This window comes from Octopus bimaculoides, chromosome 5 (assembly GCF_046866305.1).
Source record: "Octopus bimaculoides isolate indiv1 chromosome 5, ASM4686630v1, whole genome shotgun sequence".
NCBI lineage: Eukaryota > Metazoa > Mollusca > Cephalopoda > Octopoda > Octopodidae > Octopus > Octopus bimaculoides.
The window spans coordinates 20,699,421-20,769,420 of NC_142932.1; the positions used below are offsets into that span (position 1 = coordinate 20,699,421).

At 41.9% G+C, this 70,000-nt stretch overlaps 2 protein-coding genes and 1 long non-coding RNA gene across 3 annotated transcripts in view; 2 read left to right on the plus strand and 1 right to left on the minus strand.

Annotated features, from left to right (window-relative positions):
• Positions 1-9,965: 9,965 nt before the first annotated feature.
• Positions 9,966-11,006, minus strand: LOC149135441 (uncharacterized). Its single transcript, XR_016241855.1, has 2 exons — positions 10,728-11,006; positions 9,966-10,532 (listed from the first exon to the last, which is right to left on the minus strand). It is a non-coding gene; the product is annotated as an uncharacterized LOC149135441 (long non-coding RNA).
• Positions 11,006-49,187, plus strand: LOC149135442 (uncharacterized). The gene is made up of 3 exons (XM_089352052.1): positions 11,006-13,305; positions 30,101-30,275; positions 36,805-49,187. The coding sequence occupies exon 3, from the start codon at positions 36,846-36,848 to the stop codon at positions 49,035-49,037; it is 12,192 nt and encodes a 4,063-aa protein (XP_089208178.1). The 5' UTR covers positions 11,006-13,305; positions 30,101-30,275; positions 36,805-36,845; the 3' UTR covers positions 49,038-49,187.
• Positions 49,188-68,059: 18,872 nt separating this feature from the next.
• LOC106879590 (cysteine desulfurase) overlaps positions 68,060-70,000 on the plus strand; it is a 19,268-nt gene continuing 17,327 nt past the window's right edge. Inside the window, exon 1 of the mRNA XM_089351894.1 lies at positions 68,060-68,250. Coding sequence (XP_089208020.1) covers positions 68,113-68,250 — 138 coding nt within the window. The 5' untranslated portion in view covers positions 68,060-68,112. The remainder of the gene's footprint in view (positions 68,251-70,000) is intronic.

Genomic DNA, 70,000 nt, shown 5'->3' on the forward strand with positions numbered 1-70,000 from the left:
CCTACTATATTGAAGAGTAAAGGCAAACGAGATCCATATATGATGTACTTTCATTCCAGCCAATATTAGAGGATGGACAAGAGCGACACTAGTAAATGTCAAGAGTAGAGAGGTTACACATCGTTGCAAATTATTCTTGCAGCATGGAAGTCATCATTGGCCGTATATTCCGGGCAGAACAAAAGAAACAGGAAATACCCTGTTTCTTTTGTTCTACAACATACTTTTCTCTACATTTTCCTGTCATCTTTAATGTCTTTACATGAAACGAGGGACAATTGTAATCACTCAAACTAACTCAGTGATTATTCGTTTAATCACTCGTCAAGTATTTGAGGGTCGTTAACAGCATTGGTATTTTTCTCACATGCATTTGCCATTTCCAAATGATGTATTCTCTGCGTATTCTACAGTTCACCAGTCACTACTTCGCCATTCTCCTAAGTTCAATGCCAGTCAAATAAGACATCATGGGTCTAACCATAAGCACATCACGTCCCACCTGATGCAATTTTCTTTCATGTGATCACTCCACATTACTTTCTCAAAGTAAAGTCAACTCAGCAACATGAACGTTAATTTTCCATAAACAAAATGAATATAAAGGAAGATACAACAGAACTGTTAGTTGGCAGTTAGGAAAAAGAACAGCTAGGATATTTTGGACATAGTCCTTCATCGAAAGATCTGTTATTCTCCGAATATCTGTTATTCTCTGAAATATCAGACATTTCATACTCGTGACTCGCTAACTTATTCTAATCCGTGAACTGACAAACTTTACTACATGACCCACAGACTTGCTATTTCATATCTCTGCCTATCCTGCTGTAACAAAGTCTACTACGCTCAACTAACTTGTTGTATACCACGTATTCCCAGTCCTAGCCACCTCCGATCCTTGTGTAACTCGTATTGTATTTCAAATATAAACTTTACACTAAACCGTTTCCCCAATCATTTTTTCCTATAATAACTCTTCAGAATTCCCCGCCTGTAGATGTTCAAACAACTTGCAGTTGTTGATCAGTGGATGTTCAAATAGATTATCGACTATATTGAGTTCACCAATTTCGCAGGGCCTACGGTGACTATTAGTACTGGTTTTCTTCTTGATTAAGACACAAAGGAAAATATCTAACGTCTGACATTTATTCATAAAATGACACTAAAATGTATGTTGTGTATGAAGCTCTTCACACAGTTTCACTGAAGACCACTGGTATGATTATCGTACCCATTTGGACACGAATGGGGAAAACATCGTCTTCAGAATTTGTATTGGTAAGAACGGTATCTTGTTGGATATTGATATTATTAGTCAAAACTGTGGTTCGGGAAAATTCGTTTTTCATATAGGCTATTTTTAAAAAAGCCACTTTTATATGGTTAGCTCCTGCATTTTAACAAAAGAATCATTTGCTATATTATTTGTCTGTGTGAAATTTATCAGATTTTGTAAGAAAGCAGGTAAGTCTAAAATGTTTTCATACCACGAAAGCCTATTGAGTATATTGACATAGATTTGGCTGATTGCTGCTGTTACTTCCTTGCATCATATTTAATGTTTTATGATGAAGATCCAGTGGACTAGAGCTTCAAGTTTCACCTATAGGCTTGCTCAACCAGATCTCTCATTAAATATTAAAAGATATTCAATATTTTAAAAAATATTTTATTGTAAAACTCATTAACAGTTGGGATGATCTTTTAACTTTTACTTGTTTCAGTCATTGGAATGAAACAATGGTAGGACACCACTTCGAAGAGGTTTTAGTCGAACGAATCTACCCCAGTTCTTTTTTTTAACCTGGTACTTATTCTATCGGCCCTTTTTTCCGAATCTCTAAGTTACGGGAACGTAAACAAACCAACACCGGTTGTCAAAAGGGGGTGGGGAACAAACTCAACCACAAAGACACACTCACAAAGATGTGTATATATACATATACGACAGGCCTTTTTCAATTTCCGTCTATAAATCTGATGACAAGCCTTCGGTCGGCCCGAGGCTATAGCAGAAGACACTTGTCCAAAGTACCATGCAATGGGACCGAACTCAGGACGATGTGGCTGGGAAGCAAGCTTCTTGCCATACAGTCTCGCCTACAATTGACGATGTTGTGGTGATAGTGGCTTGGTTAGGCGATGTGGTGCTGGTAAAGGAAGATATACTTCGTTGGCTGCGTTAGTAGCAACTGGCAAACATTTAACTGAATAATTATTGCCGGACGTAAAGATATTTGGCCTTCACTATTTACAATGAACAATATTAATAGTTGCTGACTGGGAGACAGACAGACTACTCTGAAATTATAGAACACAATTTGTGTGACAACAGGCGCTCAATCCAAAGATATACAGTCAACTGCACACATCTCAGTGGCCATAGAGGTCCTTGCTTGTCTGCGTCTTAAGCTGCACACCAAACGGTTTTTTTTTTATTATATGAGACAAACAAAACACTCGAGCAAACAGTATCACGCTACAACCTCACGCTGATTGGTTGCTTAATAGACCGATCAGGTGAAACCATAATGGTTCGCTCGTGGTGTCTGACCGATTATCTAGGGATTGGGTCTCGAATCAGGGTAAGGGTAAAAGACCCTCTTCGGTCATGAATGACCATGGGATTACACCTAGAAAGTTCCCAATAAGGTACAAGTCTAGGCGGGGTTGTTTATGGAAAACCAGTAGTCGCCCATGCATACCAGCCTCCCTTCACGCCAGGGATGTTATCGAAAGGAAAGACAAAGGCTGATACAGCTTGACGCCAGTGATGCCGCAACTCATTTCTACAGCTGAGTGAACTTGAGTAACATGAAATAAAATGTCACAAAATATTACAATTAAATTTTCGTGAATTTGCTTCAGTTTTTATTGATGCAGCTTGCAACATTTCCACACGCACACTACATCAATGCTGAGATAATGTTCTTACGACAATGATAATGAAGCCATCTACTTCGACACTGACGACTCAGACGTTTGAAGTATACCATCATTGAGCAGCTTAACTCAAGCAACAAGCAAGCCACACAATAAAATTTATCAGGTCATCCCATAAGTTCTGTCCAAATTTTGAATAAAGAAAACAAGCGATCAAATGTTATATTTAATTGAAATTTAATCATCAATGTACTTACTCCGATTATCTATGACTTCCATCTATTTACAAGCTTTTAAACCCCATCAATGTAAAACTATTTTGGTTTCAAAGCGTAGAACTCTGAAATGTGAGTTTCGACCTCTTCCTGGCTTGCGAAAGCTATGTCCCCCAAATGATTCTGTAAACTACGAAACAAATGGTAGTCTGAAGGAGCAAGGTCGGAAGAATATAGTGGATGAGGAATTTTTTCCCAACCAAGCTCTTCGATCTTCTGTGATGTGATAATTGCAGTGTAGGGTCGCGCATTGTCCTGATGAAACATCACTCTTTTTCGATTCACCAAAGCGGGTCTTTTTTTCTTCAAAGCTTGGTTCAAACGCTCTAATTGCTGACAGTAGACTTCAGCATTGATTGTTGCATTAGGTGGTAACAATTCAAAGTGAATTACTCCTTTGCAATCCCACCAGATAGAGAGAAGAACCTTTTTCCCATGAAGTTCCCTTCTCGGTTGTGGTTGAGCTTTTTCTATTTTACCAAGCCACTGTTTTCAATAGATCCATTTTTCGTCACCAGTCACCAGTCTATTCAAAACGGGTGAAATGAGTTCGTGAGAATGGAGAGAAGAGCATATGTTAACTCGGGATTTGCGTTTGGTTTCGGACAATTCATGAGGCACCCATTTTCCAAGTTTAGGAACCTTTCCAAGTTGTTGAAGATGACGATGAACAGTTGTATAGTTTGAACTAAGCTTTATTGCCGATTCTTCAACTGATAATGCAGGATTTTCTTCAAGTAATGCCTCAAGGAGCTTACCATCAAACTCAACTGGACGTCTTGTTCGATCTTCATCTTCAAGGCTGTAATCTCCACTTCTGAATTTTGCAAACCATATTCTGCAAGTTCTTTTATTCAAGAATTCTTTCCCATAAACTGAGTGTATGTTTCGAGTCGCTTAGGCTGCAGTTTCCTTTTTTGTACTCATAAAGCATTATGTGCCTCAAATGCTCTTTGGATACGTCCATGTTAGAAAGGGTTTTAATCAAAGAAATTTTAATTCTATTATTCTGTAAAATAATATTTAATTAGTTTAAATGTACACAAATGCATAAAAATCTTTAATTCCATTAGACATTCTAAAATACTATTAAATTTCATTCAATTTTAAAAAAGGTAAAATCGGACAGAACTTACGGGATGACCTGATATAAACAAAACTCATATGCATAAAGAGAAATATGCTCGCATACATACATACATACATACATACATACATACATACATACATACATACATACATACATACATACATACATATAAAGAAAAAGAGAGAATGAATGAAAGAGAGAGAAAGACTGATTACAATTTCTTTATTGAACATGATTGACACAAAAACTCCTTATAGACATACAGAAAAATATGCTCACACATAAAATGGATCAAGAGGAAGACAAAGAAGGAGATAGATAGATAGATAGAGAGAGAGAGAGAGAGAGAGAGAGAGAGAGAGAGAGAGAGAGAGAGAGAGAGAGAGAGAGAGAGAGAGAGAGAGAGAGAGAGAAAGAGAGAGAAAGAGATAAATATATATATATATATATATATATATATAGAGAGAGAGAGAGAGAGAGAGAGAGAAAGAGAGAGATAGAAAAAGAGAGAAACAGACAGACGGGGAGGGCGAAGGGAAAAGAACGAGAAAGAGAGAAAGAAAGATGGAGAACGAGAGGAACTTTTAAAACATCTGATGTCAAATAATTCACCTTCGAATAAACAATGCCAAATAGACGGCGCAAACGAAAATTCTTTCAGCGTAAAGCGGCTGGAGAACAATAACTTAGTTTCTCTTCAGATTTATCAAATGTTCAACTACTATTAAAGTGACATCAGTTACACAAGTCTCACTTAGCAAAAGAAACATCTCATTTCAAGTTACTATCTCTCGTTGTTCTTTTGCAAACCAGAATTTTTATCTTGTGTTTCAGAAATGTTTTTATATTTTGTCGGTAGATATGAGAATATTTTCATTTTCAACTTATATAGTCGTATTTATAAATTTGTGTGTTAAAATACATTAGCCAAATATTCAAGCCTTCGAAATTCAGAATTTATTTCGAAAAAATCCGCAAAAGTGCCTTTGATTAACATTTTTTAAACAAGAAAAAGAAAAAAAAAGGACAAGGCAGAGGAGAAGGTGGAGGACGAGAAGGAGGAGGTGGAAGAGAAGAAGTTATGATAGCTATCTCTTTCTGCTGTGTTTTTTTTTTTTTCACAAACGAACGGGGCCTACTATCAATGAAGTCTATACAAATTCCAAGATAATAGCGATTTGTTGAGGCTGTTTCTTCGGGGTTTGTGTGTGCTAATGTGGTGACAAAACCAAGCAAAGGTTAAAATATGATTTATTATCGCCGCACAAGTAATAAGAAATGTTCATACTTTACAAATATACACGTAGAGTCAGCAAGATGAAAATAACGTAATGCAAAATGCAAAAGGTTGGGTATCTAAAATTTACCACTAGGGCTGGATTAAATAAAGGCATATACATACACACACACACACACACACACACACACACACACACACACACACACACACACACACACACACACACACACACACACGTCTTGTTTTTTGTCCGCCACTACATTCCTCCATGGCAAGATTTAATTTGTGTATACAAATTTAATTTGCGGTCCATGGGAAGAGCCGTTTTAACGATGCGTCCTGCCCAGCTCTTCGAAACGCCGGTGTTAAAACGGGGGTAGCTGATGAAGTAGAATGTTCTCTATGTGGCTTGTGTGTTTTCTCGTCTACGTTTTGTTTGCAATGTCCTGTACCCAGATATGCACCTATACATACAGGTGGATGTCGGTATGCACATACCTGTACGTATATATGCATATACTCATTTACAGCGTCTCCAATTGTAAGTAGTTTTCGTAACTTCATATTTTCCGACGCTACTCTTTCTCTTTCTCTTCCTCTATCATTTTCCCCCCTCTCGTTCTTCCTCTTTACTACTACGTATCTCGCTTTACCCCTCTCGTTCTTCCTCTGTTACTACTACGTATCTCTTTTTCCCCCTCGTACTTCCTCTCTTTCTCTTTTCCTCTCGTTGCTCACCTATTCTTTTACTTCCTCCCTTTGTTTCTCCCTCTACCACTCTCTCTCTCTCTCTCTTCCCCTTACACCGGCATGGTCACATGCTTCCGGTCAATAATCCTTTTCTTCCTTGGCTATCGCCGAGCAAACACGTGAACTACTTCGTCCCTACTTTCAAGTTCGTGCCTCACAGCGTTCATACACACATAATTTTTCTCGTCTGGCCGTAAAGCCTTTTCTGTTTGTTTTCCTGTCTTGTTTTTTGTCCGCCACTACATTCCTCCATGGCAAGATTTAATTTGTGTATACAAATTTAATTTGCGGTCCATGGGAAGAGCCGTTTTAACGATGCATCCTGCCCAGCTCTTCGAAACGCCGGTGTTAAAACGGGGGTAGCTGATGAAGTAGAATGTTCTCTATGTGGCTTGTGTGTTTTCTCGTCTACGTTTTGTTTGCAATGTCCTGTACCTAGATATGCACCTATACATACAGGTGGATGTCGGTATGCACATACTTGTACGTATATATGCATATACTCATTTACTATTTGTTTATATATGTATATATATATGGGAGAATATACAAATAATAACAACAGACGAGGACAGGTGGTGTATATATATATATATACGACGGGCTTCTTTGAGTTTCTGTCTCCAAATCCACTTACAAAGCTTTGGTTGGATCGAAGCTATAATAGAAGATACCTGCGCAAGGTGCCACGCAGAGGGAATGAACCCGGAACCATGTAGACGGGAAGCAAGCTTCTTAGCACACAGCCACGCCTGCGCCTATATATATATATGTGTGTGTGTGTGTGTGTGTGTGTGTGTGCGTGTGTGTGCGTGTGTGTGTGTGTGTGTGTGTGTGTATGTGTGTGTGTCTGTGTGAATCCCTAAAACTCCAGAACTACACAACCAATTTCATTCAAATGTTACACATGCCTTACTTAGGGTCTCGGTTGTGTTTTAGTAAAAAAAAATTTTAACTTCTTGCATACTTCCAGCCCACAGCAACATCATATCTCCTCCACTATTTAAGAATTACGTGTCAAAAGTGAAACAAAAACACTCATGTTATTCGAACCGGAATCTCAAAAACATTGTTATTATTTAATTTATGCATTTCTAATCAATTTAGAGATATTTGCTATCGAGTTGCAGATTTTTAACAATGCATTTGGTGATTATTTGCTTTATTTCTCGGGCAAAATTTACAACTTAGAATAAAAGAATAAAATTATTATTTCATTCAAAAATTGATGATCTTTGTTTTTAGTGATGACTTGAAATGGTAAATATTTTTTCTAACTGTATTTGCTTGAAAAAACATACTTTTCTTTATATTAAGCAATTCATTATAATTATTTTTACGATGTGCCTAAATAAAAACCATCGTTATAGATCAGCATTTCTGAACCTTTTTCGCGATTTGACTTCCCTTGGACATGGAAAAAATTTATTTCGGCTCCCCTATGTTGATGAAAAATTTAATCCAGCTTCCCATGTATCTGAGATAGACCGGCCGACCCATGATAAAAATCTGACAAAAGAGGGGACCCGCAGAACTAGCATCTCACGAACTGCATCTGAAAGTTGACGCGTCAATCATGCTGCTAAGGAATTTAGATGCTCCAATAATGTGCAATGGTACGCGGATGATTATCAAAATATTGTGCTCCCGAGTTCTGTAGGCAACAATCTTGAATGAGCCGGCCGCTGGCTAAGACATACTTATAACTCCCATGTCCCTTACCCACTCCGATACAACCTACAAGTTTAAACAGATGCAATTTCCCATGAAACTCTGCTTTCCCATGACAATCAACAAGGCGCAGGGACAATCAGTGCAAGCGGTTGGTTTGAATCTGACAGAGCAAGTATTCTCACACGCACAACTGTACGTTGGCTGTCTCCACGGTCTTTCTATTTGTGCACCCGAGGGAAGGACGAAGAATGTTGTCTACCAAGAGGCATTCCAATGATAACAACGGCAACTTCAACTGCTCCAATTTCAACTCCGCAATTTTTTCATCGTCCTGCCAGTCCACGTAAGTCCAGTCTTGCCTAGCTCTCCTTACTAACTCACCATGACATTCTTTCTTTTTCTACCAAGATCCGTCGCCCAAATACCACTTCGTATCCACTTCTTCCTCTTTTTTATGTCTTCGTTTCTCTCTTCGCGTCGTTCTCTGACCGGGTGAAACCGGGCTTAGTTGCTAGTATATGTATATATGTGTATGTGTGTATGTATGTGTGTGTGTATGTATGTGTGTGTATATATATATATATATATATATATATATATATATATATATATATATATATATATATTATGTGTGTATATATATATACATATATATATATATATATATATATATATATATATATATATATATATATATATATATATATATATATAGTTGAGGTGTGTTCTGTTAAGAACGTATAAGAGTACAAATAGAGCTCGTTCACCCTTAGAATTCCCAAAGAGCCGGTAGCATTCTTGTGGTATGCTACCAATTCTAGTCTTAGGTATTTCTCTTGTGTGAAAATAAAAAGTAAAAAGTAAAAGAGTCAAAAGGAAGATGATTTATATATATATATATATATATATATATATATATATATATATATATATATATATATATATATATATATATATATACATATATATATATATATATATATATATATATATATATATATATATATATATATATATATATATATATAAAGAATAAAAAGTTTTGAATGGTACAACAATGCACTATAATACAAAAGTTGGACTATATACCTGTTGTAATTTAGTTATCTATAGTCCGAGATATTTCGGAATACAATTCCTTCTTCAGATATTCTTAGATGGAGTCGTTGCTATACTCTGTTTTCCAACGGCTTTTCTTTTTTCGGAAGCGTCTCTGTAGTTGTCTCACGAAGCTCTTTCCGGAATTCCTCATGAGAAGTGCGTGAGGTCGTCTATATCTCAATCTCGTGTATGTTGGTATATCTGTAGCGCTGCTTCTAAGTTATATATATATATACATAGAGAGAGAAAGAGAGAGAGAGAGAGAGAGAGAGAGAGAGAGAGAGAGAGAGAGAGATACACACACACACACACACACACGTGCCGTATAATGTATTCCTTACAACTGCGTATTGGTTAAGCAGGCAGTCATTAGAATGACTAAGAAGAAATGTGTATTTCGTACCGCACTCAACAACGCAATGATGTTTGGCGAGTGGAGACAAAGTTCCGGCAATACGTCTAACACTCAGTAAATTGAGGCCTTTTACTAAACTATTCATAACCGCGGAGGAAAATGTTCCAGGACCTTCCTGAATCATGTTTCATGTGATGTCTGATTTCTGATTGGCTGGAAACTCGGACGCACACATGAACAAAGCGTGGTTATGTCGTAACTTGAAAATTGCCATATGACAAACGTGAGTTTGCGTCCTGATACAAGGTAATTATTCAAATATTATATAGGTGATGGTATATCTGTATGCTTAAGAAGTTTGCTATGCACCCACGTAACTTCAGGTTGAGTCCCACTGCGCAACACTTTGGATGTCTTCTACATAAAACATTAGTCAGCATTTAAAATTGTGTAATCTTAAGCAATCGGAGGTCTTCATTGCCGACATACCGGAAGTGTAGCTATTTATCCGTGATCTGTTACAAATGGCAGTCAACCAAATCTTCCTTGAACTACACCTAACATCTGAAAAAGGAAAAGAAAAGAATGAAATATTGTGACATAGCACCGTTTATTTCCTCATTTGGGACACTGCTAAGTACTTTCCACTAGGTGAGCGTTTTTAATAATATTTAAATTAAAGTCAGTCTCCATGGATGTAATCTTTTAGCGAATCCACGGTCTTTAAAACACTGATTGAGCACCTCCAGTAGCAGTAGCATGGGGGCATGTGCTGTAACAGCGCACCGCTGCATCCACCATCTATTGGCGAATGATACCTTTGCATCACACAACGACAATCCTCCGATCCATGGGTCTGTTTGGGTAGTCGTTGCTGGTGAGTGTTTTACGAGGTCGGAGCGCAAACCCTACCTCAACCTCTTTTAGTTGCCTTTTACCACATGCCGAGGAAAGCTGAGTTTGTTTTTTGATATGCAAGTCCCCACAGAACACACTGGTCGATATTAAATGTACTTTCTCTTTTCTTAAGATGAAATTCTGAACAAAGTTTAAAAGAAAAAAGTGCGAATCCATTCTTTCTCCACTATCAGTCTTCGTTTATAATTTCCTTAAAATTACATGATTGTAAATGCTTGTAAATTTTTGCTTGATGAATATCTAGAAAGAAAGAAATGAATGTGATTTTCGTCATCAGCTTACAAAGCTACGTGCGTGGTGAAAATTGAAAAAACGTCTGCTGAAAATTTGAAATATTTAAAGTAGTTGGAAGAAATTTAACAAGGTCTGTTGTGATGGACGCGAAGAGTGTCCGAAAAACTTACAAACAATATGTAGAAATAAATCATTAAGTACCTCTTTAGGAATGTATACGTCAAATCGATAGTGTACGACGAATAAATAATAAATATGGTGACCAGACACTGTCAAAACTTGTATTGTCCTTGATATAGAATTTTCGTTCGGGCAGTTAGTAAACACGCATGCACGTGTGTGTGCGTGTGTGTGTGTATGTGTGTGTGTGTGAGAGAGAGAGAGAGCGAGAGAGCATACAGTCATAGCTGTGGTGCGTCCCCGTTTGTGTTTAAACGCTGGAATCATTCGACCATTAGCTGCTATTATAGTTTCAACGTATTTTTCGTATCAACGGCCACAGGAATATGACGACAACACCACCGTTACAACAACAACAACAACTACTACTACTACTACTACTACTTCTACTTCTGCTGCTGCTGCTGCTACAGTTACTACCGCTGTTGCCGATGCGTCCTGTGTCCATCACTCCCAGGGTGAGTTAAATCGCCTGTCCATGACTCTGAGGTGTTTTAACATCCGGCGTTTTGAGAGTGTAGATACTTCACCACGCTATTGCTGCCACCGGAAAATACACGAAGCATGTACATTAAGTATACGTAGCTAATAATGTATATTTTACTATAAGGCGGCGAGCTGGCAGAAACGTTAGCATGCCGGGCGAAATGCCTAGCGGAATTTCGTTGCCGCTACGTTCCAAATTCAAATTCTGTCGAGATCGACTTTGCCTTTCATCCTTTCGGGGTCGATTAAATAAGTACCAGTTACGCACTGAAGTCGATATAATCGACTTAATCCGTTTGTCTGTCCTAGTTTGTCTCCCTTGTGGGCAGTAAAGAAATAAGAAACCTTAGTACGCCGGGCGAAATACTTAGTGGTATTTCGTCTCCGTGAGTTTGTTGGTTACGCGTCGCGCATGTGTTCGTGGTGAAAATTGCTGTTTATTAGTGTTATTATTTATAATAACTACTCTTTTATTAACTGCTGTTTCTGTTAAATTTCTAACTGTTGGAGTTTTTATTTGAAAACACTAAGTGCTTGTAGAAAGCACACGTTTGTTTATTCCCCCGTTGGGAGGAAGAATGTCGTCTAGCAGGAGGCCTAACGTTGGCACAGAAATGTCTGGTGAAACGAAGAATTTTTTGTTGCCTGGCGAGGAGCCAACTACAAGAAAAAAAACCAATGGATTCCCCCGAAAAAGGAATTTTTGATTCCCCCGTTACCAAAACGTACAACAAAATGTATGAAATATTTGGAGATGTGTCTGAAAGCTCGTCAGAACTTTCACAAGAAGATTTTCTGACTTTGTCAAAAAGTATTGTGACCAAAAGAATTATCGATGTACCTAGCATCCAGACTGAGCAAACAAAAAAGGAAAAAAAAAGTTTTGCGTTGGCAGCTGGGGGTGAAACCCGGCTGCTTTCTACGAACAAGTCTGACTACATGAAATATAGAGAAATAATGAAAGTGAACGTGGTTAAAATACAACCACCGGACCAATTAATGCAAGAAGAAAAACAGAAGACAATAATATTTAAAACTTACTGTTTACAAAAAAGAAAAATCGAAAGATTTACAGAAGAGAAGATAGAAAATTGTTTGAAGAAAATATGGAGCAACGTAGTGTATGAGACAAGAGGCAAGAAGTTTGGTACAGTGGAAGTAAGGTTTGCCAACAAGGAAATGGCACAAAAGCATTCCGTAGAAAGCCTGAAAACGGAAGACGTGGCGCTCATCCCCACCTATATGGGGATGAGAACGTCCAGAATAAAATTAACAAGGGTCCCACCGGAAGTGGATCCTATGTGGGTGATGAAGGCAGTCCTAGTCAAATAAGAAGAGAAAATTACCCTCCTCCAGGCTGCCGTTACCGAAAACGCTAACTGGACTGGTCAAACAGTTAGTCTCCTTATCCAAGCTGACCCCAAAAATAATTGAAGCAATTCCCGAGACAATTCAGATAGGGGAGGAGAACCTGGTGGTGTTTGTTGAGGGTCGAAAACCTCGGTGTTTTTTGTGCGGTCAATTAGGTCACATTCGAAGGAACTGCAAGGAAAATGAGGAAGACGAGGAAGAAGAGAAAGAAGAAAAAGAGGAAGAAGAAGAAAAAGAAGAAAAAGACGAGAAGAAAACAACAAACAAAAGAAAAAAACAATCAGCAGCTCAACCGAGAGTGGCGACTACTACAGAACAACGACCAAAAAAGATTGCAAGAAGAGAAAAAGAGGAGAAAGGCATAATAGCCGTATACAGTAAAGATACTGAATTAATGAGAGACATTCAATTAATTAAGACTGCAAAAAAAAAATAGATAACCTTTCGGAGAAATACAACAATTATGACGTGTATGAAGTCTCCAATAAGACTCATAGAATTTTACAAAACAAATACCGTAAGACAGTATCATCTATGAGACTGGACTTTAATAAATCTATATTTAATGGGCTACCAGATCCGATACCGCGAGAAAAAGAAAAGGTGGAGACCCCACCTCCACCTGATAATTCTGTAATGAGACGGGATTTTAACAAACCTATTTCCCAAGACCTGCCACCTCCGACCCTGTATCAAGAAAAGGTGGAGAGTCCCTCTCCACCGGACAAGTCCTGATTAACAGGTAAGTCATGTCTGTTCACATTGGTTGTTTAAATGTTCGTGGCCTGTTGTCTAGCTGGAAGCAAGGACGCTTCCTAAATGACATCAGGTCAAGAAAAGTGGATGTGATTGTTGCAACGGAAACCCGAGTAAAGGGGCCAAGAGATCTGTCCCCCCTCCTGAACGGCTACGAGAAATACGTTTCTCCGAGTCGGGCGGGAGGTGGGGGTTGGGTGTTGGTCCTACTAAAATGAAACCGGGTAACCGAGAAAATGTTGTTTTTTTCTGATCCAGAAGGCAGGCTGGTCGTTCTCGACCTGACATTCAGTTGTGGCATGATAATCAGGCTAGTTGCTATTTATGCACCCAATATTATGGGCCCGCAAAGTGAATATTTTCGTGACCTGGGCAAGTTCCTGGCCACGTCGCATTCGCTAGTATTGTTAGGAGACTTTAACACAATATGTGAGGCACACACAGATTGTGTTGGCTCGAACACGAACAGAAAATGTAACTCAGGCTTACGGGATCTGCTAAGTCACTTTCAGCTAGCAGACCCATATAGGTTGGAACACCCGAACACTCCACAGTGGACGTGGTCAAATAGTGACGGGTCTTCCAGAACATATCTAGATAGGATTTTAATTAGAGAAACAGATAAGTTTATAGTTAAGTGTCCACAGTTTTTTCTAGTCAGCTACAGTGACCACAAGATGGTTACCTGTAAACTGACAATAGATAAGTTACATAGTCAGGGATCTGGCTACTGGAAACTCAATACGTCCCTTTTGGCGATTGAGGAATACAGAAAGCGGATCAAGATGTTAATACAGAGGGCATCGACAGGTACCATCATTAATAAAAAATGGTGGTCTGGCCTAAAAAGAGCCATCAAATATGAGTCTATTAGGTTTAGCATAAGTTTAGCTAAGAAAGGACGTAGAATAGGAGATGGTATAGTTAGGGAACTAGAAGAAGCCTGGAGGACTGGCAATGCGGACCAAGTGAAGGTGAAAAGACTGGAGTTAAACCAGCATCTTGAAGCCCAACACATGGGAAGTATTGCCAGAGCTAAGTTACGTGCGATGGGAAGTGAAGGAATCAAGGCTGCTCGATGGGCCCGAGTGGTGGAAGCTCGGCAAGGAAATAGTTCCACTATACGGTCTTTGACGAACCATAATGGCGTCTTGATAAACGAACCCGAGAAAATGTGTGAGGCCTTTCGGAAGTACTTCGCCCAGCTGTTCGGGGGTGACGGCGGTCCTGATGGTGGGAGAGCCCTCGAGGACTTTCTTGCCGGTCTGCCGTGTCTCTCGGGGTCGGATACGGAGTCTTGCGAAGGGCCAATCACGCCTGGGGAGGTGAAGGAAGCTTTGGGCGACTGTAAAGCGGGTAGGTCACCGGGACTTGATGGTCTTCCGTATGAGCTGTATAAATGTATGCCAGACTTGTTCGGGCATCTACTGGCTGACGTTTACGCGAACTGGCAACAGAATGAGTTTATCCCCAGATCTGTGCGCCGGGGAGTAGTGACGTTGGTCAGAAAGGACCCGGACAAGGGGGACGTTATAGAGAATTTCAGGTCCATCACTCTGTTAAACGCAGAAGTGAAGATTTTGGCCAAGGTCTTAGCGAAAAGGTTGGCGCGTGTCGCGGATGGTATAGTCGGGGAGGCACAGACATGTGCCATCCCAGGCAGAACCATTCAGGATACCCTCCATCTTATCTGCTATACCATAGAGAGGGTTGGTAATAAATCTGGCAAAGGTGGGGCACTGGTACATTTGGACCAGTCTAAAGCTTTTGATAGGGTTGACCATCGATACTTGGCGACTGTGCTTGTGCGGTTCGGCTTGGGCCTTGGCTTCCTCAGGTGGTTTATTGCTTTGTACCACAACATTGACTCGATAGTTCGGGTGAACGGGTTCTTTTCGAAGCCGTTCTGCATCAGACGCTCGGTTCGTCAAGGATGTCCGCTCTCACCGCTTTTGTATGAGGTAGCTCTCGAGCCACTACCGCGGAGGTTGAGTGGCATTCCGAGAGAACCAGGTCTAGAGGAGTTTGTTACGGCTTACGCGGATGATATCACTATCAGTGTAACCTCAGTAGCACGCCTACGTGAAGTAGGTAAGACTATTGAGGCTTACGAGGAGGTGGCAGGAGCAAAGATTAACCGGGAAAAGTCGGTCGGCTTACAACTCGGCACCTGGGTTGGCAAGTCGATGCCTTCAGACAGCGCTGTTGGGCGCTGGACGGAGGGGCCGGTTAAGTTGCTGGGAGTTTGGTTTGGACCAGGCCTCCAGATAGAGAAGAACTGGACGGAGGTATTGAACAGGGTGGCTGCAGTAGTCAAGACCTGGTCTTGGCAGTGGCTATCCCTGAAAGGAAGGGCGGAGGTGGCCAATGTATTTATCGCATCGGTCATTACCTACCGCCTAACCGTCGTGCCCTGTCCGGATTCGTGGTTGATCAGGCTGGAGAGACAGCTCTTTCGATTTTTGTGGAAGTGCAGGTCGCCACTTGTGAAACGCTCTGTCTGCTGTCAAAAGCCTTTAAAGGGATGTTTAGAGATGCCTTGGTTAATGATGCGCAGGCATGCGTTGAGATTGAAGCACCTCTGGATTCTCCTGGATAGTGAACTGGTGTGGTCTCCGTTGGCCAGACAAATGTTCCCCGAGTTCAAAAGTTTTTGCGAACATGAAGCCTGATGTTCTCGTAGACCGAGGTCGAGTGAATGGCATAAAGAGTGTCGTAAGGCCCTCTTGCTTTTCCGGCGCTCGGGCAACGCTAGCGGTGAAGGTTCCACACGGATTTTATATAGGGGGTTGGTAGAGTCTGAATGCGACGATGGCCTGGGGGCGACTCTAGGTCTCGGGTTTATTCAACTGGACAGCCTGTTTCACCGTACATTCGGGTTGAGAACGTTGGACAACTTCTAAAAGTCCTTAACCTGGCAATGCTACAGAGGTTCCTTGCCCGTTTGGGATAAGCTTGCAAGACACGGTAAGCGTCAGTCGCCGACCTGTCCAAGATGCGGGGGAGACAGGGAAACCGTCCCTCACGCTATTGTTCAGTGTCCGGAGATATCTTAACACCTGTTGTCCGGCGAAGGAAGAGTACAGCTGTCGACTGATCAATTATAAAAATTGACCCACCGGGAGTTTTAACAAACGAAGGTAAGAATTGTTTTCTCACAGTTGTAGCAATAGCGAAAGAGGCAGTATGGAAGACGAGGATAAAAAGAATTAAGACAGGCAACTTTATCTCTGGCCACAATTTACGTTCATTTTTTACTTTTCATTTGAAAAGGAAAGTGTGGCTGGAGAGGAGATGTCTGTCGGAGTGTACGTTCCAAAAGAGATGGAAGCATGTTGCACGAGTGTTGTGCGTGCAAGGAACCGTGTGAATAGTCAGAAAAAAGGAAAAGAAAAAATAGGTGCCAGCGATAGATCGGGGCTTGTGGGGTCGGAGCGTGGCCTGATCATCGCTTCATTTGTGTTGTCTAACGTACTGTTAATATCATTCGATTTTTATATTTTATATAATTTTTAAAGTCATATTTTATGTAAACCATTCGCATTACTGATCCCAATCAGTTGTTTTGTACCATTCTATGTTTAGCCCCCCCCCCCTCCCGTGGGCAATAAAGAAATTGGTATTTCGTCTGGCGTGACGTTCTGAGTTAAAATTCCGCCGAGGTCGACTTTATCTTTCATCCTTTAGGGGTCGATTAAATAAGTACCAGTTATGCACTGGGGTCGATGTAATCGACTTAATCCCTTTGTCTGTCCTTGTTTGTCCCTTCTATGGTTAGCATCCCCCCCCCCCCGGTGGGCAATAAATAAATATATATTATATCAGAGCTGCTTTTTCTCGTATGTAAATGTGTGTGTGTGTGCCCTTGATTCAAATGAATCCAACAGCGAATTAATAATGTTAATGATTTCTTTTATTTGTCACCAGGACGAAGGATGAAGGGGACAATACAAAGACAGACATAAAGTGTTGGGGTTTACATATAATGAAATGATAAATAAAAAGTATAGACAGTATACATTAAAAGTGAACTATACATATACGGCACTAAGAAAGAAAGAAAAAAGTGAGAGTGATGGGTCCTCCTCTAAGGATGATCGAGGAACCCCACCATTCAAGATCATCCTGAATACCACGGGCAAGTGCCCTTTCCAATTCCTTTCCTCCATCTCACAGGTCTACACTGGGAGTGGTACCATCTACTCTTGCCATTTTCGCAACTTTCACCCACTTTTTGATAAATTAACTCGAGTACAGTACCTCCTTCTCCACCCTCATTTTCCTTTTCAAGTAAAACTTGAAAAAGTCGATGTGGGCTTTATCAAAGAGAAATGTCTCTGTCATTCCTTTCAGCTTCGTCCACCAGACAACTTTTTTCGCCACAGCTACCAGGCAAAGGAAAACTGCTTTACCTGCACGATTAAAGGAGGGCGGTGGGACAATAATCGCAATGGACTCGGACGAGTAACAGATCCGTCCCACACGCGACAGGAGCTGTTCGATATAATTCCATAAGTCAGCAATTCCCGGAAACTGAGCGAGTGCATGCAGAATGGCTTCGTCGCTCTGCTCATCTGGCAGCACATCCGTGCTGCCACTGAGAGAGAGCTGGCAGCAGACTGACCGCCTGGCCATTGGAACGCGTCCCTTCCACAAGAACATGAACAAGAAACGCTCCTTGATCAAACAATAACTGGGGCAAAAGCACGACGGTCAGACGATCAATGATAACGGAAGCGATATCGCCACCTCTGTCCGACCTTTCAAGGACAACTTCCTCTCTGCTCATTTTTGGGTAAGACTGGCCACTCTGTTCGTCACCTCATCCCAATTTTTATCCACCTCAGTCCAGCCTCTCCATGTGCCCAGTTGCAAGCCCACCGACTTCTCGGCATTAATTTTGGCCTCTGCAACCGACTCATATTCCTTTACAATGGAGCTGACCCTCTCCACTTCGGAGGCGTCCAACAGCATGACGGTGACGTCATACGCGTATGCCGACACTGTCCTTCCGAGTGCCAGTTCGGAAAGGATGTCCCTCACTTGTTCCAACTTATGCAGCAGTGGCTCGAAAGCCAGAATGTACAAAAGAGGAGACACTGAACAGCCCAACGGATCGAGCGTGCGATGCTAAACGGTTCTGATAGATGGCCATTTACTTTGACAACCGAGCAGGTGTCACTGTGCATTGCAGCTATCAAGCCTCTGAAAACGGATCCAAAATCGGCCGCTTTAAGGACGGCTTTCGATTGATCCAAATTAATCAGGGTCCCACCGATGCCAGCTTTAGTCCCAGCCCTCTCTATGATGTATTGCATAAGGTGGAGGTTATCGTGGATAGATCTGTTCGATATTGTGTGCGTTTGTGCTTCCCTCACTGGACTACCAACGACAAGTGTCAATACCATGGTCAAAAATTTAAACTCTGTATTTAGCAGAGTTATGGGCCGAAAATTCCCTGGCCGAAAATTCCCTAGTCTGTCCACACTGTCAGCGTCCTTCTTCAGCAGTGTCACCACACTCCGATTAACAGCAATAGAAATTCTTCCGTTTTATTGCGAGTTGCAGTAGACGTCTGCCAAAATATTGCCAATAAAATCTGGCAACCCATCTAAACCGGGCGATTTGCAAGTTATGCAATCGCTCATCGCCTCTCGTATTTCAGTGGCCGTTATCGACTTTTCGCAGAATCTCACGTCTGGTGCCGAGAGCCACGGCAGGTCATCCAGGTACGAACTAAAGTCCGCTATCTTCGTTGAACCATCGCCCTCCCCAAACATTTGTGCGAAGTGCTGCTGAAAATCCGTACACATCGGCTCAGAACCATGTAGCACTTGCCCGTCCTGATCCCTCAAAGACCCGATCGTGGTTTTATTTCCACGTCGTGTTTCCACCGTTCGGAACCATCGGACAACTTTAGTTCCCTCATGTTTTAGCGCACGGGCCTTAGTTCTGACAACCCATCATCCTTTGTGTTTCACCTAAAAGAAATGGTCAAGAGCCATTCTCGCCGCTAACACGTCAGTCGCGATGCCTTTACTAATTGCCTCTTCTCGTTTGCTAACTAGTTTTCCCTCTAATCTATTTCTTTCTATTGCCATTTCTTTGCTAACCGAAAATGTATGCTCGAAAATGTTTCCCGGAAATTCTTATCTCACTAATTGATCCCACATCTAAATTTAGGGACCTAAGATCGTTAAGCAGGTGACCCTACTTCCAAGCCGAGCCCAGGTTCCGAACATCTACACAGCTAACTCTAAGTGTAGCCATTTAACTTAGAGGAAAGAAAACAGAGTTACTGCCTTGGTCTTCAGAGATGACCGCTGACAAAATTTTCTTTTTAGTCCAGGGGGGAATGGGGAAATATTTTTCTAGAAAGTTTTTTTTTTTTTTTTTGGTGGGTACTTATTAAACCCTCCAATATCATGGGGGAATTCTTATTTAAAATCAAGGTACGTATCTGTATCTGTTTGGATTAACATCCTGTTCGATGGAGTTTTCGGGAGAAGTTCCGTAATACCTTCTTAACTTGTTACAATGTTTTTGTTATGAATTACTTCCTCAATCAGTTCAACGTTGCTCTTTCGAACAACAGTGAAGTTGATAGAGGAAGTACGTACCAGAGAGTGTGACTGTGGCTCATTTTGTTTTTCGGGTGTTTCTTTTTGTTTTCGTGTTTTTTTTTTATGTGGTTGCGAATGTGTTTGTAAAAATGGGTTGTCTCGTGATGAAGATGTTGATATCGGTGTTGATTTATTTTGAAATTAGTGTTGTGACGGATTTTGTTCTTTTATCGTCATGTCTTAGGGCCTTCAATTTGGTCCGGACTCTGTTTTTTTCAGATTCAGTTTTTCCCTTATCCCTGACAAAAGGCCTTTTGGTGCGATGTTAATGAGGACTTTTGCGAGGCCTGATCGGAGGAAGGAGGCAGATGCGAGGTAATAGTTTTGTGCCCACCTTCAGGAGTTGGTAGTAACGGTGGAGAGCTTCGTGCTTACTCCACCGCGGGCAAGAGGATTTGAGGTGGTTCGAATTCCCACACACAAAACACTTGTTTTTTTTTTCCTTCTATAGAAAGTGGCATCTGTTCGCATTCCCCGAAACAGAAGAAAATCGGGAATGCGATTTATTTCCTCTGGAGAAACTAGTATCTGGAATTTCATAAGAATTCCAATCCTGTTGAGTTGTCGGGTGGACTTCACCTCCACAATCTCCCCATGCTCCTTCAGAATGGCTAAAACTCTCGCCGGATCACGGTGAACCGGCATGTTCTTGACTCGCATTCGAGTCAACATTTTACTCATGTAATGGGGAATCATTACAAAAGGCTGCGACGTGCAAGTTATAGTAACCGTTCTGTTATAAGGTGGATCCTCGTCCACTTGTATGTTGTCGTCGGCACTGTAATAGTCTTGTCGCCACTAATATGTTGTAGCGGTATTCTGCATCTTATTATCTTTGACTCGTCTATCGTACTGTCGCTGATAGCTCCGCAAAATAATGAATTTGAAACGTCTAACTTGACGGTAACTCAAACTCGTATATATCACGTAAATGGCACTAACTCTAACTGAGAACTCGTACAACGACCTCCTACAACGATTGACTCTCTAACTTTATAGTGGCCTCTCATACCACTTTGTCACGTGGGAAGGGATGTACCATTTTCACTACAACATTTCCCCTTTTAGTTTTTTTCTTTGGGAAGCAAGTAATTTTATTTTACTTTATTCACTCTCCTCCATTTTTAGCGGTTTTTTTTCAACTTAATATTTTTTTTCTTTTTAGCGTCTATTTGTAGGAACTCTTTTTTCTTTCTTTTTCTTCCACTTGTACGCGTGGGTTCAACTACTTGTAACGGTGTTGGTACTTGGAATGTGTCATACAGCCATTCCATAGGTTCTTCCAATATATCTGGTTCATTTTCTATGAATCTCTTCTTCATTTGGTTTTTGTGTCTTTTTTTCAATACCTTTTCTGCCTTTAATACTGTACATCATTTTGCTATGTATCTTGTAATTTTGCCTTCTTCCCAGTACTGCTTTCCATTTCTATACGACTTCATGTAAACTTTGTCACCAATTTTGAAAAATTTTGGGTTGTCTTTTCTGGTACTTTTTCTTTCCTCGCCAGGTAACAGTTTATCAAAAACTGGTCTCACCTTACTCGCAAAATCAGTCCAGCTGGTGAGCTTCCTTCTGGTCTATTTGGGTTCGGGTCACCCTGTATACCCTAAAGAATTGCTGTAGAGCAACTTTGTCTGTGGCTTTCTTGCTTGCTTTTCTCAAAGCTCTTTTTAAAATGTCCACAAAACGTCGTCACACTTCCCCGCTACTAGTCCTCTGTAAATAGCTTAAGTGGAACATCCACCGATCCTATTGGCCTACTTGTAGAGGACAGTGAGCGCCTGACGATATTCTAAGTGCCAGTCGCCCAGTCTCAGCCTATCTTTTATCCAGGACTGCAGCTCCGTCAAGGAGACAAGCTGCGGAAAGGCATGTCTCACAAATGGAGCCTACACACATTCACCTTCTAAAAATCACTGCAGGTGGTGCAACCTGAATGCGTGTCTGCGCATTAAAAGCATGGCATGCCTGAGTCACCACGCAAAAGAAGTTGGCAGCAGACCGACCGCCTGACCATTTGAACGCGTCCATTCCACAAGAAAATAAACAGGATACGCTCCAATTTAATCAAGCAGTAACTGGGACAAGACACGGCGGTCAGCCCATAAATAATGACAGATGCGATGTAGGCACTCACCACCTCTGTCTTACCTTTCAGAGACAACTTCCTTTCTACCCATTTCTGGGTAAGAGAGGTCACCCCGTTCGTCACCTCTTCCCAATTCTTATCCACCTGGAGGCCGGGACCAAAGCAGATCCCGAGCAGTTTAACTGCTCCGTCAGTCCAGTGTCCGATGACGCCGTCCGACTACGCCCTCCGACGGCATCGACTTGCCTCTCCATGTGCCCAGTCGCAATCCCACCGACTTGTCGGCATTTATTTTAGCCTCTGCAGCCGACACGTATTCTTTCAGAATGGAGCCGACCGTCTCCACTTCGAAGGCATCCGATACCATGACGGTGACGTCATCCGTGTATGCAGATACTATCCTTCCGAGTCCAGTTCCGACAGGGAAGCCACTTAACTGTTCCAACTTCCGCAGCAGTGACTCGAGAGCCAGCACATACGGAAGAGGTGATTGCGAGCAGCCCTGGCGGACCAAACGTGCGATACTAAAAGGTTCCGATAGGTAGCCATTTACTTTGACGACTGAGCAGGCGCCGCTGTACATTGCAGCAATCCAGCTTCTGAAAACGGGTCCGAAACCGGCCGCTTTAAGGACGGCTTACACGTTTATCCTATCGAAAACTTTCGACTGATATAATTAATGAAGGCCCCCGCCGAAGCCCGGTTTAGTCCCTCTCTACGATGTATCGCATAAGGTGGAACTTGTGGATATACCTGCTTGGGATTGCGCACGTTTGTGCCTCCCCAACCAGACTAACAACGACAATCACCAACTTTTTCATTAACACTTTGCCCAAAATCTTAAACCCTATGTTTAGCAGGAATTATGGGCCGAAAATTCCCCAGCACGTCCCCATTGTCAGCGTCCTTTCTCAGCAGTTTTAACACACCCCGGTTAACAGCAATAGGAATTATCCCGCTCTGCTGCTAGTCACTGTAGACATCTGCCAAGAGGCTGCCAAACAAATCTAACATGAAAACATAGAGTTCGTAGGGTAGACCATCCAAACGGTGTGATTTGAGACTTGTGCAATCAATCATCCCTTCCCGTATTTCAGTTGCTGTAATTGGTTTTTCGCATAATCTCGCGTCCGTTACCGAGACCCGTGGTAGGCTGTCTATGTACGAAGTAAAGTTCACTACCGTTGTCGATCCATCACCTACCTGAAACAGCCGCACGAAGTGCTGCTAGAAAGCCTCACACATCTGTTCAGAACCGAGTAGCACGCACGTTTCCTGATCCGTCAAAGATTTGATCGTGGTTTTGTTTCCACGTCGCCTATCTACCGTTCGGGCCATCGGACGGCTTTAGTACCTTCCTGTATTAGCACACGGGCCTTAGCTTTGACAACGCACCCTTCTTGTTTCGCCTCAAAGAAATGGTCAAGGGCCATTCTCCTCGCTAACACGTGGGTCTCAATACTTTTACTAATAGCCTCTTCTAATTTGCTAGCTAGTTCTTCCCCTTATTTATTTATTTCTATTGCTAAATCTTTGCTAAACGCAATCGATTCTGCTCTAATCGCTCTCTTCAGAGCACCCCCCCCCCCGGTTGTTGACGATTGTCCCCGTCAACTGCCGCTTAACTAGTTCGGTAATTCGGTCTCTGATGTCTTTGCGAGCCGGTAAGGACGCATTCAACTTCCAGTAACCGGGTCCCTGTTTACGGGTCCTATCTAAATCGACTGAGCATATCTCAAATCTGTGATTTGTGTAATCGACCAATTTAAAATGTGGAAAATCTATGCTGTCCCTATCCTCTGACCTAACAAATACTCCATCTAAATACTTTCTGGGTGACCCACTGTGGTTGCTCCATGACCACACTGCCATATCAGGGAAATCCAGTCAGTACTTGTCAGAAGGCTGGAGAGCCCCGAGCAGGTTTTCGAGGCTTTTACACCTACTTCTACTATGTACTAAACCCACACAGTCCTTCCGTGCGTCCGAAATACTATTCCAGTCCCCCCTAGTACTAAAGTATGAGACGTTCCCAAGAATGCTTCTAAACGCCTGAAGAAATCTGGCCTTCCAGCCACTGTTGGGTATAAACCGCCACCAGTTTGAAGGCGCCACCTTCGCTTCCATTCACGTCCAGGATCACCTCCCAACCATCCGGGTCCAGGAAGATAGACCGTACTTGGAGATCCAAGGATTTCCTCAGTAGCGCTGCTACACTGCCACCCGCTCCCGATAGACCACAAGGTAACAATACCTTGTAGTCCTCGAAGATGGATGCTGGAGTGTGTTTTCTGGAGAACCTTGTTTCACTAATGGCAGTCACATCCAAATCAAGTGACCTGAGATCATTGAGCAAGTGGCCTTGCTTCCAAGCCGATCCCGGGTTACGCACATCCACACACCCCGTTCTCAGCACGGTCATGATCGTCGGAGAAATAAAAAGAGGTTACTCACCTTGATTTTCGAGAAGCCCGGAACATTCGGGCCTCTCTACTGACGAAAATTTGTTAAAAGGCCCTTCCAACAGCCTTTTATCAATTGATTTTTTAAAAATCCCCATATTACCTGGGAAATTTTCTCTTATAGATTTATAAACGTCTGATGACGTTTTAATTAAAAATCTGTCCTTAGGGATTTTGAGGATGAAATCCTTAAATTCCTTTCCCTCTGTCTCTATTTTGTTTTTGTTTTCACTTACAAAATCCATCAATTCACTGTTGCAATTCTTCACAACAGAGAAATTGATGGATACATTTCGTTTACAGCCTGATGAATATTCTTGTTCGTGAAGTTACGCAATTGGTTGGTTGTGTTTCTGCGATTTCAAGCTGTTGTGGATGATGTTACTGTTTTTGAAATTGTTGTTCTTGTTCTTGTTGTTTTTGTTGGAGTGGCTGTGAATTGTGTTGCAGTTGTGGTTTCAGAATAAGTTTTTGTTGATTTCTTGGAGTAGGGCTAAATACTCTCCTCCTCATTCGCCTTTTCGCTTTGGTCACTGTGATCCATTGATCGTTCAGTTCAACTTTCTCCATGTCATTGAGTTGATGTTCGTTTGAGAGGTAGAGCATTCAGAAGAAGCTTGCGTTTCCGTGGCAATTGGAGGTAGACTCCTTCTTTGTCTTGCTTTGGAAGTGGGTATGCGTGTGGACGTGGCTGTATGTGTAGGATTCTAGAGCACTTGTTCGTGATTTTGCATTTGTGGTGTTCATAGTGTTGGCAGTACTGGGAGTTTAATTTTTCTCGTTTCAGGGCAGGAAGCCTTTGAGTCACAGATCCACATATGTGGTATCTTGGCTTTCTACCCTCCATTAAGACCAACAGGTGAGTACCATCCGGGAGATCAATTATGTCGGGTAGCTGGTCGATATGGTCCTGCTTAGACTGTAAGGTCAGTTACATACCTATACGAGACCAGTTTTGCTCAGGTATTTTCTTGACTTCCAATATTGTCAATTCACTTTCTTCTGGACCTGCCAAAACGGCCACCACTGACCAGGTGATGAATATTTTTGGCGGCACATTCAACACCTTAATCTTGGCAAGGCGTTGGCCGCGATAGCTGGTGATTAAAAGAACGTTCTCATTCCTCAAAGTGGTCGCGGAATGACACCTGGCTTCCTCTTCCTTCCCAAATCTCACCTCAATGGTTTCAAAATTCTTTCCTCGGGTGATGTGGGTCTTTTGTTCCCATACGTTCCCGAGGCATTTTTGTATTTCGCTCTCAGGAGCATTTTCCACCCGTTGGATGGTGGGCTTAGAGCTACCCTTCCCCTATTCCTTTTTACAATTTTCCTTGCCATTTTAAAATCTTTATCTATGCGGAAATTTTCCATATGTCTCGCCGCAAACGCAAAAGAAGCAGAGGCGATATTCGCGTTTTTATCCTTCATTTCTTTAGTATTGTTATTGCTGCTGCTGTTGCTACTGTTGCTGTCGAAAGTTTTTACGTTGCTTAGATGCAAAACATTATTTATCTCGGTGACGTCATTGGGTTTAGGACATTCTATATTCTTCTCATTTTTTCCGACGCTTCTTTATCAGCCATCTTTAACTGAATAATGAAATCAGCAGAATATAATTTTTTCCCAATAGTTGCTCAGACTGAAAAAATATTGATGCGCACCCACTGCCATACAGGGGGTGTTTCTACACAGAAATACTACCTACGCCGTCCAGACGATCTCAAAAATGCAATGATAACAATAAAATGAAGGCCGAAAAGATTACAAACACTATTTCAACTTACGGAGCTCCAAATTTCCGTGACTTTACAGTATGGCGGCCATGATAATAATAATAATGATCATTTTTTATTTGCCACCAGGGCGAAGGATGAGGGGACAATACAAAGACAGACATAGTGTGGGGTTTGCATATAACGGAAAAAGAAAGTATACACGGTATACGTTAAAAAAAGTGAAGTACACATAGTATACGGGGCTAGAAGAAAAGATAAGTGATAGTGATGGGGTCCTCCTGATACAAGAGGACTTCTGGGGATAATCAAGGAACCCACCATCCAAGATCACCCCGAATACCAAGGACGAGTGACCTCTCCAACTCCTTTCTTCCGACTCACAGGTCTACACAGAGAGTGATACCATCCACTCTTAACATTTTGGCAAATTTCACCCACCTTTCCATAAATCCACTCGAGGACAGCACTTCCATCTCAATCCTCTCTTTCTTTTTCAAGTGAAACTTGGAAAGGTCGATGAGGGCTTTACCAAAGAGGAATGTTTCTGTTCTCATTCCTTTCAGCCTCGTCCATTAGATAACTTCTTTCGCCACAGCCACAAGACAAAGGAAAACTGCCTTGCCAGTCGATTAAAGGAGGGCGGTGAGGCAATCATCATTATGGACTCGGATGACAGACGGTTCCGTCCCAGGCACGACAGCAGCTGTTCGACATAACTCCATAAGTCAGCAATGCCCGGACACTGAACGAGTGGATGCCGAACGGTTTCGTCGCTCTTCGAGCACCTCGGACAAGCCCGCCTGACAGCATATCCGTGCCTGTAGGAAGCTACACACATCTGCTCAGAACTGAATAGCAAGCGCCCGTCCTGATCCATCAAGGTCTTGATCATGGTGTTGTTTTCACGTTGCGTCTCCACCGTTCGGGTCAACCGGATGGCTTTAGTTCCTTCATGTTTTAGCGCATTCTGACAATACACCCTTTATGTTTGGCTTCAAAACACCAGTAGCACTGCCAGGCCAAAGACAGCTGGTGAAATCTTTCATTTTCATCTCGGCATCCATGTGGGTACTGTTTAGGTGAATTTCAGTAAGAATAAAGAAAGGGAGGCAATATGCCGTTTCGGCAAGCCAACTCTCTATGTATGGGATCTTCCATTTGGGGGCAGTGAGTGATGGGTCGCTGCCACGTACATTTTGCAGAAATGTCGAGGCAAGGATTGTTTAATGTTTGTATTGATCAGATTAGTAAAGTTCCTGGCGAAGGTGGTGCACTGGTGAATTTGGACCAGTCTAAGGCATTCGATAGGGTGGACCATCGGTATCTGGGGGCTGTTCTCGCAGCGGCTGGACTGGGGCTGACCTTTCGTGGCTGAATCAGCGCTATGTATAGCAACATCGAGTCTGTAATGCGGGTGAACGGTTTCTTCTCGAAGCCGTTCGCAATCGAGCGTTCGGTTCGACAGGGTTGTATCCTGTCTCCGCTTCTCTACGTACTGGCTCTTGAGCCATTGCTGCGGAGGTTGGAGGCGGCTGGGGGCGATCCTCGTGATCTGTGTTACGGAAGAATTGCGACGGCGTATACGGACGATGTCACCATCATCGTGTCGGACGAAGGGCAGCTACTTTTGGTAGAAGACGCCATCAAAAGATACGAGACGGTGGCAGGTGCAAAACTTAACCAGGAAAAATCAGTTGGTTTGCAGCTCGGCACCTGGAGAGGCACGCCAACTCCTCCCAACAGCGTCGTGGGTCGCTGGACGGAGGGTCCTGTTAAATTGCTCGGGGTCTGGTTTGGTCCAGGCCTCCAGATAGAGAAAAATTGGAGTGAGATCACAGGCAAGGTGACTACCCTAACCCAGACCTGGTCTGGAAGGACGTTATCTTTGCTAGGGAGGGCGGAGGTTGCATCTGTGATAACCTACCGCCTGACCGTCGTGCCTTGCCCCAATTTTTTGCTGAACAAGTTGGAACGGCTTCTATTCCGCTTTTTGTGGAGTGGGAGACCACCACTTGTGAGGTGCTCTATCTGCTGCCAAAAGCCGTTAAAGGGTAGGTTAGGGATGCCTCGGCTGATGATGCACAAATCTGCGTTGAGGTTGAGACATCTCTGGCTTTACTTGGATGATAAACGGATATGGTCTCCGCACGTCAAGTTCTTCTTTCCGCAATTGGAGTCCCTGCGGGACTTGGGTCCATGGATCACGCGGAGACCTAGAATGGGTGATTGGCACAAGGAGTGCAGACAGGCACTTACGCTGTTTTCTCAGGCGGGCAATACTGGCAACGAGGCTACCACTGCGGATTTCTATAGCGGATTAGTAGCGGCCAAGCCTGATGACGTCCCAGGGGAAACGCTAGGCTACGATGGAGACCAATTAGCCAGTCTTTTCGGTAGGACATTCGGGCCGGGGAACCTGGATAATTTCCAGAAATCCCTGGCTTGGTTGATCTATCGAGGGGCTTTACCAGTTCGAGAGAGGCAGTCACGGCATGTTTTGGCGTCCCTCCTACATGCCCGATGTGCATACGGGACAGTGAAACTGTTCCGCATGCCTTTGTGCATTGTGAGGAAGTAAAGGGGCTGATTGCCTATGCCGAACGGCTGATGTCGGAAACAGAAAGAGTACAGCTGTCGGCTGAGTCGGTTACAAAAATTATACCACCTTTTTCCTTTAACAAGGAACGTATGGTAAGTTTCTTCTGCGTAGTGGCCATACTGAAAGACACAATATGGACGACGCGTGGAAGAGGAGTTGAGACAGGTAAATTCATCTCCGGACACGGGTTGATTAGTTTTTTTTTAACTATCATCTGCGGAGTAAGATCCGTCTGGAGAGGAAGTCCCTGTCTCGGATCTTTGTGATTTGACGGCCAACACTTGTTTTCTTAACGAAACACTTTCAAACTTGGGACACTGGTAGAATGTGTCATACAAAACAACTTTTTCTCTTAGACTTCTTAACAAAAAATTGTACATCGCAAGTTGTTTCATGTTAAAGTTGTCGTATTTCTGTAATTTCAACCAATCACTGACGTCTATTCAGCTGAATACAGTCAGCGCTCTTTCGTAAACAATCATTTTTGGCCGGTCATAAAAATGTTATTCCCTGTGACATATTTCATCCGGTTTAATCATAATTTATACGCATATATTGTTTATATAATAAATTACGCTGTGCGTATCTGTGTGTGTATATTTTTGCCATAACCTCACTCATAACCCTAATCCTAACCCTAACCCTAAGGACCTTTGTGATTTGACGGGCAACATTTTTTTATGTAGCGTTTTTGGTACCGAAACACTTTCAAACTTCGTATACTTGTATATTTTGTGGTATAGAACAGATAATAAATTTTGTATTCGAAGTTATTTCACGTTAAAAATTGTCTTATTTCGATAATTTCAACTAATCACTTGAATACAGTTACTGCTGTGACGGTGTATATGGTATTAATCCCCGTTAGTTCTGACATTTCCGATTAACTAGACTGTTCGTAAACAAAGGGGAAAAAGTCATCAAAATACTTGAATATTGCCTGCACTTGTTATTGGAGCTACCAGAATTATTAATGCACCTCCACCAAGTGCTTCATTTCCTAGAAATAGCAGTCAAATCTTCTTATAGTCTATATCCTTCACTTCCAGTATCTGCAATAGCTCAGCTGTGGGGTTTTGCCCGCCACTGCCGCATAACTGCCTGTTTGAACCTGCATAATTCCGTTATTCACCGCTTCACCCATGAATGGGGAAGCCAAATAAAATTTTCAACAAATTCACAAATTCAAAACAATATTCACCAATACAGTAATTCAACAATTCAGTAATTCAAATAACACAAAGCAATAACTCTTTCTCTTTATTATAGGCATATAGCCTTTTTTATAGAATGGACATTACAAAGACAGACAGCACAAACGTGGGATACATAGAATGATTTTCGAATGAATTATGAAGTGTGAAATTAAGATAATGAAATGGCTTTCTACCCCGCAAAGTAGGAAGTCCCATTTTACTGTTTTTATAATCAATCATTTTGTCCAGTAAGTATCATGTTTATATTACATAAGGTATTGTCTTCATACATTACCACTGGTGGCAGTTCATCATATTGAAATCACTTTCGTGTAATTTCCATTCTTTTTCCAAATAATTCCTTTAGTCTTGCTGCTATTTCGTCTCCCACTAGCACTGCTTTTATAATACGGTTCTCTTCATTCTCTGCTAATTTCACTCTTATTACGACCTTCATTTTTGCGTTACGCTTTTCCATTTCTACACTTTTCTCGTACGTCACTAACACTCGTTCATACTTCCCTTTGCGTAGCTCTCTGGGTTATATTTCTTCACTCTCTACACCAGTAACTGGTGTCTCCATTTCTGTTTGTTGTTCGTTTTCTTCTGTCTTCTGTCCTTCCTTCTCCTTACTCATTGAAGGTACTGGCTCTTGAGTTCGATTCTCTGTTGCTTCCTCATTTCTTCTTTTCTCTTTTTTCTTCTCCTCCACCTTCCTTTTCTTTATCGGTGGAGATTCGCTATTTCCTTTCTTCTCCACGAATGTACACTGTATTTCCTTCTCCGATATTACATTCACTTTTATCTGACGTTCTTTCTCCACCACCTCCTGTTCGTGTTTCTGGGGATACTTTGTCTTCATGTGTCCCCTTACTCCACATTGGAAGCATATTGGTGGTCTACCCTCCTTCATAACTCTCAGTCTTGTCTCATCGGACAGGACTATCGCTTCTATCATTTTGTGGAGGTCAGGCAGGCTGATAAGTATCATCACCTCCAGGCCATACCCCCATCAGTTGACCTCCAATGTCTTTGACATTTTCAATATTTCCACTTTCTCCTCTGTGTTGTAGAGGATGGCTGCCACAAGCCAGTCCTCGTTAATTTCGGGTGGCACTCTCCCTATTCTCACTCTGGCTGCGCGTCTGCCACAGTAAGTAGGTAAGATTGCCCACTGTGCTGATTTTAAGGCTACGGTGGAGTACTTCTTTGCTTCGTTTTCATTAACGAAGCATACCTCCCCCGTGTCAAATTTTCGTCCTCTGTTGTAGAAAGTCGTCACTTCATTAACTTCTTTCAAACATTTTTCTATCTCTTTAACGCCTGCTATTTCTACTTCTCTTGTGTTGAGCGTTCGGTAAGTGATTATTTTCCTTTCCGACTTCTCTGTTATTTCTTTGGTGGGTGTCAGTCTCAAACATCCTCCTTCCTTCTTCAAGAGGTTATCAAACTTTTTGTAATCAATATCTTTCACTTCTAGTTTCTGTATTTGCAGTAGCTCCGCTGTCAAGCCTATGATTGTTACCGCAACATAACTTCCTGTCTGCGTATTCATTCCGTTATTCACTGCTTCACCCATAAATGGGGAAGCCAAACAAAATTTTCAATGACTTCAAAAAATTACAAATTCAACAATCACCATTTCAACAATTCAATAATACAGCAATTCAACAGTTCCGTCATTCAACAATTCAATAATTCAATTAATACAAAGCAATAGCTCACACTAACTTCACTCGAATTTTCTTTTATTTGGCACACATTCCATGACACAGAGGAGACAGCACAGGACACCACAAAAGAAACATTTAGGGGCTGGGGTTATGCCTTAGTTAAAAATCAAATATAATGAAATCGGATCAAATCGGATGAAGTACACCATATAATGAAATCGAAATAAAAATATTTAGATTGTGTTTAGATATAATTACGAGGTTCTTGTTCGACCCACCGGTTTTTTCCTTTTTTTTAAAACTTTTATAATACCCACTTTTTTTTAAAAAATTTTCTTCCGATATTTCCTTCTTTTCCGTTCAAACCGGCCACGCTAGCGTGGTCCCATTTACTCTCAACTTCCTTACAACATTTGTCCATCTTTTTTCAAACACTCTTCGACACAGGCGTCTCCTCTCCAGACTGATATTACTGGATAGGTGATAGTTAAAAAATTTAACCAACCCATGTCCGGATATGAAGTTGCCTGTCTCAATTCCTCTTCCACGCTTCATCCAAGCTATCTCTTTCAATATGGCTACTATGCAGACAAATGACGCCTCCTTTTCCTTTGTAATGGAGGGGGTGGCACAATTTTGATGATAGACTCAGTCGATAACCGTACTCTTTCTGCATCTGACACCAGTTGTTCGACACAGGTTATCAGTCCCCTTAGTTCCTCACAATGTACGAAGGCGTGCGTGACAGTTTCGCTGAAACGCCCGCACCTCGGGCATGTGGGTAGGATATCAGCACCATGCCTTGACGACCTCTCTCGAACTGGCAAAGCCGATCGGTAGCACAACCAGGTCAGGGATTTCTGGAAGTAGTCCAGACACCCCGGCCCGAATGTTCTCCGGAAAGGGTTGACAAGCTGTTCTTCGTCGAAGCCCAGAGTTTCTCCCAGGACGTCTACCAACCCGCTATAAAAATCCACAGTTGTAGCCCCGCTGCCTGCATTGCTCACCCAAGAGAACAGAGCGAGTGCATTTCTGTACTCTCTCTGCCATTCACCCATTTTTGGTCTCCGCGTGATCCAGGCGCTTACGTCCGGCAGGAACGTCAATTGTGATAGGAAGAACTTAACATGCGGTGACCACACCCGTTCACCATCCAGGTAGAGCCAGGTGTGTCTCAGCCTCAGCACGTACGCGCGCATCCTCAGCCAAGGCATCCCAAGCCCACCCTTTAGCGGTTTCTGGAAGCAGATGGAGCGCCTCACAAGTGGTGGTTTCCCATTCCACAAAAAGCGGAAGAGGATCCGTTCCAGCTTGGTTAGCTACACCCCGGGGCAAGGCACAACGGTTAGGCGGTAGGTTATCACCGATGCTGTAAACACTTGTGCAACCTCGGCCCTCCCTAGCAAGGATAGCAACCTCCCAGACCAAGTCTGGGCTATGACCGCCACCTTGCCTGTGACCTCGCTTCAGTTTTTCTCCATCTGAAGATCTGGTCCAAACTAGACCCCAAGAAATTTGACCGGGCCTTCCGTCCAGCATCCCACGACGCTGTTGGGAGGCATCGACTTCCCCCTCCAGGTGCCGAGTTGCAAGCCAACTGATTTTTCTTGGTTAATTTTTGATCCTGCCACCGCCTCGTATCCTTTGATGGCATCTACACAAGGTAGCTGCCTTTCGTCAGACACGATGATGGTGACATCATCCGCATATGCTGTAACATAAATCACGCGGGTCACCCATCCCCGTGGCCCTCAACCTCCGCAGCAGTGGCTCAAGAGCCAGCACATACAGGAGCGGGACAGGGGCAGCCCTGGCGAACCGAACGTTCGATCGCGAACGGCTTCGAGAAGAAACCGTTCACCCGGACGATTGAATCGATGTCACTATACACAACATGGATCCATCCGCGGAAAGTCGGGCCCAGTCCGACCGCCCGGAGGACCGCCGCCAGATACCGATGATCAACCCTATCGAATGTCTTAAACTGGTCTAAATTCGCCAGTGCCCCACCTTTGCCAGAAATTTTACCCACCCGCTTATAGTGTTGCGTATGAGGTGAAGATTGTCGTGTATTGTCCTGCCTGGGATGGCACATGTCTGCGCCTCTCCCACCAGGTTGCCCACGACTAGCCTCACTCTCTTGGCTAGCACTTTGGCCAAAATCTTTAACTCTGTTTAGCAGAGTTATGAGCCTAAAATTAATAATATCATTCCCCTTGCTCGGGTCTTTCCTGATCAGTGTCACTACTCCCGGGTTCACAGATTTGGGAATTCTCCCGTTCTGCTGCCAGTTCGCGTATACACCGGCCAGTATGTTCCCGAATAAGTTTGGCATACTCTTATAAAATTCGTAGGGGAAGCCATCCAGTTCCGGCGACTTGTCCCCGGGGTACCCGGAAGTACCTCTGTAACCTCCGCAGCTATGATCAGCCCCTCACAGCGCTCGCCTCACGTGCCGAGAGGCACGGGCCATCGGCCAGGAAATTCCGAAGGGCATCCCCATGGTCCAGCCCCCCACCCCACCCCACGGAACAACGCGGCGAAGCTCCTGAAAGTCCTTACACATCTCTTTCAGTCTGTCGATCTCCTGTCCTTGTTCGTTTACCACAGACCTTATCGTGGCATCTATGCCACGTTGGGTTTCTACCGAGCGAGCCCACCCAGCAATGTTGATACCCTCGCGAACCAGTGCACGTATTTTAGCCCGGACTCTGCAACCTTCGTATTTGACCTTGAGGTGTCGGTCCACGGCCGATCTCGCCGCCAAAACTTGGGGTGCAGAGATCTCACCGTCTCTTCTAATGCCTTAACTAGAGACCCTTCTACTCTAGCCTTAACTGTTTGATAAATCTAATAGACTCAAGTCGAATGGCTCCTTTGAGGCCAACCCACCACCGGTTATTCAACACGGTTCCAGTGAGTGCCCTCATGACTAACTCCTTAATCTGGTTACGGTATGTTTCGCAAGCCAATAGGGTCTTGTTCAACTTCCAGTAACCAGGTCCCTGTCTATGGACTTCATCTATATATACCCTACACGTCACTAATTTGTGATCTGTATATGGTATATACGTAAATTGTGAACAGCTAAAGGAGGACCTATCTCTGGTGTTCACTACTATCCTGTCTGTATAAGACCTGCGAAATCCGTCGTTATTACTCCAGGTTCACACTGGAACGCTTGGATTCTGAAGTTTGAATCGATCCGCCAGCCTGAAACGCTTCAGCAGATCGATGAGGCGTGAGTTACTTCTCCTATAGGTCGATCCAACGTTGTCCAGGCGTGCGTCCAGTACAACGTTAAAGTCTCCTAACATAACTATCGTCCTTGACATCACAAGAAAATCCTCCAGGCGTCGATAGAACTCATACACTAACTTCACTCGACTCTGAAATCACTCGGATCGTTACTATTTATACTTTACTCAGACCAGTCAATCTCTCGCAAGGGGGCGTCTTATCTCTCGTCACAACAGGTTATCATACCAGAAGTTTATATTTTGTCCGCATTCTTCTCACGGTGAGTTTAATCGTTGACGTGTCCCAGTTTAAAGGCTTACTAACATATAACTGACGTTCGTGATCTTCCAGTTACCTCAACCCTTGCAATTTTAAATCTAACGTGTGGCTTTACCTAGACACATTAGGTGAGTGGTTCCCATACATTCTCAGGCTGCAATCCCCTTGGCAAGCAGGCCACATTCCTAGCGTCCTCCCACGCCCCCTACTCACCACCACTTTCTGCAGCAAATTCAAAACAACTGTATTTCACAAATATTACTTAACCTAATTAACCCATTATTTTTTTATATACACTAATCCGTTTTAGCTAAACCATTATAGCTCCACTTTTCTTCAACGCTCCCTGGACTTTTCTACTGCCTACAAGGGGGCAGCACCACCCACTTATGGAACCACTGCGTTAGATGAACTTTCGTTTCAAGCTTATTTATTTTTATGGGGTTGCAGTCAATTTAACATTAAGGAAAAGGCTCAAGTTTTTAGTTATCTTTCATTTGCTTTTCTTATCTTTCCTATAATTAAGCAAATTTTATGCACTACGAATTTTATTCTCCCTTTAGACTTTTATTACCAGTGCTTGCTTCAGGAGTGGCTCAAGGTATGCGACTGTACATTCATTGATGATTCTATCTTATATATATATAGTTTCTCATTCGTGGCTACATAGACACACCCGCTCACACACACACACACACACACACACACACACACACACACACACACACACACACACACACACACACACACACACGGTTTTCTTTCAGTGGTTGACCGTTACTTTAAGGTGGTAAGGCACACAAGCTGAAAACCATACACTGCCCGAACCTATTCCCTATTCTCTAAGCAAAACTGCAAAATCAGTCCTTTAGGCCACTCAATCCAGGGCATTGTTGGGGGTGAAGAACAGATCTGGAAGGCTTCAGAGAGCTCCTGAGAGAGCAAAAAAAGGTAGTTAAGAGGGAAATTACTAAATATGAATGTGTAACTGGAAATGAGGTTGTAAATTCTATGGATATGCTGCCACATTGCATAAAAACAGTATTGAAAATCCTAGCATATGAACGAAGAGTTGCAAGAAACTAATGATTTTAAAATACCAAATAAGACCAAATGCTTCAACTGGGCTGTAACAAAGAAAACAAATGTTACTCATCTATAATATGGTCTGATAACAGCAACTCCTGCCAGTTTTTGCAGTTCTATGTAGACATATTTTGTGGCTCGTCTTTCGATGGTGGAATCGATCAGATATAATTATGATTTTTAACATTGCCACAAAACTGTAACTTTATGATGAAGAAATAGTTGATTAAAATCTACTTCAGTATTCAATTAGTGCTTATTTTACCAACCTCAAGATGTTTGAACACAGAACGGAAATATAAGTAACTGAAAACAGTTAGTCATTTCTTTTATTGCTTCACTGATTGTGACATTAGCAGTTGTTATGTATTTAACTTAATATTCATATTAATAGTAACAGTAAAATTATAGCGATGATACTACTACTGTACGATGCTGAAATGACTCAACTTCACTGGTGACGTCATAGTTGAAAGTAAATGATTATTAAACCATTTAGTTTCAGTTCTCTGCATTGAGAATCAATTTGAGGTGACCAGAATGAATACCATAGAGAAAGATAGTTTTTCGAGTTATGAACACCTCTTCTCCCAAACTGAAGAAATGGCTGACCATTCACAATACCCAGATGATTTAGATGAGGAATTATGCATAACTACAGGACTGAATAAATGCGAAGCTATTATAGAAAATACTATTGGACTTGTTGATTCTCAAGACAACGTTGGTGAAAATTCTAATGCGAATGATAATGACGATATGATGAAAAGGATTGAAATAGATGTTAGGGAAAGTCAAAACAATGACCAGTTAAACGATGATGGTGAAAATTGCTCAGCAAAATATGACTATTCAAAAAACGAGAAAACTAAGAGATGTTTATGTGAAGTAGCAGACGATAGGAACGTGTGTGTAAACAACAAATTGGAATGTAAGACACTGAATGGAAAAAAGGTTGTCAGCCCTGATAACCATCCAGTTAAATCGAACAAGAGAAGCGCAGAATTAGATAAGTTTTTACCAAAGGAAGACGAAGAAAATTTTGCAACGAACAAAGAATGCAAAATAAAAGGAGGAAAAATATATTCGATATCAAGAATAAACACACATGGCATTAATACAGCCACGGAAATGATTCAAAATAGTATAACAAATTCAACTTACACGTTGTTTTATATTTCTAAATATTCAAGGAAGGAAAAATCGGAAAATAATGATGAAATTTCGTCAACTAGAAAACCATTCGAGGAATGCCAAAATTTCCCAACACAAGAACCCAACCTCAGTGTACAAAAATTATACCCTCTCTGTATATCGTCACGTCGATACAGAACTTCGTTGGCGGATATGTCATATAACAACATATCGGTAAGAAAATCAATCAACTCATCTAGAAAAAGTTCTAAAAGCAAAATTTCAATGTTTTTGAGATGTCGGACATTTTCATATTCACGTAATAATAATAATTCAGCAGAATCATTTTCGAGGTCGTCCAGTCCAAGATCAGGGCGATTTCGTCGGTTACGAGATTCACTGGAACGTGCCAGATCACGTAGGATACCAATTGCATTATCACCTCGTTCTTCTGCACCTATACCATATAGTCGGTTACGAGATTCACTGGAACTTGCTGCCAGATCACGTGGGATACCAATTGCACGTTTACGTCGCTTTACTACACCTACACCATATAATCGGTTACGAGATTCATTGGAACTTGCTGCCAGATCACGTGGGATACCAATTGCACTTTTACCTCGCTCATCTACACATACACCGTATAGTCGGTTACGAGATTCACTGGAACTTGCTGCCAGATCACGTGGGATACCAATTGCACATTCACGTCGCTCTTCTACACATACACCATATAGTCGGTTACGAGATTCACTGGAACTTGCTGCCAGATCACGTGAGATACCAATTGCACATTCACGTCGCTCTTCTACACATACACCATATAGTCGGTTACGAGATTCACTGGAACTTGCTGCCAGATCACGTGAGATACCAATTGCCATTTTACCTCGCTCTTCTACACATACACCATATAGTCGGTTACGAGATTCCTTGGAACCTGTCAATAGAGATATATCAAATAGCTTACCATATGCATCACCACGTTTTTCCATGTCTCCGTATAGGTCACAACATTCACTGCCACGCTCGAACATATCAATGCCATCATTTCATTCTCGTCGTAGCTCGATCTCTCAACAAAGCATACCGTTACAATATCGGTTACCAAGGCCACGTCGTTCATCAAGATTACGTCGGTCTCCAAGATTACGTAGCAGTAGTCAATTGGCGCCAAAAACATCATTTCGTCATCGTCGCACTACGAGACCTAGACGAAGCACAATGTCTCCATATAGGGATCCAAGATTACCTAGTAGCAGTCCATTAACGCCCGAACCATTATTTCGTCTTCGTCGCATTTCGATCCCTGGGCGAAGCACATCGTCATCATCCAGGTCACGAACTTTAGAGAGCAGTAATTCATTGGGACCAGAAACATCATTTCGTCTTCGTCGTAGTTCGAGCTCTAGACGAAGCACACCGTCACAATATCAGTTACCAAGTTCACTTCGCGGCAGTTCGATCTCCGGACGAAGGACACCATCACATAATCGGTTACCAAGACCACTTCGCAGCACTTATACGAGGCCAGCGTCCATATTACGTGAAGAATCAAAAGTTACTGATGCAAAACACCGTGGTACCTATACGGTGCCAACGTCCAAATTACGTCGTGTTACCTATACGAAACCAGCGTCCATATTGAGAGATGAATCAAACCGTAGCAGTTCTAGCTATGACAGTAGTGCTTCGGCGGAATATAAGGCACGAAAGTTACGTGACTTTCAAACAACAAATATAATAGTTGATCCTCAAGAATTTGAAAAACAAGTAAATCCTTTCGTAACATGGGACCCTGACACTTCGAGATGGAGTCGTGATTTTGAAGATAGTTTAGAAGAATTTTGGGCAAATCCTTACAGAGAGGATTCTAGGCATAAATCCCCATCAATGAAATATTCCAGCTCCAGTTCATTGGCGCCAGAGACATCGTTCGATAGTCGCATTTCGAGCCATGGGCGAACAATATCGTCATCATCCAGGTCACGAACTTTAGATAGCAGCAGTGTGGAGCCAGCATCATCGTTTGATCTTAGTCGCATTTCGAGCCCTGGGCGAAGAACATCGTCATCATCCAGGTCACGAACATTAGATAGCAGCAGTTTGGAGCCAGCATCATCGCTTGATCTTAGTCTCATTTCGAGCCCTGGGCGAAGAACATCGTCATCATCCAGGTCACGAACTTTAGATAGTAGCAGTTTATTGGAGCCAGCATCATCGTTTGATCGTAGACGCATTTCGAGCATTGGGCGAAGAACATCATCATCATCCAGGTCACGAACTTTAGATAGCAGCAGTTTATTGGAGCCAGCATCATCGTTTGATCGTAGACGCATTTCGAGCCCTGGGCGAAGAACATCGTCATCATCCAGGTCACGAACTTTAGATAGCAGCAGTGTGGAGCCAGCATCATCGTTTGATCTTAGTCGCATTTCGAGCAATGGGCGAAGAACATCGTCATCATCCAGGTCACGAACATTAGATAGCAGCAGTGTGGAGCCAGCATCATCGTTTGATCTTAGTCGCATTTCGAGCAATGGGCGAAGAACATCATCATCATCCGGGTCACGAACTTTAGATACCAGCGGTTTTTCTGAGCCAGAACGTAGTCGCATTTCGAGCATTGGGCGAAGAACATCGTCATCATCCAGGTCACGAACTTTAGATACCAGCAGTTTATTGGATCCAGAATCATCGTTCGATCGTAGTCGCATTTCGATCCCTGGACGAAGAACATCGTCATCATCCAGGTCACGAACTTTAGATAGAGGCGGTTTCTTGGAGCCAGAAACATCATCTGATCTTCGTCGTAGCTCGATCTCTGAACAAAGCGTACCGTTACAATATCAGTTACCAAGGCCACGTCGTTCATCAAGATTACGTCGGACTCCATTGGCGCCAAAAAGACCATTTCGCCTTCGTCGCATTTCGAGCCCTGGACGAAGCACAATGTCTCCATATAGGGATCCAAGATTACCTAGTAGCAGTCCATTAACGCCCGAACCATTATTTCGTCTTCGTCGCATTTCTATCCCTGGGCGAAGAACATCGTCATCATCCAGGTCACGAACTTTAGATAGTAGCAGTTTATTGGAGCCAGAAACATCATTTCGTCTTCGTCGTAGTTCGAGCTCTAGACGAAGCACGCCGTCACAATATCAATTGCCAAGTCCACGTCACAGCAGTTCGATCTCTGGACGAAGGACACCATCACAGTATCGGTTACCAAGGCCATTACGCAGCACTTATACGAGACCAGCATCCATATTGAGAGATGATTCAAACCGTAGCAGTTCTAGCTATGACAGTAGTGCTTCGTCGGAATATAAGTCACGAAAGTTACGTGACTTTCAAACAACAAATATAATAATTGATCCTCAAGAATTTCAACAACAAGTAAATCCTTTTGTAACATGGGACCCTGACACTTCGAGATGGAGTCGTGATTTTGATGATAGTTTGGCAGAATTTTGGGCAAATCCTTACAGAGAAGATTCTAGGTATAAATCTCCATCAGCGAGATATTCCTCCTGCAGTTCAATTGGGCCAGACTATTGGCTCAATCTTAGTCGCGTTTCAAGCCCTGGGCGAAGAACTTCGTCCTCATCCAGGTCACGAACTTTAGATAGCAGTAGTTTATTGGAGCCAGGAACATCGTTTGGTTTTAGTCGCATTTGGAGCCCTGGGCGAAGAACATCGTCATCATCCAGGTCACGAACTTTAGATAGCAGCAGTGTGGAGCCAGCATCATCGTTTGATCTTAGTCGCATTTCGGGCCCTGGGCGAAGAACATCGTCATCATCCAGGTCACGAACATTAGATAGCAGCAGTTTGGAGCCAGCATCATCGCTTGATCTTAGTCGCATTTGGAGCCCTCGGCGAAGAACATCGTCATCATCCAGGTCACGAACTTTAGATACTAGCAGTTTATTGGAGCCAGCATCATCGTTTGATCGTAGACGCATTTCGAGCATTGGGCGAAGAACATCGTCATCATCCAGGTCACGAACTTTAGATAGCAGCAGTGTGGAGCCAGCATCATCGTTTGATCTTAGTCGCATTTCGAGCAATGGGCGAAGAACATCGTCATCATCCAGGTCACGAACATTAGATAGCAGCAGTGTGGAGCCAGCATCATCGTTTGATCTTAGTCGCATTTCGAGCAATGGGCGAAGAACATCATCATCATCCGGGTCACGAACTTTAGATACCAGCGGTTTTTCTGAGCCAGAACGTAGTCGCATTTCGAGCATTGGGCGAAGAACATCGTCATCATCCAGGTCACGAACTTTAGATACCAGCAGTTTATTGGATCCAGAATCATCGTTCGATCGTAGTCGCATTTCGATCCCTGGGCGAAGAACATCGTCATCATCCAGGTCACGAACTTTAGATAGAGGCGGTTTCTTGGAGCCAGAAACATCATCTGATCTTCGTCGTAGCTCGATCTCTGAACAAAGCGTACCGTTACAATATCGGTTACCAAGGCCACGTCGTTCATCAAGATTACGTCGGTCTCCATTGGCGCCAAAAAGACCATTTCGCCTTCGTCGCATTTCGAGCCCTGGACGAAGCACAATGTCTCCATATAGGGATCCAATATTACCTAGTAGCAGTCCATTAACGCCCGAACCATTATTTCGTCTTCGTCGCATTTCTATCCCTGGGCGAAGAACATCGTCATCATCCAGGTCACGAACTTTAGATAGTAGCAGTTTATTGGAGCCAGAAACATCATTTCGTCTTCGTCGTAGTTCGAGCTCTAGACGAAGCACGCCGTCACAATATCAATTGCCATGTCCACGTCACAGCAGTTCGATCTCTGGACGAAGGACACCATCACAGTATCGGTTACCAAGGCCATTACGCAGCACTTATACGAGACCAGCATCCATATTGAGAGATGATTCAAACCGTAGCAGTTCTAGCTATGACAGTAGTGCTTCGTCGGAATATAAGTCACGAAAGTTACGTGACTTTCAAACAACAAATATAATAATTGATCCTCAAGAATTTCAACAACAAGTAAATCCTTTTGTAACATGGGACCCTGACACTTCGAGATGGAGTCGTGATTTTGATGATAGTTTGGCAGAATTTTGGGCAAATCCTTACAGAGAAGATTCTAGGTATAAATCTCCATCAGCGAGATATTCCTCCTGCAGTTCAATTGGGCCAGACTATTGGCTCAATCTTAGTCGCGTTTCAAGCCCTGGGCGAAGAACTTCGTCCTCATCCAGGTCACGAACTTTAGATAGCAGTAGTTTATTGGAGCCAGGAACATCGTTTGGTTTTAGTCGCATTTGGAGCCCTGGGCGAAGAACATCGTCATCATCCAGGTCACGAACTTTAGATAGCAGCAGTTTATTGGAGCCAGAAACATCGTTTGATCGTCGTCGCATTTCGAGCATTGGGCGAAGAACATCGTCATCATCCAGGCCACGAACTTTAGATGGCAGCAGTTCATGTTATATCGTTGAACCAGATTCTGTAGATGGTAGCAGTTCATGTTATATCGTTGAACCACATTCTATGTTAGCAGAGGAGATAGACTTAAGGTCACGAACTTTAGATAGAGGCGGTTTCTCGGAGCCAGAAACTCCCTCCGATCTTAGTGGCATTTCGAGCATTGGGCGAATATCATCGCCATCATCCAGATCACGAACTTTAGATAGACGCGGTTTCTTGGAGCCAGAAACACCCTCCGATCTTAGTGGCATTTCGAGCATTGGGCGAATATCATCGCCATCATCCAGATCACGAACTTTAGATAGACGCGGTTTCTTGGAGCCAGAAACACCCTCCGATCTTAGTGGCATTTCGAGCATTGGGCGAATATCATCGCCATCATCCAGAGCACGAACTGTAGATAGAGGCGGTTTCTTGGAGCCAGAAACACCCTCCGATCTTAGTGGCATTTCGAGCATTCGGCGAATATCATCGCCATCATCCAGAGCACGAACTGTAGATGGCAGCAGTTCATGTTATATCGTTGAACCAGATTCTATAGGTGACAGCAGTTCATGTTATATCGTTGAACCAGATTCTATAGGTGACGGCAGTTCATGTTATATCGTTGAACCAGATTCTATAGGTAACAGCAGTTCATGTTATATCGTTGAACCACATTCTATAGGTGGCAGCAGTTCATGTTATATCGTTGAACCAGATTCTATAGGTGATAGCAGTTCATGTTATATCGTTGAACCAGATTCTATGTTAACAGACGAGATAGACTTAAGGACAATAACTTTAGATACCAGCGGTTTCTTGGAGCCAGAAACACCCTCTGATCTTAGTGGCATTTCGAGCATTGGGCGAAGAACATCGTCATCATCCAGGTCACGAACTTTAGATGGCAGCAGTTCATGTTATATTGTTGAACCAGATTCTATAGGCGACAGCAGTTCATGTTATATCGTTGAACCGGATTCTATAGGTGACAGCAGTTCATGTTATATCGTTGAACCACATTCTATAGGTGGCAGCAGTTCATGTTATATCGTTGAACCAGATTCTATAGGTGACGGCAGTTCATATTATATCGTTGAACCACATTCTACGTTTGCAGACGAGATAGACTTAAGGTCACGAACTTTAGATAGAGGCAGTTTCTTGGAGCCAGAAACACCCTCTGATCTTAGTGGCATTTCGAGCATTGGGCGAAGAACATCGTCATCATCCAGGTCACGAACTTTAGATGGCAACAGTTCATGTTATATTGTTGAACCAGATTCTATAGGCGACAGCAGTTCATGTTATATCGTTGAACCGGATTCTATAGGCGGCAGCAGTTCATGTTATATCGTTGAACCAGATTCTATAGGTGACAGCAGTTCATGTTATATCGTTGAACCAGATTCTATAGGTGACAGCAGTTCATGTTATATCGTTGAACCAGATTCGATAGGTGACAGCAGTTCATGTTATATCGTTGAACCACATTCTACGTTTGCAGACGAGATAGACTTAAGGTCACGAACTTTAGAAAGAGGCGGTTTCTTGGAGCCAGAAACACCCTCTGATCTTAGTGGCATTTCGAGTATTGGGCGAAGAACATCGTCATCATCCAGGTCACGAACTTTAGATGGCAGCAGTTCATGTTATATCGTTGAACCAGATTCTATAGGTGACAGCAGTTCATGTTATATCGTTGAACCACATTCTATGTTAGCAGACGAGATAGACTTAAGGACAATATCTTTAGAAAGCAGCGGTTTCTCTGATGCAGAAACATCGTTTGATCGTAGTGGCGGCAGTTCATGTTATATCGTTGAACCAGATTCTATGTTACCAAACGAGATAGACTTAAGGACAATATCTTTAGAAAGCAGCGGTTTCTCTGATGCAGAAACATCGTTTGATCGTAGTGGCGGCAGTTCATGTTATATTGTTGAACCAGATTCTATAGGTGACAGCAGTTCATGTTATATCGTTGAACCACATTCTATAGGTGACAGCAGTTCATATTATATCGTTGAACCACATTCTATGTTAGTAGACGAGATAGACTTAAGGTCACGAACTTTAGATAGAGGCGGTTTCTTGGAGCCAGAAACACCCTCTGATCTTAGTGGCATTTCGAGCATTGGGCGAATAACATCGCCATCATCCAGATCACGAACTGTAGATAGCATCGGTTACTTTGTACCAGAAACACTGTTGGATGATAGTGATATTTCGATCCCTGGGCGAAGAACATCGTCATCATCAAGGTCACGAACTCTAGATAGAGGCGGTTTCTTGGAGCCAGAAACATCATTTCGTCTTCGTCGTAGTTCAAGCTCTAGACGAAGCACGCCGTCACAATATCAATTGCCAAGTCCACGTCACAGCAGTTCGATCTCTGGACGAAGGACACCATCACAGTATCGGTTACCAAGGCCATTACGCAGCACTTATACGAGACCAGCATCCATATTGAGCGATGATTCAAACCGTAGCAGTTCTAGCTATGACAGTAGTGCTTCGTCGGAATATAAGTCACGAAAGTTACGTGACTTTCAAACAACAAATATAATAATTGATCCTCAAGAATTTCAACAACAAGTAAATCCTTTTGTAACATGGGACCCTGACACTTCGAGATGGAGTCGTGATTTTGATGATAGTTTGGCAGAATTTTGGGCAAATCCTTACAGAGAAGATTCTAGGCATAAATCCCCATCAGTGAAATATTCCAGCTCCAGTTCATTGGGACCAGAAACATCATTTCGTCTTCGTCGCATTTGGAGCCCTAGACGAAGCACATTGTCACAATATCAGTTACCAAGTACACCTCGTGACAGTGCGATCTTTGGACGAAGGACACCATCACAGTTTCGGTTATCAAGGCCACGTCGCAGTTCAGAGCCACTCAGCTCTTTGTGGTCTGACGCATGCACACCCGAGCATTATATGGCAGGTGACATTCAAACAACAAATATAATAATTGATCCTCAAGAATTTGCACAACAAGTATCTCCTTTCGTAACATGGGACCCTGATACGTCGAGATGGAGTCGTGATTTTGAAGACTCTTTGGCAGAAATATGGGATAACCAAAGGCGTATCAATGTTATGGGTCGTGGTACCTCTACAGCATCAGCATCCATATTACCAGTGGAATTGAAAAGTGCCGATGGAATAAATCGTGGTACTTATACAAGGCCTGCGTCCATATTACGTGAGGAATCAATAGTTACTGATGGAGCACGCCGTGGTACCTATACAGAGCCAACGTCCATATTACGTCGTGGTACCTATACGAAACCAGCGTCCCTATTGACAGCATCACAGTATCGGTTACCAAGGCCATTACGCAGCACTTATACGAGACCAGCATCCATATTACGTCGCATTTCGAGCCCTGGGCGAAGAACATCGTCATCATCCAGGTCACGAACTTTAGATAGCAGCACTTTAATGGAGCCAGAAACATCGTTTGATCGTAGTCGCATTTCGAGCCCTGGGCGAAGAACATCGTCATCATCCAGGTCACGAACTTTAGATAGCAGCAGTTTATTTGAGCCAGAAACATCGTTTGATCATAGTCGCATTTCGAGCCCCGGGCGAAGAACATCGTCATCATCCAGGTCACGAACTTTAGATAGCAGCAGTTTATTGGAGCCAGAAACATCGTTTGATCGTAGTCGCATTTCGAGCCCCGGGCGAAGAACATCGTCATCATCCAGGCCACGAACTTTAGATAGCAGCAGTTTATTTGATCCAGAAACATCGTTTGATCGTGGTCGCATTTCGAGCATTGGGCGAAGAACATCGTCATCATCCAGGCCACGAACTTTAGATAGCAGCAGTTTATTTGAGCCAGAAACATCGTTTGATCGTAGTCGCATTTCGAGCATTGGGCGAAGAACATCGTCATCATCCAGGCCACGAACTTTAGATAGCAGCAGTTTATTTGAGCCAGAAACATCGTTTGATCGTAGTCGCATTTCGAGCATTGGGCGAAGAACATCGTCATCATCCAGGCCACGAACTTTAGATAGCAGCAGTTTATTTGAGCCAGAAACATCGTTTGATCGTAGTCGCATTTCGAGCATTGGGCGAAGAACATCGTCATCATCCAGGCCACGAACTTTAGATAGCAGCAGTTTATATGAGCCAGAAACATCGTTTGATCGTAGTCGCATTTCGAGCATTGGGCGAAGAACATCGTCATCATCCAGGCCACGAACTTTAGATAGCAGCAGTTTATTTGAGCCAGAAACATCGTTTGATCGTAGTCGCATTTCGAGCATTGGGCGAAGAACATCGTCATCATCCAGGCCACGAACTTTAGATAGCAGCAGTTTATTTGAGCCAGAAACATCGTTTGATCGTAGTCGCATTTCGAGCATTGGGCGAACATCGTCATCATCCAGGCCACGAACTTTAGATAGCAGCAGTTTATTTGAGCCAGAAACATCGTTTGATCGTAGTCGCATTTCGAGCATTGGGCGAAGAACATCGTCATCATCCAGGCCACGAACTTTAGATAGCAGCAGTTTATTTGAGCCAGAAACATCGTTTGATCGTAGTCGCATTTCGAGCATTGGGCGAACATCGTCATCATCCAGGCCACGAACTTTAGATAGCAGCAGTTTATTTGAGCCAGAAACATCGTTTGATCGTAGTCGCATTTGGAGCCCTCGGCGAAGAACATCGTCATCTTCCAGGTCACGAACTTTAGATAGCAGCAGTTTATTTGAGCCAGAAACATCGTTTGATCGTAGTCGCATTTCGAGCATTGGGCGAACATCGTCATCATCCAGGCCACGAACTTTAGATAGCAGCAGTTTATTTGAGCCAGAAACATCGTTTGATCGTAGTCGCATTTCGAGCATTGGGCGAAGAACATCGTCATCATCCAGGCCACGAACTTTAGATAGCAGCAGTTTATTTGAGCCAGAAACATCGTTTGATCGTAGTCGCATTTCGAGCATTGGGCGAACATCGTCATCATCCAGGCCACGAACTTTAGATAGCAGCAGTTTATTTGAGCCAGAAACATCGTTTGATCGTAGTCGCATTTGGAGCCCTCGGCGAAGAACATCGTCATCTTCCAGGTCACGAACTTTAGATAGCAGCAGTTTATTTGAGCCAGAAACATCGTTTGATCGTAGTCGCATTTCGAGCATTGGGCGAACATCATCATCATCCAGGCCACGAACTTTAGATATCAGCAGTTCATATTATATCCTTGAACCAGATTCTATAGATGGCAGCAGTTTATTGGAGCCAGAAACATCGTTTGATTTTAGTCGCATTTGGAGCCCTCGGCGAAGAACATCGTCATCATCCAGGTCACGAAGTTTAGATAGCAGCAGTTTATTTGAGCCAGAAACATCGTTTGATCGTAGTCGCATTTCGAGCATTGGGCGAACATCATCATCATCCAGGCCACGAACTTTAGATATCAGCAGTTCATATTATATCCTTGAACCAGATTCTATAGATGGCAGCAGTTTATTGGAGCCAGAAACATCGTTTGATTTTAGTCGCATTTGGAGCCCTCGGCGAAGAACATCGTCATCATCCAGGTCACGAAGTTTAGATAGCAGCAGTTTATTTGAGCCAGAAACATCGTTTGATCGTAGTCGCATTTCGAGCATTGGGCGAACATCGTCATCATCCAGGCCACGAACTTTAGATATCAGCAGTTCATATTATATCGTTGAACCAGATTCTATAGATGGCAGCAGTTCATCTTATATCGTTGAACCAGATTCTATATTAGCAAACGAGATAGACTTAAGGTCTCGAACTTTAGATAGCAGCAGTTTATTGGAGCCAGAAACATCGTTTGATTTTAGTCGCATTTGGAGCCCTCGGCGAAGAACATCGTCATCTTCCAGGTCACGAACTTTAGATAGCAGCAGTTTATTGGAGCCAGAAACATCGTTTGATTTTAGTCGCATTTCGAGCCCTGGGCGAAGAACATCATCATCATCCAGGTCACGAATTTTAGATAGCAGCAGTTTATTGGAGCCAGAAACATCGTTTGATCGTAGTCGCATTTCGAGCCCTCGGCGAAGAACATCGTCATCATCTAGGTCACGAACTTTAGATGGCAGCAGTTCATCTTATAACGTTGAACCAGATTCTATGTGAGCAGACGAGATAGACTTTCAGTCCTTAAACAGGGCTTGACATTGTCCAGACTCCAGGAGATTCGTGAATTAGACCTCAAATGCTAAACGTTGAACAATGTCTATTTGAATTCGATGAACAATTTTAATACAATAAAGCTGAAAAAATTTACATTGTATTTTAATTCCAGAAAAGTCAAATACTTCTGAAATTATCTGTACATAATAATAACCATAAGTTGATTGGTGGGTTGAATTCTCCAGTCACGCATTACACCATTTCGAAAAAGAGGAGGGGAGAATAAAGGAATGAGGGAGGGAAGAGTAAAGGAGAGAGAGAGAGAGAGAGAGAGAGAGAGAGAAGAAAGAAAGGGAGATAGAGTGAAAAGGAGATAAAGTGAAAGGGAGAAAGAGGGAATGTGTGTATGTGTGTTTGTGTCAACATATGAGGTGCAGGATGCGTCCACTTACTAGGCTTAATAGTTGCAGACAACAAGTAAAGGAACACTACACACACATACTGGAAGGTGGGGGGTGGAGGGGAGGGAGAGGTTGTGGTGTGAAATGTATAATTTTTTTCACCAAGTTTTTTTCTATGTTACTTAGCCCATCTGTAACGTATTCGCGTGGTTACTTGAAGAGAACGGCGAAGAGTGAAAGAATAAGGAGAGAGAACAAGAAAGTATGACGTAAAGTGAGAGAGAAAGCGGGAGAGTGCTGTGTATTAAGTCTATGAAATTGTTATAAAGTATATAAAGTGCATTAAGTAATCATTGTAGTCCAGTTTCCTTCATTTTTTAATAATTAGCAGATGAATGACTATCTTTTCGTACAGACACAGCACAGACTACACTTTCAGGTTTTTTGGATAAAGTTTTCAGAAATAACCCAATAAGTTTACCATTAATTCCATAAAATATTCACCGATCCCGCTAGTTATTATTGTATATTATGGCATATTTCTTGAAATTACCGATTGTAGTAAAAGTATATTACAAGAGTTACTTGTTATATGACAAGCATCAATCCTATTCGAAATATTAATTGGATGAACACATTAGCTCTGCAATCGAAATTTTACACACAATTTAACAGTAATGAAAAGGATAATTTTGTTACTAATGCTCCTGGAAGAATCAATCTGCTAAATGTTGGTCTAGGCAATATTACAACAACCTACAAAGTGGCGAGTTGTCAGAATCGTTACCGCACTGGGCGAAATGCTTAATGGCATTTCGTCCGTCTTTCTTTAATCCTTTCGGCAGAGAAAATAAGTACAAATCGAATACTGAAGTCGATGTAAACGACTTACCTACTCCACCGAAATTGCTGGCCTTGTGCTAAATTTTTAAACCATTTATTGTTACAGTCCGCTACATTTTTAGTTTGTGTTTTGACTTCAAAACCTTGGTACAATATTTGCTGCAGTTCAGTAACTCTGGATGAAATGAAGAGAACGGTGTTTGACAGAAAGTAAAATAAAAGTAAACGTATCACCAGACAATATTCTTACAATCAACTGTCAACTCTATATTTTAAAGTTTATATTAAACCGTAACTTAAACTCAATACTACGGCGAAGACAAACTTGTAGTCTGACGTTCTAGAAACAACCAAACAGGGTAATAGTTAGTGGGAAGTGTGGGGTGGTGGATACAATGTGACTGACAAGAGACGTTGAGACGGGTGAGTCTAGATGGCGTTATTGAAGATGGAATGAGACTACCCAAGTTCAAGGAACCAAAGTCACTATTAGGAGATGAGAGAGAAGACATTACACATGAAGATCAGGCGCATAATATGTTGCTAGGCGACTTCGTGCCAATTAGTTGAAAAGGTGTCTATTCAGATTCGGCTGAGAATGTCTGTGTATAGCAACAGAATCTTTTCCTTTATAGCTCTCATCTTATCTCGATAGTTGACGGGGTCGAAGTATTCTTTGGCTCTGAATTGGAAGGACATTTATCATGCAGTATTTGATATGTTAAGTTATGCATTTACCGGGAGGGTTCCTTGGTGAGAGTGAAACGCGGCATTTCTCGCGATTTAGGAGTATTCTAGTATCATGTTGTTTGTGTGTTGCCATGATGTTTTCAAGATATATTTAATAGTTGCGTTTTTGTACTGAGAAAGGTGACAAGATTAGCATGGCTACATTGAAAATTGCCTCCAAGGTTCCTGTTTATTGTGTCAAAGCATGTTTGTTGTAAGGTGTATTGGTTGCTTGGGCGCAAAAGATTAGTAAGTAATAAAAGCCGGTAACGTCTACACAGGAATAGGTATTCTTCGAGATGATGACAAAAAGGTCGTTAGTATATAAAAGGAAAATTGTGTGGGACCAAGCCGTATGATGGGGCACACCTGACTTAATTGTGCCCTAGTCAGAATAAGTGTGTCAACACTCGTTCCGATGATCTGATCTTACCTGAAGCCATTGATTCAAGAGATGGATTGTACCCGTAAGAGGGAAGTATTGCCCGGAGATTTGCATGCCAGACACGGTTGACAGCTTTACAAATGATGTTGATCTGCCTCACCAAATGTCATATTGGTGGTTATTGTGAAGAGAAATATATTCAATGTATAGCAGGTTATTGTTAATGGCTGTCCCCATCAGTTTTAAGACGTTGGAAATGAAGAATGCTCGGTCAGAAGTAGCGATATATCCATAGAATGAAAGAGAGAGAAAATATGTATGTATGTATGTATGTATGTATGTCAGTAAACTCGTCTGAACCTTGAACCCTATTTTGTTACTACTAAAAATGGACTATCTTCTCTAAAATAACCAGTTGTAAGGACTGACCGGGAATGTCATAGAAATGGCTAATTTCTAATGACTAAACCATGAAAAAGAATATTGCTTGACAAAGAGAGATACAACGTAAATGAATATCCTGCCAGAATAATAAGGGCAGGCTGTATGTAGTTGGCAGAGGAACCTGCTGTATTGAAGAGTAAAAGCAAACGAAATCCATATATGATATCCTTTCATTCCAGCCAGTATTAGACGATGGACAAGAGCGATACTAGTAAATGCCATGAGTAGAGAGGCTAACACATCGTAAATTATTCTGGCAACATGGAAGTCATCATTTGCCATATATTTCGAGTAGCACAAATACATTTCGACACTATCGCTCTCACCAACAGTTCCAAATAGTATTGATATTACCAGAAAATACCCTGCTTCTTTCGTCCTTCAACTTACTATTCTCTTTCTACATTTTCCTGTCATTTTTAATGTCTCTACATGAAACGAAGGACGATTGTAATTACTTCAACTAACTCGGTGATTATTCGTTTAATGACTCGTCAAGTATCTGAGGATCGTTGTCAGCGATGGTATTTTTCTCACATGCATTTGCCATTTCCAAATGATTCAGTCTCTGCTTATTCTACAGTCCACCAGTCACTACTTCGCCATTCTTCCTAAGTTCAATGTCAGTCAAACAGGACATCATCGATCTAACTACAAGCACACCACATCCCACTTTTTCTTTCATGTGATCATTCCGTGTCACTTTCTCAAAGCACCGTCAACTCAACAACATGAAAGTTAATTTTCCGCAAACAAAATGAATATAAAGGTATATAAAACTGATCTGTTAGTTGGTTGTAAGGTAAAATTTTGAACGTAGTCTTTCATCGAAGGATCTTTTATTCTCTGACGGAGAGTCATGTCCGAAATATCAGACATCTCATACTCGTGACACGCTAACTTTTTCCACTACTTGAAATGATTGCCTTTACTACTTGCTGATAAAGATTATCGCTAGTTTTGTCAAATTTTGCGGCTTCACTTGAATAAAGTCGATATATGTTTTATATATATATATATATATATATATATATATATATATTGTATATAAGCGTGCATGACATCATCCTCATTGTACCTGTAGTTCCTAATAGAGCTAAGAAAACTTTCATTGGGCCTGCAAATTGACATTAGCAATGACTCTCTCTGCTCCTTGTTGACATAAAATGGTTTAAAAAGCAATATTTTTGTATCAACCATAAATTGCAATTTTTTCATTTATTATCAGATAGCTTGCAACGTAACTACACTTAAACCTACTCGTCTTTTGCTAAATATACTTTGAACGGGAAACGTAATTCCTTTGTGAAGACGTTTAAAATGAATGACTCAAGTACCTTGTCCTTTTTTGCATATGCTCGTTGACCTATGCAAGAATATTTGTATGTATATATGCATACATACTTGCATATTTACTCACACTCATGAGGTCAGGCAACAAAAGCTACTTTATGCAGTTAAATATTTCTTAAAGAATCCTCATCAATAATGAGAGTGTCACTACTTCAATCATTGTCACTCGCACACTATATTATTTAGAGAATGAAAAAAAAACTCATTGAACATGTTGTCTAGCTGAGAGAAATATGTCAGTTTTTGGCAGTAATCCTGATGCCAAGCACCTTTCCTCACTCTACACATCAACCAAGATTACCACTTATTCAAACTCATGGGCTTCGGGAAAACTTGTTGTAACGATCAAACATACCAAGACCCTGTTTAGTCGTAGTTGGTTGCAGATGTTTCAGACTAATTATTAGTAGTAGTTGGTTGTAACTGTTTCAAACTAATTATAAAACCAAATGGCAACGTATTAATAAACCATCGACGTTTTGCAGATATGTACCAACCCTATTCGAACTTTCAGGGATTGCTTCCTCTCAGAGTAATTCCCAGAGAAATTAGCTTCTCTGTTCTGCACGGGGCTTCGGATCCTATCCAAGCTCCATGTAATTTAACTGGACCTTGATCAAGCTAGAAAAGCAGGCTAACACAAACTTATTTTTCCAGGTACTGAGTTACAATACGACTTGGTTAATGAATGATTCTCTTATCATTTCGTAATCCTCCAGCGTGGCACGAAATATAAACTTATTTGCGATTCTTAGATTATTTGCTAGGGACCATTTACTGGTAGTTATCAATATTGACGCTGTATTGTTATGACACCCCCATAACTTTAAAGTTTATCTAGAGACAGTCTTGACTTATATTTGTTCATAGTGTCGGTGACCAATTCCCCAACATCAGTCATGAAGACAAATTTTTCAGAAGGTAAAATTTCACCGTTGCTACAACTGTCATTGCCATGAACATTACAAATTCTTAGATTCTATAAAGGGCAAAACTATGCAAAGATCTTCATAAGAAGCTAAAATGATAGATACTTCAAGACACAGGTTTCAGCGACTGCTATGTATCCCAAAGTTCGGCTCTGTACAACACAATATAGTAGGGTGTGAGTTGAGATTCAATTGTTATTTGTAGCGCGAAGTCTCCCTCATTGGCTTGCCTTTCAGTGGTAAAATCGAGTAGAGATTTTTAACATAGCTGCTACAAAAGTGCAACTTTATAAAGAACAAGTTGATTAAAATCTACTTCAGTATTTGAATGCTACTTATTTTACGAGCCCCAGAAGAATTAGAACTCAGAACGGAAATATATGTAATTAAAAACTGTTAAGCATTTTGTTTATTGTTTCACTGGTTGTGCTATTAAGCGCTATTGACTCATGGCCTAGTGGTTAAAGTGTTGCACTCACGATTTCGAGATCGTGGTTTCAGTCCCTCGACTAGGTGGTGCGTTGTGTTCTAGAGCAAAAGACATCATCTCACGTTGCTCTGCAATTACTTCGCCAACTGATGTGTAGCGCACTGTACACCTGTTCAGTCAATGTTGATTTGATGAAGAGAATTAGCTGATGTACAGCACAAACATTTGATCACTATAAACAAATCATTTGTGCAGGCCGTTCTTCAAAAAAGCTGAACACTCATACGTCACCTTCGACGGGAGAGTCTATTATATGTATAACACTACTACTACTACTACTGCATGATGCCGAGATGATTGTCGCATTTATTGATGACGTCACAGTTGAAAGTAAAATAATAAATCATTTAGTATAATTTCTGTCCATTGAAAATCAATTTGAGGTGACCAGCATGAATACCACAGAAAATGATAGTTTTTCGAGTTATGAACACCTCTGCTCCCAACCTCATCAAATGGCTGACCATAATCAATATCAAAACAACCTAAATGAAGAATCATACCAAACTGCAGGAGATAATAATGATATGTTTTCTGAAGACGACAATTGTGAAATAACTGATGAGGATGACATTGGTGATGTGAAGGAAAGTCAAAACAACGACCAGTTAAAGGAAGATTTCTCAGCAGAAGATGACTATCCAAAAGACGAGGAAACTGAGATATGTGTGTGTGAAGTAGCAGACGATGAGAACGGAGATGAAAATAACATATTGGCAAGTAAGACACACAATGAAAACGAGAATATCAGTCTGGATAACATTACAGTTAAATTGAAGAGTAGAACGGCAGAATTTGATAAATCTGTACCAAACAAAGACGAGGGTAATTATGACACGAGTATGAAATATGCAATCGAAGGAGGAAAAATAAGTACGATGCCAGACACCTGGCCACACAGCGTCAATAATGATCTGGATAGATATCAGGACGGTGAATCATTTGTAATATATCGGATGTTTTATAAACCTAGATTTCCAAAGAAGCGGGTACCAGAATATGATGTTGAAAACGTCCCGTATACTGGTGCCTATGAACTTGACATACCGTACAGTCCGAGAGGTTTATTAGAACGTCGTACCCGCTCAGTGTCACCGCCAGGACGTCGTATAAAGCTACCACGGGAACGTCATGCCCATTCCTTCGCTTTACCTGAACATCATTTATATGAACGTCAAACCAGGTTTACCAAACCACGGAAATATCGTACTGCTTCACAACCACGATATATGTTTGGAGATACACCGAGGTCCAGTGCTCTTACCGTACGGTCCCCTAAAAATCGTCTTTTTGCTGAGGGTGAATCAGGTGCAAAACTTGTACATTTTACAGAGCCCCCTAATCTCCAAGAGTATGGTCATGTGCCTGATATGTCCATAACTGGGGAGTCTTTTCAAGGTTTTGCAGTCGATCCTATATCCACGGCAGACGCTAAGGCGAAATACAAAGTTTTGTTTCGAAAGTGGGACCCAGTGTTTTATAATGTCGATCTTCCACCATTTAAACAAGAGATGATTATTAGTGAAATGCCAGACATTAAACGACAGATATTTGAATAAAAACCAAATTAAAATGAATAACGTATCTTGTATGTTAATATCTTTTATCTTTTAATTCCGCCGAGGTCGACTTTACCTTCCATCCTTTCGGGGTCCATAAAACAAGTACCAGTTGAGTACTGGGGTCGATCTAATCGATTTAGTCGTTTCCTCCAAATTGCTGGCCTTGTGCCGAAATTTGAAACCAATGTCTTTTAACTTTTACTCGTCTCAGTCATTAGACCGCAGCCATACTGGGGCAACGCCTTGAATAATATTTTGTCGAACGAATCGACTCCAGTATTTATTTTTTAAAGATGGTATTAATTCTATTGGTCTCTGTTATCGAATCGCTAATTTATGGGGACGTAAACACACCAAAGTCGGTTGCAAGGAACAAATACAAATACACACACACACACACACACACACACACACACACACACACACACACACACACACATATACGATAGGCTTATTTCAGTTTCAGTCTACCAAATCCACTAACAAAGCTTGAATCAGTCCGAGCCAATGGTAGAAGACACTTGCCTAAGGTGTTACGTAATGAGACTGAACGCGGAACCATGTGGTTGGGAAGCAAACTTCTTACCACACAGACGCCTGCGATTACATAAAATAAAAATATAACAATAAATAAAAAGAGGAATTTTGTACATTTGAGCTAAGCTGCACAGGTTGGGTTTTTAATTACAAATTTACACTCAATTTGAAACAATAATGAAAACGATTATTTTGTTATCTATAATCCGGTTATTTAACTTGAAAACGGAATCATATGTTGACTTATAATTTAATCCATGACCTAAACATTTTATTTAATTCAGACCTTAATTAAGTAAACCATTCATTAAACTGTAAATCAGGTATATTAACTCAAGATTAAAATCTTTACTGGACCATAACCTGAGCCGTCTACTAAATAGTAATAAGCTATATTCTACTAAATACTAAATACTAAACTCTGTAGTATTTAATACAGACCTTAAATCTCACGGTAAAACTTTTATACAAACTAATTACCAGTATCAACAGTGACATTTGCACCAAACCTCATGTCACTACAACATCAGATAATATATCCATCCATAGTGAATTGCCATTCAAATTCCTGTAACATATTTCTCGAGAATCCACACTAAAAACTACGCAGGAGATAGAAAAACAGAACAAAATTACACACCACAGAGGACTGCAAGCCATCTGAATATTGAAAAAGAATTGCCTATATCATGATGATTCGTAGTATTTCCAACGCTCTGTAAATACTGTAAAGACAATAAGATGTGACATGGACGGCTGCAACGGAGACTACGAAGCCGTGGCTAACAGTAAGGGACACAAGGCGTTCTGATTGCATCCGCACGCCTGTATTCATCGGAAAACTGACGAACGGTCCTTAGGTTTAATTCAGGTGGCTGTGTGAAGCTGCTGGAGACTGTGGTCAAACCATGGCTGGAGGGGGTTGCTGCTGGAAGGCCATATGTGAAGCAGAAAAATTTGCTTCCTTGCTGTACCTTTGGAAAGAGTCAAAAGTGGTTTCTACGACTTCACCGATTCGAATTTCTGGCTACATAATTCTCCCTATTGTAATCCCATGGATTACAATGTGTGGGGCGCCGTTGTGAAAGACACCAACCGCTCTGCTTGCAATACCAAGACCGAGTTAGTGATCAAGATCAAGGAGGTACTCGAAAGTCTTCCCAGGGATAAAGTCAGAAACTCAAGCGCCAGGTTCCGGAGCCGTCTTGAAGCCATGGTGGAAGTTGAGGGCCGCTACCTTGAGAAAACTGTTATCTCCCAGCATTCTTCTCATTGATATTTTTTGATTTTTTAAAATACTTTTGGATAAGATATTGTGTTTTCTTTACGTTTTATGCAAACTGTAAATTTTAGCCTGAACACCTTGAACAGTGAACTGATTTGCAGAGGAGAGCGAGAAATCCAAAGTTTATATATATACGACGGGCTTCTTTCAGTTTTCGTTTACGAAATCCGTTCACAAGGCTTCGGTCGGCCCGAGTCTATAGTAGAAGACACTTGCCCAAGGTGCCACGCAGTGGGACTCAACCCGGAACCATGTGGTTAGGAATCAAAGTTCTTACCACACAGCCCCTCCTGCGCCTATTATATATATATATATGTGTGTGTGTGTGTGTGTGTGTGTGTGTGTGTGTGTGTGTGTGTGTGTGTGTGTGTGTGTGTGTGTGTGTGTGTGTGTGTGTCAGTATGAGGACATTTAAACCTCTTATAGGGAATTGCAAAATTCGACGCTGCTTAACAAAATCATCGCAGAGTTATTTCTTCAATAAATGTATTATAAAAATATCAAATATTATCACTAATTAAGAAATTTTTTCATTTTCTTAATAATAATAATAATAATAATAATAATAATAATAATAATAATAATAATTCATTACAATTATTATTGAATTATTTTATTAATGAAAGATAGAAGAAATGGGAATATTGTGGGGAAACTACCGCCCCATAGCACGCCTAAACATAATCTGGAAGATACTCACTGGAATATGTACGGCAAAGACATACACTTTCCTGGCACAGGAAGAAATACTACCAAGGGAACAAAAGGATGTAGGAAGAGTTCTCAGGGTACCAAGGATCACCTGGTCATCGATAAAACAGTTTTGAAGCATTGTAAAAAGCATCAGACAAATATGTCTATGGCTTGGATTGACTTTAAGAACGCATGTGATATGATGCCTCGTTCTTAGATCGTTGAATGCATGCAGATGTTTGGTGCTGCTGACAACATCACAAATTTTCTGATGCATAGCATGAAAGAATGGAAAACCAAATTGTACTCAAGTATTGTATTCCTTGGAGACGTTAATATTAAAAGGGGAATCTTCCAAGGTGACTCATTTACTCTGTTACTTTTTGTAATTGCACTAATACCCATAACAATGACACTTAGGAAAGTTAAGATGGGTTATCGATGTGGGAAGAAAGGCCCATCATTGAACCATCTGTTTGTGGATGACCTGAAATTGTTTGGGAAATCTGAAAAAACCGCTAACTCTGCTTACCAACATATATATATATATATATATATATATATATAAAGTTGTAGTATATTGTCAACTTAATGTGGCAATCCCAATAAGGGAATACACTACTGCCGTTTAGCCCTAGGAAGCTGGACCGCTTTCTGTCGGCCTTGACACAATTACTGTGTCCTTAAGTTTGCGAGGAGGAGACAAGCTCCTCCACCCAGCTTAGCCAGCATTCAGGGACATGTTTCTGAGTCTTTGCTCGTCATCAGCTTGAAGTAGCTTGCCAGCTGGTTAAAGAAGCATGTTTAGCCTTCGCAAATATATACACTTAATCATGTCAAAGGGAAATGGAAATTAATAAAAGTTTTCACTTCCAAGTGGCCTAGCGTATAAATGTTTAGTCCAAAGACTATGAATTGCTCATAAGGTACAGTGTATATACACTGCACCTTATATGTGTGTGTGTGTGTGTGTGTGTGTGTGTGTGTAGTTGGAATTTACAAAAAAAACCAACAAAAGACGAAGACAGGTGTATAAACAACAAACAGGTGAATTAGTTTGGCGCTCGGGAAGGGGAGAAAGTCTTTTATGTTCCGAACCTACGCTCTTCAACAGAAAGGAACACAAAAAAATAAACAGAGAGAAAATAAAAAAAGCTTTAGTGGCTAGAGGTCGAGTATGGCGGTTGGCTGGACGGAGGTGGTCAGACAGGAGAGCTAGGAAGAAGGGGAGATAATAAAATAGTGGTAATCCCAAAACTAAAGCGCATGTGTGTGTGTGAGAGAGTGTGTAAGTGTGTGCATGTGGATTGGGGCTGGTGACAAGGTGAACGCTATGATGAAGCCTGTATCGTGTCCACAGTCAAGCATCCAGAAACCATTCATGTGTGGAGTTGCTTTTCATCCCAGGGCGTTGGATCACTGTCAGAATTGCCGAAAAACACTTCTGTGAATTCCACATGGTACCAAAATATCCTTGAAAACCATCTCCTTCCAACCATTGAGAGCCAGTTTGGTAAAGAAACTTGCATTTTCCAACAAGATGGAGCACCTTGCCACACTGCTAAAAAGATTAAAATGTAACTTGGAGATAAAGGTATTGAAATTTTGGAGCCTTGGTCGGGAAATTCTCCAGATTTAAATCCTATTGAAAATTTGTGGTCCATCCTTAAAATCCGAGTCGACATAGAAAAACCAACAAATACTGAACAGTTGAAAGCGCTCGTACAGCAAAAATTGTGGTCTGTAAACATAGAACTGAATCAATGATTGGTTTCCAACATGCCTAAACGAATCACGAACGTCTCGAAAAATAGGGGTTTCCCACTACAAATACTGAGAGGAAGATGAATAACTGTGTATCACACTTTATTATTGTTCATATAATTCAAGCGTGTTATTATTCTTCTTTAATAAGCTAGTACGCGCTCAAACAAATCAACCTTTTGCTTTAGATAGGTATATTTATACATTTTTGGTGTAAATAACGCTTTTGCTAAAATCATTGGCCATTACTGTAGATATACATGCATATATATATGTGTGTGTGTGTGTGTGTGTGTGTGTGTGTGTGTGTGTGTGTGTGTGTGTGTGTGTGTGTGTATTGTTGTATTTCCCTCGGGAGACTCGCAGAGATAACACAACGAGTTGTACAATTTAATTATTACATTTATTATTCAATTACATACAAAGAACGCACTCACCCAATGTTCGTTATGAATAAACAAGAATCATGTCCGCCATATATATCAATGACATTTTACTACCCCAGTCCTTCAGAACAACAACAATAAAACAATGAACTCAGACGAACCACGGTGACACACGGAACGTCAGACGAATTACATATCTAACAGTCCATATAACACCTCCCCACTGAAATTGATGCTACACAAGAAGTATCAACAGCAAAGTCTCTCTTGGGTTTTACGGGTTCTCTTGGACCGTCTTGGGTTGTATGGTCCATACACTGGGTCTGGTTTGTCTTTGAGTTAGTGGCACACTTTCCGAGATCTCCATCGGGTGATCTGTTGAAAATTCAAATACAGTGTTTTCTGCATCACCAGGTTCATTGTCTTCCTCAGTTGTGTACCGCGGTCGCAGCTGTTCCCAGTGTCGTCTCCACATCGGGCCATGAGGTATGACCTTCACGTTAAAGCAGCGAGTACCCAATGACTGCTTAATGATTGCTGGTACCCATCGGGGATCTTTGTCTCGGCGAGGTCCATAGTATAGTGCATACACAGGATCTCCGGCCTTGTACTGCCTGATAACTTTAGCGACATCAGCCGAGCTTGGAGTCACCTGAGACTTATCTGCTTCCTTAGACTGTTTGCCTTGAGCAATGTGTGCTGGCGATGGCAGCAGAGAATCAATCCTTGTTCGTATCTGCCGGTGATTTAAAAGTTCACTTGGAGAGAATCCACAGGATGTCGGTGTTCTCCGGTACTGCATCAAGAATTCTTGAAGTGCTCGTGTCGGCGGAAGAGAAGACTTCCTCAGAGCTTGTTTGAAGGTTTGCACCAAACGTTCCGCTGCTCCGTTGGTAGCTGGGTGGTAAGGTGCCCCTGTCAGGTGTGTGATCCCACGTTCTTTGCACCAGCTCTGGAACTCCTCAGACGTAAAAGTTGGTGCGTTATCGGTGACCAGTGGCTTTGGAAGATGTGGAGGAAGTAGGATGAATGCATGGGTACTTGGAATAAGCATCTGTGATCACCAGCCATTCTCTACCCATAAAATTTATTGCGTGGTCCAGGTGTAAGCCACTCCACGGCTTTTCTGGTAACCTCCATGGGTGAACTGGAGGCTTAGATGGCTGCCTTTGATGTTCGTTACACGAATCACATCGTCGACTGGCTATCTCTATAGCAGCATCGATACCAGGCCAATAAACAGCAGTTCTTGCTAGTTGTTTCATGCGTTCCATGCCAAAATGTCCAAGATGCAGAAGATTGAGGATCTTTGGCTGCAAGCTATGTGGAATCACAACTCTAAATCCATGTATAAAGCATCCATGACAGATACTAAGTGAGTTTGATAACTTACAGAACTTGTTGACTTCGTCATTGATCTCCATGTTCTTTGGTGGCCAGCCTTCACGGACGTAGCGCATCACTGTAGATATCACTGGATCTTTCCCTGACTCTTGACGGAGGAGATTAGCATCCACAGGTTGGACTTGAATACTAAGAGCTTTGATGGCACACACCATGTCTATGTCTTCACCATTTTCCTTTCTGTCAAAGTCGTTATCATCACCGAATGGCAAGCGACTGAGGGCATCTGCATTGGCATGATCTGCTGATTTTCGATATTCAATAGTGTAGTCAAACTGGTTCAGCCACAGGGCCCATCGTGCTAGTCTGTTAGCAGCGAGAAGTGGCGTCCCTTTCCTCGGACTGAATAGTGATGTCAGTGGCTTGTGGTCAGTCACGAGTACGAATTTACGACCGTACAAATACTGGTAAAACTTCTGCAAGCCAAATATGATAGCCAGGGCTTCCTTTTGAATTTGACTGTAGTTACGCTGTGCAGAAGTGAGAGTCTTGGACATATTGGATATTGGGCGCTCGCTTCCATCAGGATAGCGGTGAAACAGGACTGCTCCAATACCAACGTTTGATGCGTCGCAAGCCAGTCCCAAAGTTTTGTTTGGATCGAAGTGTATCAGAACTTGACTTGATGAAAGTACATTTTTCAAGTGATCAAAAACTGACTGTTCCTCATCTCCCCACTTCCAAATAGTTGACTTTTTCGTAAGGCAATAGAGTGGCTCTGCTATACTGGCTAGGTTTGGGATAAACTTTCCATAAAACTGAACTGAACCTAGGAAAGATTTCAAGCTTGATTCGTTCGTTGGAGGCGGCATCTTTAAGACTGCTTCGACTTTGGATCCCTTAGTGATCCCTTCAGCCGACAAAATGTGTCCAAGGTATTCTACACTGGGTAGTGCAAACTGGCACTTTTCACGGCGACATCTGAGTCCATTGTCGCTTAGACGTGTGAGCAGACACTTTAGGTTGTTTAGGTGACTGTTTGCATCTTTCCCACTGACGAGCATGTCATCCTGGAAGACGGCCACTCCAGGTAGATCATGGGTCAGGTTTTCCATGATCTCCTGAAAGTAACCAGGTGCTGACTTGATTCCGAAAGGGAGTCGTTGTTGCAGGAGTACTCCACGGTGAGTGCTGAGTGCGAGTCTGCGTTGACTTTCTGGAGCCAGCTTGATCTGATTATAGGCATCAGCAAGGTCAATCTTTGTATATCCGAATCCACCTCCGAGTTTCTGCATCAGTTCAGCAGGGAGTGGTATTGGATGACGGTGATCAGCAAGTTGGTCATTAATTCCCACAGAGTAGTCACCACAAATCCGTAGTTTGGGCTTCAGGTTGCTTGAAGCGTGTGCTTTACGAATCGGTACCACTGGTGTTCCGTATTCATTGAACTGGACTGGCTTCCAGATTCCCTTGGCGATGCCTTCTTCGTAACCTTTGGCTAGGTCATCACGAAGAGCAAACGGGACCGGACGTGCCTTGTGAAAGACTGGTGTTGCGTCTGATTTGAACTTCACTTCCAGTTCAAAGTTTTTGAGACATCCCAATTCTTGCTTGAAAAGATCTGGAAATTCATCACACATGTTGTAACAATCTTGCTGCAGGGAAACATAGGGCTCACTTGAGGTCTTTGGATACATCCCTTCTGCACCTTCCTTCTTGGCTTGGCTGTCTATGCTTTTCAAACCTAGAGCAGTGTCTACGGAAATTCCCAGAGTCTGGATAGCATTCCGACCCAGCAAATTAAGATCAGAGATCTTGGTGACTATGTAAGGTATAAGATCCTGCTTACCAGTTGTTGGATCCTTGGTTTGGCCCATGAAAGTTCCTAGAACAGGCAGGTCGTGCTTGCTGGCAGATTCATAGCGATGCTTGACATCTTGCAGCTTTGGTCTTCCAAGTTGTTTCCAGACTGACAAGGAAACAAAATTGCCTGTAGTAGCAGTGTCCAATTCCATTGTGAACAGTCTGTTCTGGATTGTTACTGGCACAATTAAACTATGAGCATCTTGGGAAACTTCACCTAGGATCGCCTTGACTAGCTCAGCTTTTGTGATTCTTTTCACGGGAGTTTGTGAATGGCCATTGCGTTGCTGATGTTGTTTTTTTCTACACACCGCTTGCAAATGTCCCTTTTTGTCACAAAAATGACACTTGGATTGTTTGAAAGGACAGTCTGTCGCTTTGTGGGCCTTTCCACATCGGTAGCATTTCTCCTGGTTTGTGGAATAAGACTGCTGATGTTTCTTTTGAGGACTCTTATTCTTGTTCTGTTGGACCTTGTGGACTTGCTTGGTTTTGGAACCGTATACAGTTTCTTTTGCAACCTTTGCTGCGTCTTCCGTCTCGATGGCAACTTGGACAGCACGGGCAAGATCTAATTCTGTGTCTTTTATCTTAAAAAGCGCCTTCAGAACCGCTTCATTGTTAACCGAACATATGAATCTCTGTCTCAAAGCTTCATCCTGTGGGTTGGTGATCGACGGAAAATCACAGGTAGCCGCATCCTGACGTATACGTGCTGCCAGCTCTTGGAGAGTTTCGCCTGGCTTCCGCTGCATATCACTCCAAAACTTGAAACGCTCTCTCACAATGAAAAGTTTAGGGTCGAACTGTTCTTTCATGAAGGCAACGATTTCGTCCATTGTCAAGTTGTTGATATCTTTAGGCGGATTGTGTTGGGTAGCCAGATTAGCAAGTTGTTTGTAAACAGTAGCGGTCTGATTGGTCAGGAACACTTGTGCCATGCGTTGTTCAGGTACAGCATTAGCAGCCACAAACGTACGGAATCTTGACCAGTAATCAGGCCATAGTTCTGTCGCTGAATCAAATGCAGCAAATGGTAGAATCGACACCGTTGTCGAAGCAGCTGAAAAATAGCCACTAGGATCGCCTTCAACTTGTCGAGCACCAAACAGTTTTAACAGAGCGTCCATATCTCTCTGATGTTGTTGCATTTGCTTGTCCATTTGTTCCCTAAACAATTTAATAAGCTCTACTGTCTGTTTTTCAGCCATTGTTATTACGATGAATAATCTTACGGTAAAGCAAGCATGTATCCTATCGGCGACGCCAATAAACTCTGCTGTATTTCCCTCGGGAGACTCGCAGAGATAACACAACGAGTTGTACAATTTAATTATTACATTTATTATTCAATTACATACAAAGAACGCACTCGCCCAATGTTCGTTACGAATAAACAAGAATCATGTCCGCCATATATATCAATGACATTTTACTACCCCAGTCCTTCAAAACAACAACAATGAAACAATGAACTCAGACGAACCACATGACACACGGAACGTCAGACGAATTACATATCTAACAGTCCATATAACATATATGTATGTATGTATGTATGTATGTATGTATATATGAGAGGGCTTCTTTCAGTTTCCGTCTGCCAAATCCACCTACAAGGCTCGAGGCTATAGTGGAGCTGAAACCGGAACCATATGGTTGGGAAGAAGCTTCTTACTACACAATTATGCCTGCGTCTATATGTGTGTGTGTGTGTGTGTGCTTGCGTGTGCGTGTGTGTGTGTGTGCGCGCGAGAGAGAGTGGGTATTTGTGTTTGTGTGTGTGGAGGTGATCATACATGCCTATATGGTGTGTACGCATATTTTTACATGAACGAGAATCACTAAGGATGTGTACGGTGAAATAATTTTGTTTGTATTTATATATCGATGGACTATTGTATATACGTATATTTGAGTATGCCTGTATATGGTGTTTATAAGAATGTATGTGTATAGGGATGTATGTATGAATGTATGGGTGATTCCCTCACCTCCTCTCCCCTCAATATTTATCAAATCTGTTTTATATATATGGCCGTCTAAGTATCCGCAAGTCAGGAAAAACATGCATTCGTATATCTGTCTACTGAATGAGTATATTAATTGAAGTATACAGTATTATCTGTCTGTTACGGCCGATCCTACCAATCGGTTTCGCACTGGGTGTTAGGACAAAGTATTCAGTTGTTAATACAAGCAGATCCGCCAAGTGTCAAAGCCATCCTTGACTTCATAGCAGATAGCACAAAGCTTTATGTGGCTGTTGAGGAGAGAAAACCGAGCTGTCACTTGTGTTGGAACATAAATCGCCTCAAAGCCTATTGCCAACAGCAAAGGAAACGACGGCAACCACCACCACCACCACCACAACAACAACAACAACAACAACAACAACCAATACAACAACGACGGCAAAAATAGCACCAACAGCATCAATTGCGAACAAATTGTTCCCTTTTTCGCACGTGTGCACAACCCTAAAAGAGAATCATTTGACCATTGACAAGGAATCTGTTAACCAGCGCAAAGGATCGTGTTCGTGGAATTGAAAATGTGTTTGCCACTTGAAGAAGTATTGAAGCAGCTTGCTCCAGAAAGAATACTCGAATTTTTGAAAGGCAACGGCATTATTGCCACCTGTAAAACGTGCATTTGCACACACGATATGACTTTGAAGAAGTCGGCCAGATCGCTGGATGGATTTGTGTGGCAGTGTGTGGCAGTGCGGAAATTGTAAGAAAAATATTTCAATAAGGACAAAGACTTTTATGGAAAAGTCAAAGTTGTCCTTACAGAAAATATTTCACATTGTCTTCCATTTCGTGTTCGAGGCACCTATATCTACTGCGGCTTTTTACACCGGAGTAGATAATAAAACTGCGATCCAGTGGTCCATGTCATGAGGTAGAAATAGATGAGAGCTTGCTCTTTAAAAGGAAGAGCCACGTATGGAGAATAGGCCATCAAACGTGAGTTGTCGGGTGCTATGACACCACTGTGAAAAAAAGGGTTCCCTCAATGTGTGCCTGATAGAAGCGCAGCAACACTTGAAGCCGTTATTATTGAAAATGTGTTACCGGGTACTATAGTACATACTGACAAATGGGCCAGCTATAGGAATCTACAACAGCTGGGTTACATACACAGAACGGTTAACCACTCAACGAATTTCGTCGACCCTGAAACTGGCGCTTGTACGAATCACACTGAGGCCTATTGGTCCCGTTTTAAAAGACGGCTGAAGTATGTGACTGGATCATCGGGTGACGTGAAATGGTCCCTCGTTGATGAGTCAATGTATCGAGAAATGTATGGATTTACTGCGAAGAAAAACTTTGAGAATTTCTATACATTTCTCGAACACATTGCGGAAGTTTATCCTCCCTAAACTCCACCAGCACGGCTTCTCCGAACACACTTCTCGACAAAACTCATATTTCTGAAAAAGAAAAAAGAAAAAAAACACGCTCTAATTTCATATAACTGCGGGAAATTACTCTGAAAGAAATCTCTGCAGAAAGGTGAGTAGATTGATTACACATTTCTTGCTTTATGTTATCGCAGTTTTGTGAGATTTGGCTGTTATTTCTAGCATGTAAATAGCCTGCTTGAGGGGGAGGGGGATTGAAATTTTTCAAACAATTTTTTTTCAGAATCTTAATCTCCCTATTTTTTTACGCATTTTGCAAAAAAAAAAAAGAGAAAAAATTCCGGAAAATATGAAAAATGAGGAAATGGGGGAGGGGTGAATCGAAATTTTGAATTTGAGATTTTTGAAAAAAATTTTTCAGAATCGGAATCTCCATAGCCTAAAACGTGAGATTCCGTAAAAAAAAAAAAAATAAATGAAGGGGGAAAGGTTCAGATTACATATTGTCCATCTGGACCGAAACTTTATTCAATTTTCGCAAAAAAAAAAAAAAAAAATGTCGAACAGGAGCCCTGTGTGAGAATGGTGCGAAAAAGAACGTCTTGTCATTAGCGTTTGATTGTAGTGAGGAGCATTTACCGTCTGTAGTTGAATATAACATTATATAAACACGACCGCACCGTTTCGTGTGTTGCGCATGTTGATGTTAACCAGCATGCTGACCAACAAAGTTGTCCCTTTCATTCGATCTCACTCCCTTTCTTCTATCACCAACAAATACTTATGTAGATGTCTACACCGTACCAATGTGTTCGAAGCAGGTATGTCTTGCTCTACTTACTTTTATCATTAATACTTGTGTTATGTTTTAATTTCCATGGAAGTTCTCCGATTGTGATACTTGTTTTCATTCAAACCAAGGTCAATTCTGACCGAGCACATCTATGATTAACGATGTTCTAACCAGGACCGTCTTAGCAACATCATAGCTCCCTGGGTAATTCAGGGCACTAAGTCCTCTAGTATTTAGCATTTATTGACAGCGTGCTACAAAATACATAAATAAAAATAGAGCCCCTAGACCTATATGGAGCCCTGGGTAACTGCGCAGTGTGTCCATGCCCTAAGGCAGCACCGGTTCTAGCCGTGGTTATCCTGTTCAAAGTAAGACAGCATAACTAAAGTTCCTTCCCCAACTTTATTTCTTCATAACTTTTTGGATTCCTTTTCAAAGGAGTAGATTGTGATTATGCTGATGACATTAAAAAAAAAAAAAAAATTGAAAGAACTTCAGATCATTCTCTTCTTCCTTCCAACTTTGTTTCTTCATAATTCTCCTTAAAATGCATGTTTTTAAATGACATTTCGCAGAAATACGATTACGTAATGTTGATGTTTCAAGTATAAAAGTCTGAAGAGAAAAAGTGAAAAATGATAGTCACACAGAAATTAGCGATAACGAGGTCAGGACGATGTAGAGAAAGTACAATCCGAAACTTCTCTAATATTCAAAAAAAAAAAAAAAAAAAAAAAGAAAGAAAGAAAAATTATCAACATAATTCTGAGGTACATCCTCGAAAACTGTTTCTGTAAAATGTATTAGAAATTATGCATTTCTCAGAAAGTTAAAGGAAACAAAATCTGGGTAAGCACACCAAACTGTAGTTATATCTATCTTACATGTGCTTCCTTTTTTAGGATAACAATGATTTTTAGGGAGTATTTAGATGCTATTTCAAGCATATCGAACGACTGCGTAAAGGCAAAGCAAGGTCTGCGCTGATCGAACAGATATATAAAATATAAGACTTTCTAACTGTAGCTACGCAGATTTTATTATTATTATTTCCTGGCTTAATGTATCTACAATGAGTCCATCTCTTTTTAAAGATGCAGGATGTGATATGATGGAGCTTTAGCTGCTCTTTCTAACAAGATGAATGAATACATAAAGCGTTGGGGAATCCCTCTCTCATTTACCTGCATTCAGCTTTGAGATCGTCCGCAATCGAAGTCTCATATAAAATAAATGCGGTTCAAGCTTTGAGACCAAAACAGTAACCTATCTGACACTTAAAAGGAAGTCTTTTTGTATGTTGATCGTACATTAACCAATGAAATTGGTAGTAATCAAGGTTTTTCGTGTATTTTTAACTAATCTGACCTCCGACATGCTTGTTTAGTATAAGTTGCGTACCATTGAGGTAAAGTTGTCGAATCTACGTTATCAGCGATCTCCGATACAAACCGAAAGGGACCACATAGAAACAATATGTTGTATTGTGTATTATTGTTTATAAAGCATACCATAAAACGGTAATTAAGTCACTGGAATTAATCGTAATAAACAAGCTCACTCGTAGGTTTAATATAAAGTATTATTTCCACCGTGCTAAGGCAGCGAGCTGGCAGAAACGTTAGCACGCCGGGCGAAATGCTTAGCGGCATTTCGTCTGCTGTTACGTTCTGAGTTCAAATTCCGCCGAGGTCGACTTTGCCTTTCATCCTTTCGGGGTCGGTTAAATAAGTGCCAGTTACGCACTGGGGTCGATATAATCGACTTAATCCCTTTGTCTGTCCTTGTT

Coding starts and splice junctions, on each gene's coding strand:
- LOC149135442 (XM_089352052.1), top strand. CDS start 36,846: ATGAATACCATAGAGAAAGATAGTTTTTCGAGTTATGAACACCTCTTC.